This window comes from Ixodes scapularis, unplaced genomic scaffold (assembly GCF_016920785.2).
Source record: "Ixodes scapularis isolate PalLabHiFi unplaced genomic scaffold, ASM1692078v2 PGA_scaffold12__126_contigs__length_90152505, whole genome shotgun sequence".
In the NCBI taxonomy this organism is placed as follows: Eukaryota; Metazoa; Arthropoda; class Arachnida; order Ixodida; family Ixodidae; genus Ixodes; species Ixodes scapularis.
In genome coordinates, this window is record NW_024609838.1 from 72,505,381 (window position 1) to 72,577,469 (window position 72,089).

The window sequence follows — 72,089 nt, forward strand, 5'->3', positions numbered from 1 at the left end:
GGAGGCTTATAATCAACCATTTACCCTTGCGGAACTGATGATTGCCCTTGACAAGGAAAAGAACTCGTCCCCGGGGCCAGACCTTATTCATTACAGTATGCTTCAGCATTTACATCCTGCAACATTAGATACCATCCTATTGTTTTTAAACTCTTTATGGCGCAGTGGAACTTATCCCATTTTCTGGAAAAGGGCTATTGTGATTCCTTTGCTAAAGCCTGGAAAGGATATCCATCATTACCCTCCAGCTACAGACGAATCGCACTCACCAGTTCCCTGGGAAAAGCGTTTGAACGAATGGTGACCCCTAGATTGGTGTATTTTTTAGAGCAGAAAAACTTCTTCGACAAATTTCAATGTGAGTATAGGACAGGGCGATCAACTACTGATCACCTTGTTCGCCTAGAAAAAACGGTCAGGGATGCCTTTGTTAACAGACAACATTGCCTACCTGTGTTTTTCGATATTGAAAGGGCGTATGATACCACATGGCGGTACTGAATTTTAAGTGATTTAGTTTCAGCTGGAATTTGTGGGAAAATGCTAGCTCTTATCAAGAGCTTCCTCGATGAGCGCTCGTTCCAGGTGAGGTTGGGCACGACACTTTCTGAAACGTTTGTCCAGGAGAATGGTGTTCCCCAAGGGTCGGTGCCGAGTGTTATTTTGTTTCGGATCAAAATGAACTCTCTTAGACAGGTTCTTCCCCGATCTCTCTCCTATGCACTTTATGGTGATGATGTGAAAATATCCTGCTCTTCGTGTAATTCAGCTATCTGTGAACGCCAAGTTCAACTAGGTATTAATGAAATGACACGTTGGGCAGATGAGAATGGTTTCCAATTTTCAGCAGAAAAAACAATCTGCGTTCTGTTTTCTCTTCGAAGGGGTATCATTACAGAACCCACACTAACTTTGGGAGGTCAGACCCTAAACGTACATCCTGAGCATACATTTTTAGGGGTTATTTTTGATAAGAAACTTAGCTTCCGTAGTCACATCTTGCAACTAAAAAAGAAATGCCTGCTAGCATTGAATATTTTAAAAGTTCTTTCGCACAAGTCCTGGGGTAGTGACAGAAGATGCCTGCTGCGTTTGTATCAGTGCCTTGTTCGATCGAAATTAGATTACGGTTGCATGGTGTACGGCTCGGTACGGCTGTCTCTTCTTCGGATCTTGGATCCTGTCCACCACCTGGGACTACGACTTGCAACGGGGGCTTTCCGGACCTCTCTAGTTTCCAGTCTCTACGCTGCATCTAATGAATACTCTCTCGGAAAAAGACGTCTGTTCTTGGGCTTTCAATATCACTTAAGAGTTCGCTCCATGCCTCGACATCCTGCACTCGAAGTGTTCTGGACACGCGGTATGAAAGGACGTACCAGAACAAACCTTCTGTTATACCTCCTTTTCCTCTGCGCCTTAAATCTGAGGCCAAGAATTTTGCAATAGACTTATCAAGTCCGGTAGCAGCGTTGCCCAGCCCAGTTGCACCCTGGAACATCACGCCTATTCCGATTAATCTTTCTCTTTCCAAGTATGACAAGAAGAATGCACCAGCCGAAGATCTTAGGCAAGAGTTCTTACAAATCTCCGAAAACTACAAAAACTTTGTACAGTTCTACACATATGGAACGAAACGGAGCAGCAGTGTTGGATGTGCTGTAGTCGGGCCATCATGCAGTATTGTAACGCGGCTCAGCAACCAAGTCACCATCTTTTCTGCAGAGTCATATGCCCTACTGTTAGCTGTGGATACTATCACCAAAAGGTATATCAAGGCCGCCGTAATTTTCTCAGATTCTCTCTGTGCACTCCGTGCACTTGCATCCCGAGATCGATCAAAAAATGCTTTTATTCCGCAAATACGTAACAAGATTGTAGCTGCCACAAACTCCAACATCACCATTAATTTCTGTTGGGTCCCTAGCCATGTCGGTATAGGCGGAAATGAGGAGGCAGATAAGGCTGCTAGAACATGTCAGGACATGGACACAGAGGTTACCTCCATCCCATACCAGGATTACAGGTTCTCATTGAAGAAGTTGATTAAAAAGAAATGGCAGGATTAATGGGACACTGAAGTCCATAATAAACTCCATTGCGTGAAACCTGTTCTTTCCGAGTGGGCCAGTTGCCGACATAACGAGCGTTTTTATGAAGTTGTTCTCTGTCGCCTGAGAATTGCTCACACTCAACTCACACATGGCTTCCTTCTGCGAGCAGAGGATGCTCCAATGTGTGAAGAATGTGGTGAAACACTGTCCGTCTTGCACATTCTCCTTCAATGTCCGAAATATCATGAGGAGCGTCGCACCAACTTTTCACGGTTTTTTAGAGAACAGATCCCATTCGACCCAGCCCTTTTGCTGGGAGAGGAGCCTCTTGTTCCTCATAACCAAGTTTTTAACTTCCTAAACAGCATTGGCCTATTACAGTACATTTAAGTTAGTGGATTTTCTTTGTATTGTCTACATTTTATGAAAGATTTTTAACTCTCATATCATGCCTCACCTTTAAATAAATAGCACCGCAGTTTTTTCTTCTACCATTGTTCTGGCGCACTATGGCCTTAGCAGCCGCTGCGCCATTAAAACCCAAAATCAATCAATCAATCAATCTGGCTGCGAGTTGAGGGGGTAAACACCGCTCGTTTTTCTTCATTTTTTCTGCGCCTTTATTTGAGTGTGGTAAAAAATGAACAGGTGTTTCACAGGTCGCTAACGTCAAGGGTACGTTCTAAGCCGTATTTTCGCAAAGTACAAAAAACATCGCATCGCCCCTTTAAGTTTGACAGCATAAGTCGGATGTACCTCCAGCTGATAAGAGCCACAATGTCAATTCCTAGAAATGCTAGTTAATGGTTGGTTATATATCCCGAGATAGTACTGAACGGCTCTATGGAATTTTTTTTTTTTAAGAGTTTAAGATTTTTCGCGAAAGCTTTATTTAAAGGTCGCCACGAACCGAAACCTTGCCTTCAACGGGCAACATGGCTCCTGTGTTAGTATCTCCATGCTCTAACCACGTGGCACAAATTGGGATGTCCTTATCACGCGGCCAGGCGTAGCTCGGCGCAAGGGCGCAAATGTCGTCTGCTACGATAGGCAGTCCGCTACACCGGACGACGCCTGCACTACCGAGGCCGGAGCTTGTGTTTCAGCGCAGGACAATGGAAGTTTTCTCTAGAGCTTGTTTTTTTATTAGTAGAAGGTAAAGTTCAGTAAACTACACGCAAACATATCGCGACGGGTTTCTAGAAGTATGCAGTGTTCAACGTCACAAACTTGCTCTCTTGCAAAGTGGCGTAGCCACGAAATATTTTCAAGGGGAGGGGGGGAGGGAGGGATTGTTTTACCTTTGCGTGTAGTGGTCGATGTACTGTACAATTCACGGGTACGGACACGGCCTTCCCCAACCCTGGCTGTTACAATTCGGTAGCCATTCAATTTTTGGTTGCCTTTACTAAGAAAAAAAAAAGTGATGCGTCCGGGGTGGGGGAGGAAGGGTAGTTTAACCCCCCACACCATCCCCTGCCTAGCTGCTCTCGCATGCGACAGACGCAGCCAATAATGACGCAGGGAAGCACACAAGCGCCTGCGCGTTCTTCTAATCGCGTGGCCAACTATGAGCACGCTGCTACTTCGTTTCGCATTACGTCCGGACGCTGTGGACGCTACGAGCTATCCTAGCCCATTCTGCTCTGTAAAGGTAGCCCGTGACACGGTTTCCAGCTGTCAGACAGTGGATTTCAATTGAAGTGTTCATAGAAGTTAAATTCATGGTTATGGTAGTAAAACGCTTAGTTTACATTCATTGAGTTGAAACGCTGCGGTGAAAGGGTTACGCCGGTCGCCAACAGGTGGAGCTGGTGGAGCTTCACGTAATATTTTGTCATGGAGCTGGGGGATGAAAAAGAAAAGGAGTAGCTTGCGACAGAGAGCCGAAATTTTTGCAGCGACCCGAAGGGGCCGGTAATGCGCGTGGCATCGTCGCAACGCTGGATTGCACGACGAGTTCGGCAGTATGCTAAATTGCCCGTGTGACCTCGACGATCAATGAGCACCAACGGTTTACAAATTTGGCTGTGTCTTTAACCGAGGCGTTCCAACACCAATCTACATCGCGGTGTACCGAAACGTTGAAGAACCATTACAAACTACGAATGAAGAGAACGAGCTCCCGCCCATGATCACCGAAACTATGACAGTGACCACAACAATAGAAGGATCCATCAGTAGTCACTGGACATGCAAACTGTAGCAGTACGGCGAGGCGGTTACAATTTAACTGTTTATTAGTCTGGCAGGCCGAAGAAACAGCCTGCTCATAGCTAGATAGTTCGAAGAAAAACGAAGGGCTCAATCTTAGTCCATCAGCTCGCGCTGCGCTAATGGTCATGACGATCATCTCTTACTGTCATCACATTTCCTTGCTTCCCAGGAAACTTTGTCACGGACAGGCTTATGATCATAGGCGTAGACTAGGGGAGGGGGCCTCGGGGCTCGTGCCCCCCCCCCCCCCCTAGTGAGCTCCGGGGGGGGGGGGGGGGCATTTAAACAGCCTAATTGGGCCAAACATGTCACAAAACAAATGTTCCGCGGAAAAAATAATTTTTTTAGCAATATTTACGCACAGGACGTAACTTAGTCGGAGTCAGAACATCTCTACATTTGAAGCTCCCGCTCTTTCGACCCCCATGGAGGAGAACTACGCCCCGCCCCTCACTCTGGGATTTGCTCTTTTTTGTTGACTTGGCTGCTGAGTTGAACGACGCAGCGTCTCAACTTCCGGTAAGATCTGGCAACAACGCACGCTAAACATGGCGCCGGTATTGTTTTGGTTTGACGGTACACGAAAAGCTGCGGGGTTTGCGAGCACATAGCGAAGACATGACCGGAGAAGTCCCCTTGTGTTGTTCCCGGAAGATGGAAAGTATCGTTCGTAATCGTCGAGCGTGCTTTGAAAGCGAAGGGAGTCACAGGGTCCACGAGTGTGCAACCACAAGCCAACGTTCACGACAGCGCTGCGTTGACTTCGGCTATCTCGTTCTCTTTGGTGCAACACTGCGATGCGACAAAGAACTGAAACGTTCGTGGTGTGTGTGGTGCAGTGCTTGGAAGTAGACACCCAACACGGAGCGCAAAATGGCTGTTGTGTGGTTGAGGTTGAACGGGTTCAGTCCCGTCGTCGTCAGCTGATCCAGTCAAACTGGTCCGGGAGGACGCAGCGAGCGTTTTTAAAAGTAAATCTTCCTTCGTTCCGTCTCCAAATGTGGAAAATTCCCGACGCATGCCGTGAGTAAAAGGTTGCGGGCGTTTTCAACAAAATTACGTCGTTTCAATGGAACAATGAATTCCAAATTGTTGTCCTAAATCTGCCGTTTTTATGCTTCGTGTTGGACTGCGTTTACACAGCGACGTGTTGCGCTCATCGTGCGGTGTGATTAAATTTAGGCAAGATTTCCTACCTGCCCATAGATGCATGAATTGAAACCATTTTTTTCCGTAGTGAACATAGCGCTTTTTTATTTTGGGAAGAGGCGTTGTGCATTTATTACGGTACAATCACTTGAAGGTTCAGAAATTGGGAAGGGCGAGCAAGCTTTCCGAACTTTGTCTCTTTGCTCTCTGGCACCGCCCCTAGTTTCAAGTTTCAGTAGACATACCTACTAGCAGGTACAAACTGCTCTAAAGCAGGTAAAAGACTGGGAAGTCGGGACGGCGCGGACTCCGTGTTTCGCGCTTTACGCAAGGTGACTGGGGAGGTGCTTTTGCAAGGTATGCGTAATATGCAACCGATTTGTTATGCCCGTCGTTTGCGTCTCTCCAGCAAAATGAATACGACACTCTACAAAGGCGCGATCACAAGCCAAGATTTACGATAACAGTACATATTCATTCAAACAATTTACGTAAGATGGCTCGAAAGCCGAGAAACAAAATTTGTCGGCTAACGCAGAATTCGAACGTCCAAGGGCTTCTGCGGACAGCTATTACGTGATCACCTGGCTGTGCCAGGTTTTTTACTTAACAGCTGTGTCAGGTCGCGGACGTTCAATGCACCTGGGGCACCCGGTGCGAACCTCGACGGCCTCCGGAGCGATATGACAAGAACGTAAGTGGACACGTTTGTCGCTACGCGAACGCTCGATTGACTCCAGCCAAATAGCTTTCCTTTCGGGGCGACATGGCCGCTGGAAGGCTCTCTGTCGGGATCACTCATCTGACATCTCCGAAAAATTAGCATTTGCTAGCAAAAACGCAAAAAAAAAAACACGCTAAGCATGCAAAGGGGAAAACGAAAGAACCGCGCTAGGAAAGCCAAAACCCCGCATCGCTTCCTATCACTAATACCTGCGACAGCTGCTCAACACCCACTACATCACTTCAAGAAGTCTCACTCAAGCACCTGGGTGTAACCTGGGGTTCCCGGACATTTCATCGAACGCCGTTTGTTTCGCATATTTTGCTCATCTGTTCGCCCCCTCTGTATTACCCGATGGGCCCTGAGGGTATTGTAACAAATAAATAAAAAGTCGCAATCCCGGTAAGAGCGCACTCCAACTCATGGAGGCCAGAAAGCGACTTCGGTTTTGCGCAGGTGCAACAACGTTAGCCATGTGAGCCTTTTAGCCACTCATGTCTTTCTATTTTTACTTTTTTACTACCCGAAGCTTTCAGTAGCTAAAGCTGAGGTGCTATTTACGAAAGTACAACGAAACATCGTTTTTGTTTTTTTCTTAGTTCTAAGACTCAATGAAGTCAAAAGTAAGTACGTCACAACAAATTTTATTTCAAAACTTTCGGGGGGTTCATGTGTTCCTTCGACCACCATTCACCATTTCAGATGGTGAGTAATTGCTTTCAAAAAGTCTCCGACAGCCATGCTCCGTCGGTTCTCATAAAAAAGGCGGACCTTATTATTTCTTGCCGCTATGGCCTTCTACTGTCGAGGAGGCTCTTGGGAACTCAGCATCGCCTCCAGCTTGTCTTCCGTCAGTTGATGTTCTGCGGCGATGCAAGTCAAAAACTTCCGGAACCCGGGATGGGCACCTCCGACCAGCTTCAGGAAGCGGGAATGCCACCCTTCCACGCTGTTCCCTCTGGGCTGACCGAGGTCCATGAAGGGCTGCACCGACCACAGGCTCGGAGGGAAGAGAGGTGGAGCGCGAATTACGAGCCCGTTCTGTAGCGTTCTTGCCCTCCACATCACCTAGTGTTTCTCGAACCACTCGAGAAGTTTTTACTGCCTGGGGTGAGAAGTGGGGCTTGATTTCTGCATAACCCTGCGTAAAAGCATGAAAACAAATAAGGCATTTTCTCTTCCAAGAGAGTGCCACGCAACATGTAGGTAGGTATGCCACAGCGCAGAAACAAACATACCTGACGTATCCGATGAGGGGGTAAGAAGGAGAGGGCACACAGCTGTCTCACCAAGCTTGAGAAAGCGGCGTCATTCGCATATTGAGCCTACAGTCCGGTCTTCTAGACTTGCCTGTACACGTTTTGAGATAAATGAAAAAAAAAGATCCGTGCAGCACGCTTGCCTGGAAAACCTGTCGCAACGCGTTGATCGCGGCGATTTCGAAGTCTGTGATTATGAACCCCGGGGACAGTACGAATCCGTGGCGTTAGCAGGTGAGAGGGAGAGCCTGGGCGAAGAAAGATGAATGCAATCTTATAACAAAACCTGCCGGCAATGAAAACATAAACAGAACAGAAATCAAAGAATTTCCAATATGCTACAAAACAGAATGTGCTTCTCTCCCAATAGTGGGACGTCACTTTCATACTTACATTGAACAGGTGCAAGTAGGCGTCATCTGTCTTTGAGGATAACAAGCTGTATGCGAAAGGAAAGGAGATGTTCCGTCCTTGAAACTCCTTGACCCCATGAAACGTGTAAAGCTGGTAGAATTGACGCGGAACGGTCTTGAATGTTCCGTCGCAAAGAATGGTAGTCGCCTGAAAAGATTTAGATTCGTACGGGTAGTCATTCAAGAAATCTCAGTCTCTGAGCAAGACCTATCAATATGTTCATTCATAATATATTTACCTGTGAAAGGTGCCTCAGACTCTCAGACGTGGCGAAGATCAGAACTCGCGTTCCCTGAAAAGACGTGTCGTCATACTGCAGAAACTCTCGTTTCCCGTCAATCTTTCCGAAGGGGTCCTCAACCACAAGGCTGCACAGGCTGGTAGGCTCCGGTGGAAACAATGACGATCGTTTCCTACTAATGACATTTCGAGGACATCTCCATTTGGCAGCACTTGCCGCGCTTCAGCATTCAGGCCACTGGAAACTTGCTAAGAAGGAAGCAAATATGTGATAATCTTATAACAGGCTATTTTAAACAGCAAGATATTGAACGCATTACATACCTGAACAATTTGAATCGGTGCACTTGTAGTTTGGAGCACTTTCTTGCCTGCAGGACATCTGACCTTGTACTGTCCGGAAGGTGGTTGTGCCCCTCCAATGACTTCAGAACGTGGTTCCCTATGCTTGAATCACCGATAGTGACGGCGCGACCTCCGCATTCGCCGTACTGTTCGCATTTCCAGTAGAAGCTGTCGTTGACACGTTTATCTACGATGTAAGCATATCCGCCGAAACAGAGCTTTGGCTTTCCTCGTGTAGTCTCCCGAATCTCCATTGCGTACTACCCGCCATGGTAATCATGATCACCTTCCCTACCGAAAAATCCGGTATAACTTTTCACTATCCGGATTATGGAACCGGAAATTTGTTTCTGGAAACCCGAAATCCAGATTGCAGACAAAGGAATAATTTCGGAAAACCTAAATTCCAGATAAATTCCGGATAGAATCCAGATAGATTTCCGGTTCCCTAATCCGGATAGCTAAAAGTTATACCGGATTTTTCGGTAGGGTTATATAGGCCGCAATTCCTAAGCCATGAAAGGTGGATAGTCAAAGATCCTGTTCATGCTTAGAGACAAGTTCATTGTATTGCCCGTCAAGTGAATCCCCCCCCCCCAAATAAATAAAGAAAGACCGACAAATAAGGAAATCTGTTGGATTGGCTTCATAAAGAATACCAAGCAAACAAAAGCAGTCTTAAAGACGACCCCACAACCGTTTCCGTCTTCAAGGTCTTCCGACTTCCCGGCTATGATTGACTTCAGATAACATTAGATAAAGAGAAGCGCAAAAGGGACGAACGGAGAAAGGGGTCAAACGCAGCGCCCTCCTCGTCTGCGCCAGTACCATTACAAAGGGGACAAAACATTAAAAAACCCAGAGGAACATGGATGGCAAAGGAACCTCAAAACTTATAGTGGATCACTTAGTGCATCTCGCATTTGAAACAGATAATCCTCCTAGACACAAAAACACAAAGTATAATTTTCTGTTCCCGTGTCTTAGGCCTCTTTATAAATTTCAAAAAGCTCTTCGGCTTCCTTTTATGATAACACTGCACGCTGTTTCAAATGGCATTCGATAAAACGGCGTTCGATAAAACGGTGTTCGATAAGACGGCGTTCGATAAAACGGCGTTCGATGAAACGGTGTTCGATGAAACGGCATTCGATGAAACGGCTTCGATGAAACGGCGTTCGACGAAACGGCGTTCGATGAAATGTCCGGTCCCAGTAACCTGGGTCACCACGAAACACTGATCACTTCGGCGAAACGATTAGTTGAGGTAGGCGAGACAGGCGGTAGCGGAGACTTTGGCGGCCGTGAAAGAATGGCGAAGCTTTTGTTTGTTATGGTATGAATCCAAACGAAAGTGACCGTCGTGTAAAACTTTTGTAAAGGATAATAACTCTCATCACATGGGTTATTCTTTAAACGTAAAAATATGCCGCTCAAGAGGAAACTGCACCATTTAACAAAGGTTTAACAACCAAGATCTAAGCTGTCAATCAAACTCTTAGCCAATGAGAAGTATAGCTGCCGATTGGGATTCAACGTCACAGAATCCCAACTTTGTGGCGCGCGATTCAAAACGGGCAGAATAGCCGCGAACTAAAATCATTTTGGACAAAACCCCGAGAGTGGGTGGGAAAAAGGCAGACATGCACAAATTACTCAAAAAAGGTAGTTAAGTTAGCTTACTGAGTATCGACGCCAAAAGTAATTGGAGTAGAGTAGAAATTACGCATTTGTAATAGTAATTGAGTAAACTACTAACTACTGCAAAAAGTAGCGAGTTACTTTGAAGTTACTTTCGAAGTTACTTTTTATATTTTTGTGGTTGCACAATGAACAGCAGTTTTGATCCCTGAAAAACCCTGCCAGCCTAAAATAAATGCAGTCATTTTATGGTTTTCGTTTTCATCAAAATAGTTTATTCGCTCGCAGATGCAATTGAACTTCGAAGTTCTTATCGGAGAGTTTTCCCCTTTTCCTCCTAAAGACGTCCCCAGCCAAGCTAAAAAGACGTTCCACCGACGCACTGGATGGAACGGCAGCGTTGAATTTCAGAAACAGGCTGTGCAGGGTCGTGTACTTCAGGACGTCCTTCACATCTCTATCGTCTTACTGCAAGTAAAGCATGACGTCCTGGGCTTCTGAATCCCGCCTGCAGTGGCCTTCCTCGTTGAAGCTGAAGAAATCTTCAGGCTCTCCTGTCGCTGGGGGGTCTGAAGTTACGTGGTGTTCCCGCCGTGGCAGGCGAGAGACCTCAGTCTTCAGCAACTGGATCACTCTGTCACGGTCAGCTTCCGGTACCCACTGCAGCTTAAAGCGCGGGATGAGGGCAGCGCTTATCACCAGAGCGGTGTCGTCCATGGCACCCGCGAACCTGTAAAGAGGACAAAATATTTAACATGCTCGTCGGGCCAAAATAATGAAAATCGCCTAACTTCTAGAGCCACTATAGAAGGATCACCGGTTTACCTTTTTTCAATGCCGTCGGTAATTGCGCTTTTTAGCGGCCTACAATACTGGAGGCCGGATAGCGCCGCTAGTCTGCGTCTTGTTGCAGTTATTGTGGGCAGCAGGTACCCAAGATACATCTTGTCATCCGCTTGCAGTATGTCCAGCGCGTTGGCAATCGGCTTCATCACCTAGCCAGAACGACATATCACATTTGTTACGGTACATTTAGAAAAAGTACTGACAATAAACATACCTCGCAGTACTCGTTTATGAAATCTGCTTCTATTAGGCGACGAAGGATCGGAAGTTTCAGCCGCAGGCACAGCTCCTCCAGTTTTTGCGGCTTCTCCTCTAATATACCTTGCAGGCATCGCATCGCGTCGTACCGTGAATTCCAACGCGTGGCGTTGGGCACAACAAGATACCTGCGTCATTTAATTGGTTCAGCAGCGTTAAATAAGAAAAACGCTCATTCGAGTATACAGGTGTTTTTTTAGACGGTTCAGATTTTTCTTATGAAGCCATGAAAGTTACACTAATGTTGTCTGTGTAGGTGAATTATACTGCTTGTGAGACATATTATGGGGGGGGGGGGGGATATGGAAAATAAACATATTCAGAAACTTGCTGAGCGTGATGAAAAACTCAGTTGGTGAACTGAAGAAAAATATGGTGCTGCGCTCCGAGAATGCATCCAAATTCAACGAGTGCTAGTTTTAGCGCACCGCTCTGCTCCCCACACACTCGGACGTGTTTTTTTCTTTTTCAAGTTCACTATTTTAGATTTTTTTAATCTCTTTTACTAATCTAAAGTTGAATTACCATATTTTCGAAAATTATATGACTTAGAGTAACAATTCGACCATATTATGTCCCCCCGGCCGCATAATTTACCAGCCCAGAACTCAAAAGTGTAGCTTTCACATCTGTTTATAAAAACTGGGACTCTCATAAAAAACAAAAAAAAGAAACATCCTAGGATTTGTTCCCAGGGCGATTTGGTGAACACTCACCTTCCGCAGAGGTCATGAATTTCATCTGCGGCCAACGTTGATTGGTTTTGCTTGGTCCAGAGGCTCTGGCACTTGCCGAAGACCGACTGGCTTAAGGTTCGATAGTCCTTGTCGTGGTCGGCTCTTTGGGCGTCGACACTTGCTACAAGGTTCAGCGTGTGCGCAGCGCACCTTTGATGTGGAGGGAAACGAAACGGCTGACCATTCTCCAGAACTGACGCCAAATCCACTATGTCTAACTCCTCACTCTCTTCGTCATGTTGACCATAAACTCTATAAAAAGATGCAAACTTTCAGTCCGTAATCAGTATAGCACATACAATTAAACTATACAATTAAAAAGTACTGTACCGGAATGCCTTGAGGAAATTCGAGCCATTATCCGTGATCACCTTGACCACTTTGCTGTGCACCTTGTAATCTAGAAACACTTCCTCTAGCTCCTCGGCAATCTTTTTATACGTCATGCTGCCTCTTTCTCTTCTGCAACACAGTGCCGCCGTCTTTCTCTCCAGTGTCAACGAATCGAGCCACAAGGCGGTGACCCCGAGGAACGCACTAAACATCAGTAGAAAGAAAAACCAGAAAAAGTATAAAATACTGACACCTGCAGATGTATACTTCGCGCGTTCTTTTTTTTTTTTGTAAGAACTTACACAAATTGTGACGTTTCGATAGACAAAAACACGTTCCGGAGCCTCTTCTACTACGCGACGAGTTTATACTTCGTTCCACCCGCCGTACTTCAGCATATATAATTACAGAAAACAGCCGGCGGGATGAAGTTTAGTGACAATATATTTCCTTCTCTTGCCCTTGCGTTCGTTCAAAGTTGAAAAGAGTAAAATCATATTTTGAGTGCCAACCGCACCGTTCAGTGGGATGCTTCATCAGGTCACAATACTTCTTGATAGGCGCCAAAAAAAAGCCAAATTTGTTGTATGAAAGTTAAGACAGCGTTACGTCAGTGAAGCACGCCTAGTAGCCTGCGGTCTGTCATTTGGACTACCTTGTAGTGATTAAAAGAACACATGCCAGTGCGAAGCTCATCTAGTTCGTCATCGTAACGGGCAGAGGGGAGGTTATAAACTCAGGATCCCCGAGATATGCCGCCCGCCAACGGTGACCTACGGGCCTGCACGGCCTTACAACCCATCGTTGTTTTCTATTTCCGGTGAAGCTCTATTAATCACATATGCCGCGCGAAATATCGATCCACGTGCTTCGAGCTGCAGTTTGTTAAAACACTCGGTCACTGACCATCCACGTGTACACTGAGGTGTAGTAAACTGTTTAATACGCTGAGCGCTGCTAAACTTTTATTGTGTTCATTTTAAACGTTGCGTTTTATCACTTCTCCTTTGAATATAGAAGCTCCACCGAGAAAAAGCAATGTAAACTGTTCGCCCGATTCTAGAAATGTCTTTTTCTTCTTCTGTTTCTTTTTTTCTAAAATTTAATAATACAAGGGCAGCCTTGTTTTAAATCATATCTTTTCGCGCTCAAATGGTATAAAACAGCACCTACCGGTTGAAACTTTTCCAGCAATCGGTCGTGATTGCGATGTGCTCAGCTCTCCCCAACTCGTCCAGTAACCGCTGCTTGGTCTTGTAAGAGCGGGCAGCAATGCGTTCCATGAGCGCACGTCTCGTCAATGGAGTCTTGGTCGGCGCAAGCCGTGTCACCATGTTGAGGAAGTCTTCGTGTTCGACGACGGAAAAAGGCTGCATCGCCCCGTTTACAAAGTTTTCGACGACCTCCTCGTATAATTTCTGGGTTAAAACTCCGGAACGAAAGGCATCCAGTTTCAGCTGCTTGGCCTCCCTTTCTGCTTCAGGCCTCGATCCAGAGTCATGGCATGCCGTTTGTTTGCGAATGCCGCTGTCCAGCTTCGAGAGTTGGGCAGGGTGCAGCGACTGCAATTTATGACATTGTGTCAAGTGAAGCGCTCCCAATAATCAGACAAAATATAACTTTACGTTTATGTTCATTAGCTAAAGAAGTTAGGCAGCACAAAAATTTTCATTATCTGGCGAATTGTAACTACGATCATAGCCCGACCGTAAGAGCTGCTTGCAGGTTTCAAGCTCTAAGGTAAAATAATTTAAGCAGCGGTCAAAAGGTGCAGGCGTGAAATTAACTTCATATTCTATTGTAGCGCCAATCACAAGCACTAGTCACAGCGTTCGTCTGTTGCCGTAAAATCAGATTTTCACACATAGCTGAGAACGAAGTAGAAATATAATATAATGTAATTCAATGCAAAGGTGCAAGCGAGCTGGGCAAGAATGATGAAAATAAAGAAATATAGCTCACCTTCATATGTTTCCTGAGGTTGGAATTCGACTTCTTGCATGCAGCCAGGACCTTGGTTTTCGGAAGACATAGTTTGCATTTCGCTTGAACAGAGGTTTCTGTCTCAGAAACAAACACAAAGAAGGGCCTGAAATTCGGCCAGGGTAAGCGAGTGTCCGCATCTTCGGTGTTCATGACGAAACATGTGAGGTTTGCCTCGGCTAGAGGGTCTTTTACAAAAAAAAACTCTCCTCCTTTTTTTTTCTTTTTTTCTTCGGCAAGTTGAGAGTGTCATGATCGGCCCCTCTTTATTTTCACGACTTGAGAAGCGTACGCTGAGCGAGTGCACCTGACCTTCAAGGGATCAAGCCTCGAGCCACGACGATGAGATAATCCGGAAGACTGCACCTCTCGTTGCAGTGCTACATTACTGAAGAAAAAAAAAAGTTTTGGTTTAACAGAAGATGAAACGAAGCATCATCGCCGCTGACGCCGGGTCCAACAAAAGAATCTCCCAAGGGTGACTCACAATCTTCGCCGGCGCCTACGGTATCCTGACGCGCCTGACACGCCGTTCGTTCAATCGTTCAACAAAGAGGAGGTCTCCCTGGCGCGGAAGGTCGGAAGGACGCGAAGGATTTTGTAAACAAGTACGGGCTCTCCGTCACCTTCCTGGCCATGCAACGGTGAACTTTGCTCCACCGGTGGCGCCACTGACCGGTGACTGAGGAGGTGTGCCCTCTGGTAATGTGGTGGGAGTCGGCCTAGACGTCCCAGGCAACTCGGTGTTGTCATACTAAGGAGAACTCTGCAAAGAGTCTTGGTTCGGCCATGACTACCTGGTCACTGCCGATAAGTTCGATCCATTCCACGTACGTCCATCTTCTAGGCAAAACGACCAACGCTCAACGCGCTTGAGGACCTTGAACGGTGGTCCGAAAGTGGAGGTACCCTTTGGGCCATGAACTTGTCTTCGCACTCTCACATAGTGACCCACCTGGAAACTCGGGGCCTTAGCAGCTCGACGTCGGTCGGCATAAGCCTTACTCTTGGCTTGTTGGTCTCTCACCCTCTTGCGAAGGCCACGCATCTCCCGGGCAGGGTTGGTGTGGAGCTCAGCAGTCGGAAGGCCAACGACGTCAAGTGCTTTCCTCATGGGGCGTCCTTGGAGCAGCACAGCAGGAGCCAACCCGGTGGTGGAGTGTGGTGCAGCCCTGTAGATTCCCAGATACTCGATGACGGTTGGCTTAAGAGGACGGTGTTCCAGCAGCGCTAACTGAATATACGACTTTAGCACCCGGTTGAACCTCTCCACCAGGCCGTTTGCCTGGGGGTGGCGGACTGCCGAGAACGAGTGCTTTATTCCTCTTGCTTCGAGGAACGTCTCAAACTCTCTTGATGTGAATTGTCGCCCGTAGTCGGAGACTATCTCTGTCGGGTAACCTTCTCGTGCGAAAACGGACAGGAAATTCGTGACTGCCTGCGATGTGATGTCGCTGCAGAAGGCGACCTCCGGCCACTTTGAGTCATAGCCCACAACTGAGATGGCAAACCGGCAGTTCGCTGGTGCTTGCTCGAAGGGGCCTACGATGTCGATTACAACTTTGCTCCAAGGTCTTTCGGACAGTGGCACTGGCTGGAGCGGTGTTGGCGCTGTCTTGACACTCTTGTCAGCAGACTGGCAGACTGTACAGCTGCGAATGGTGCCTTCGACTTGCTTGTCTAATCCAGGCCACCAGAGCTTCACTCGAAAACGCCTCTTTTTCTTTACAATACCAGGGTGGGACTCGTGCGCGTTCTGGACGAACGTCGCCGTTAGCTTGGCCAGATTTACGAAGCGTTTTGAGCGCAGAAGGAGACCGTCGACCACCGACAGCTCGCTGCGGACCTCATAGTATGGGACCAGGTCTGCAGTCAAGTTCTTCCGAGCAGGCCATGCCGTCTGGACACACTGCATGACGTTTTGTGACGCGCCATTTTCCTCTGTGTCGCGTTGTAGGTCTTCCCGATGTACAACTGATGTTACCAGGGCCACGACCTCTTTGGGCTGCTCTTCGCCTTCGGTGCCTGGCGCAGGTAGTCGAGACAGGACATCTGCCACTTTGTTGTCGGAGCCGCGACGGTACTCGACCTTGAAGTTGTAGCAGAGCAACCGTGCTGTCCACCGTGCGATGCGAAGAGGACGCTGTCCCGTGCTTTGTGCAGGCAGCATGGCCACTAAGGCTTGGTGATCCGTAAGAAGAGTGAAGGGCCGCCCCACAAGTATGTGTGCCACCTCTCACAGGCCCACAAACAAGCCAAGGCCCCTCGCTCACCAGCTGAGTACTTCCGCTCGGCTGCGGTCAAAGTCTGCGACGCGAAGGGAATAGTGCGAGTACGAGGCCCGTCGACCTGCTGCAGGACGGCACCCAGACCATATGCAGAAGCGTCTGTGGCAACGATGACAGGGAGCGCTGGGTTGAACATGCTCAGTACTTGTTGCGAGGCAAGGAGTCTCTTCACCCTGGCGAAGCTAGCGTCCGCTGCGGCATCCCAGACAAAAGAAACACCTTTCCGCAGTAGTCGGCGCATCGGCTCTACCTCCTCGGCCAACCTGGGGACGAACCTGGCGTAATAGTCAACGAGGCCCAAGAGCGCAGCATGCTAGGCTCAGATGGAACGGCTGCATGGGCGATCGCGTTGATCTTGGCCTTAAGGGGTGCTATGCCTTCAGCGCTGGCACGATGTCCGAGAAACGAGAGCTCAGATGCGTTGAAAACGCACTTCTCATTGAGCTTGAGTTCGGCCTTGGAGATCCGATGAAGAACTGCGCGGAGGTTCTCGGTGTGCTCTTGCAGAGTCTTTCCTAAGACGATAATATCGTCTATGTAGCAGAAGACGCCACTGCAGCCATGCAGAATCCTTATCATCAGCTGCTGGAACGCAGCTGGTGCCGATGCAAGTCCAAAGCAGATCCTCTTAAAACGGATGAGCCTCTCATGGGTTATAAATGCCGTGAGGTCTCTACTGTCTGGGTGAAGCAGGACTTGGCGATATGCAGCTGCCAGGTCCAGCTTGGAGAAGTGGCGGGCTCCACTGAGGGCGTGCAGCAGTTCTTCCGTATGCGGTAAGGGAAAGTTGTCAACGACTACTGCCTTGTTGGGTTCTCTGAGGTCGACGCAAAGACGGATGCTGCCGTCTTTCTTGCGGACTACGACGACTGGGGAAACCCATTCAGATGCACTGATTCTTTCGATGATGTCAGCAGCATTGAGACGCTTCAGCTCGTCGGTTACTTGCTGCCGGAAGGCAACCCAGGCGAAAATTTCTAACTGGGACCAGTTCCCAAGTAGCACGGGGAGCTCGGCCGAAGGATGGCCATATCCCCATGGCCGAGCCATTTTTCATCGGCCATTGCCCGGCCAAAGAGGTCGGTGCCGACCTCGTTATGGTCCCTCGGCATAAGAAAGGCCCACCTGCCCGGGCTTTGGGAGGGCCGGGCCCCATGGCCGAGCACCCCTGGCTCAGGCATCGGCTGGGCACCAATGGCCGGGCACCGGCAGAAGACTAAGGGCCAAGGGCGGTATTGGGTCGGCCACCGAGCTGGCATGGTGGCATTGGCAGAACACCAGTGGCCGAAGGCGGATTTGGGTCGGCCACCAACCTGAAATCGTGGCACCGGCAGAACACCAGTGGCCGAGGGTGGATTTGGGTCGGCCACCGAGATGATATCGATGGCACTGGCAAAACACCAGTGGCCGAGGGCGGTTTTGGGTCGGCCACCGAGATGATACCGTGGCACCGGCAGAACACCAGTGGCCGAGGGCGGATTTGGGTCGGCCACCGAGATGATATCGATGGCACTGGCAAAACACCAGTGGCCGAGGGCGGATTTGGGTCGGCCACCGAGATGATATCGATGGCACTGGCAAAACACCAGTGGCCGAGGGCGGTTTTGGGTCGGCCACCGAGATGATATCGATGGCACTGGCAAAACACCAGTGGCCGAGGGCGGATTTGGGTCGGCCACCGAGATGATATCGTGGCACTGGCAAAACACCAGTGGCCGAGGGCGGATTTGGGTCGGCCACCTACCTGAAATCCTGGCACCAGCAGGACCCCAATGGCCGATGGCGGCTTTGGGTCGGCCACCGAGATGATATCGTGGCACCGGCAGGACGCCAGTGGCCGAGGGTGGCTTTGGGTCGGCCACCGACCTGGGATCCTGGCACCGGCAGAACACCAGTGGCCGAGGGCGGCTTTGGGTCGGCCACCGACCTGAGATCCTGGCACCAGCAGGACCCCAGTGGCCGATGGCGGCTTTGGGTCGGCCACCGAGATGATATCGTGGCACCGGCAGGACGCCAGTGGCCGAGGGTGGCTTTGGGTCGGCCACCGACCTGGGATCCTGGCACCGACAGAACACCAGTGGCCGAGGGCGGCTTTGAATCGGCCACCGACCTGGGATCCTGGCACCGGCAGAACACCAGTGGGCAAGGGCGGCTTTGGGTCGGCCACCGACCTGGGATCCTGGCACCGGCAGAACACCAGTGGGCAAGGGCGGCTTTGGGTCGGCCACCGACCTGGGATCCTGGCACCGGCAGAACACCAGTGGACGAGGGCAGCAACTGGGTCGGCCACCGACCTGGGATCCTGGCACCGGCAGAACACCAGTGACCGAGGCCGGCTTCAGGTCGGCCACCGAGATGATATAGTGGCACCAGCAGAACACCAGTGGCCGAGGCAGCTTTGGGTCAGCCACTGAGATGATATAGTGGCACTGGCAGAACACCAGTGGCCTATGGCAGCTTTGGGACAACCACCGACCTGCGATCGTGGCGCCTGCAGAACACCAGTGGCCAAGGGCGGCTTTGGGTCGGCCACCGAGATGAAATCGTGGCACCGGCAGAACACCAGCGGCCGGGGCAGCTTTGGGTCGGCCACCGAGATGATATAGTGGCACCAGCAGAACACCATGTGGCCGGGGCAGCTTTGGGTCGGCCACCGAGATGATATAAGGGCACCGACAGAACACCAGTGGCCTAGGGCGGCTTTGGGACAACCACCGACCTGCGATCGTGGCACCTGTAGAACACCAGTGGTCGAGGGCGGCTTTGGGGCAACCACTTACCTGAGATCGTGGCACCTGCAGAACACCAGTGGCCGAGGCGGCTTTTGGTCGGCCACCTACCCGAGATCGTGGCACCGGCAGAACACCAGCGGCCACTTTGGGTCGGCCACCGAGATGATATAGTGGCACCAGCAGAACACCAGTGGCCGAGGCAGCTTCGGGTCGGCCACCGAGATGATATGGTGGCACCAGCAGAACACCAGTGGCCGAGGGCAGCTTTGGGACAACCACCGACCTGCAATCGTGGCACCTGCAGAACACCAGTGGCCGAGGGAAGCTTTGGGACAACCACCTACCCGAGATCGTGGCACCTGCAGAACACCAGCGGCCGAGAGCGGCTTTGGGTCGGCCACTTACCCGAGATCGTGGCACGGGCAGAACGCCAGCGGCCGGGGCAGCTTTGGGTCGGCCACCGAGATGATATAGTGGCACCGGCAGAACACCAGTGGCCAAGGGCGGCACAAGGCCGATCGTTGAGCTGGTATTGTGCCATCGGCAGAGCAGCAGTGGTCGAGTGTGGCACCATGTCGGTCGTTGGGCTGGTATAGTGCCATTGGCAGGGCGCCATGCAGTGGCTGACGGGTGGCACTGGTTGGCTGCTGATCTGGCGTTCGCATTGGCAGATGTTTGGCGAAAGTGGTTGGACCAATGCCTGCCATTACCCTCACAAAAATATGTATGGACACTCCTAGGACGTTCTATAGAGCAGCATCCATAGGCAGAACATAAGGCATAGGCAGACCACAACTGCTGTTGCCTTCGTGAAGTCGTCCAATGCAGGGGGTATTCGCAACTTTCAGCGATGGTGGTACCGCGGTGAGAGAATCGTGCTTCTTAGCTCCTGAATGATTGGCCTCCTAATAAAAGGGCTTGCTTACACCTTCCTCTGATACTGCTCGTATATAGAAAAACCAGAATTACTTACGCGTCGCAGACCCAGCCTAGTACCGCTGTTCTACGACGAGCATCCAGATGACCACCATTTTGATAGGCACCAGTGTGCCCCCTATGGGTCGTGAAAGTTGGAAATATCTGCGGGGGCCGCAGAGACACACATTAGCCTACCTGCCACTGAGAAATTAAAGGAATTATTCCGGTACATACTGAACACTTCCATCTCCACAATGAATATGCTGCCGAGTTTGGACAGGCCTCCAGATATCAATGTGAAAAATTGATCCTTGGCGCTCAATTAACAACTCTTTAACTCTGACACCTTGCTATACGTAAAGAAAACGTCTACCCGGCATTACTTTATTAACGTACCAATATATAGCTCACACCATAGAGAGGCAATAGGATGTCCATAGACTCACCAGGACCATAGCACAGAAACGGGAAGGAATGAAAAACGTTTTGTTTGGCGGAGATCCCTATAGCATTGTTGTGGCTGTTCTATGGTAAACCAGCGGTACATAAATGGTCCAAGAACTGTCTACAGGAATCCGTAGGATGAACAAAGGGGTAATAGAACGGCAAAAGTATAGACCAGGGGTGGCCAAACCGCGGCTCGCGAACCGCACGCGGCTCTTTGCTGGTCCAAAAACGGCTCGCGGATCCCTCGTATGGGGACCCCCCCTTCCCCCCGCCCCCCCTCCCCGCATTTCCCCAGGAAAAAAAGAAGGGAATTCAGGCAGAATGAAGTACGGCTCGCGGTTTGGCAGCCTTGTACCTCCATACGTACTGCCGTACAGCCTTGTGCACTCATACGTACAGTCAGACTCTAAACAAAAATTCAACTTGGCCGCCTCCTCCTCCCCCTCCTCCTCCTCCCCCCCCCCGGCCCCCCGTGGCTCTTAGAAGTTTCGTGGTTTCGTTTGCGGCTCTTAGGCCTGGTCGGCCTGGCCACCTCTGGTATAGACATAGGACGTCCACACATATTTTCGTAAAGGTAGGGCCACTAAATAAGCTACATTTAGAAAATCGACAGTCCATGGTCCAATTGTCTCATGAGTGCCACCACCTCGTTGCCTAATGCAGAGCAGACGCAATTGTCTGTAGTTATGGTTCGAAAAGTCTGAAATCCCAAGTTTTACATAGTGTGGCAGAAAGCTTAGGTGATAACACTTTGCTGTCACTAACTGTTTAAACGTTTCCAGATGATAGGAAAATATATGTCCAGTGATTTCAGATAAGGCTTCAGATAAATGACAACAATGATGTTAAACACGTTGACTAAACCAGTGGTGGAACTGCTGCGCCATTTGGGCCAAACTGCGCCAGAACAAATAACCTGCTACATGCCGCTACAAAGGCTGTATTTGGGCACAATTTGCACCATGCCTGCGCCAAGAGGGGGCTGTCCTTGAAAAGGAAACAAAGTGTGGCACGTGACATTGGTTTAATTTTATGTTAAATGTGTTGTTTACTCGCCTTCTCAATGTAGGCCTTGGGTTGCCAAAGGCATGGTAGCGCTTTTAAGATGAGGACAAAAGAAAGACAAGACAGAGAGCGCTCGTGTCTGTCTTGTCTTTCTTTCGTCGTCTAAAAAGCGCTACCATGCCTTTGGCAATCCAAGACCAATACCAACTAGCCCAGCATTCAGCACTGATAAGTCTCAATGTAGGCATTGGACTTTCTCAGGCCGCAGTCTATAAATATAGCTAGAATAAATTTAATGGAGGTCATAGGTGGACAATTAGAATCCTGGGAACAACCTTTGCGCGTTCAGCTGAAATTTTCGTTTGAGCATGGTGTAACAGTAGTGAAAGGCATGGAGAAAGGCACAGCAACTACTCATTATTTGAGTAACAAAGTACCGTCTGCTTTGTTGCTTTTTTTCTGTTAAAGCACTGCGTGTGAAGAGCAGGGTGCCGCAAATATTCAGATTTCTAAATAGTAGTTTCAAACAATATCGTATTTGATATTCGTTTAAAAATCGGCTGCAATGTTCGTACTTTTCGAAGTGTCCAACACGGCAAGTTAGCCCCCTTGAGCGCGCCTCTCCTCAAACACCAGTGCACTGCGGACAAGCAATGCCCACAGAGCTATCACCGCGATCTCGGGACTCGCTTTGCCGCAGCGCAGTCGGGCGCTTAGGCGAAAAACACTTTCAAAGCGGTATGGTGCACGCACGCGCCTGGTGTATTGAAAAAACTAAAGAGGAAACATTGGGATTGTCAATATTTACATTGTAGTAAAATCTTCAAAATTTAACTGTGACTATTATGCAAGAGTATACGTTAGGCAGCGATGTTCTAACAACTTGTGTTCGTTATTTGTGCTCTTTTTCTTCTTCTGAATCAGAAATTGAAGAAAATATTTGCCATATAGCGAGAATATTTATAAATCCCCTCAATTAGGTATGGGTGGGCCCATTTATAGGTTTAATTTTATGTAAAATCTGTCGTTTACTTACCGTCTCAATGTAGGGATTGGACTGAGGCCGTAGTCTATAAATATAGCTAGATTAAATTTAACGGAGCTCATAGGTTGGCATTTAGAATCATGGGAACAACCTTTGAGAGCTCAGCTGAATTTTCTTTTAGGCATTGTGTAACAACAGTGAAAGGCGTGGAAAAAGGTGAAGCAACTTTTCAATATTCGATAAAAAAAATATTTGCTCAAAACCACTATACACTTTGAATCTGCTTCAAGCCAAATTATTTGCACATGCCTAACTACTACACAGCAGAGAGCAGCGTGAGACATAATTAACAAAAAAGTGTCCGTTTGATGTCAAACTCATGACAATTACGTCACCGTGATACAAACCCCCTACAAAGCAGCCAAAAAACATCTTTTTTACGTCAAACACGAACCGAAGACTCCGTTGTTATTCCTAATAGGTAAATTGAGACATCTGCAAAATTACCTGCACATGAATGTTCAATAAATAAAAAAAAAAGTGACCGCCTCTCCGCGTGGTGAATGATGTTGATTGGGGCGAAGCTCGGGTGGTGCTGATGATACTGATTTTGGTCATAGGTAGTGCTGATGGTGCCGTTTTCATTCATTTCAGTAGGAGAATGTGTAATTTTCTTCTTTTTTTTAAGAAGACAGATGGGATGGCATCTCAGAACCCTCATCTCTTTTTTTTCTTCTTTTTCTTGATACTGATTTTGGTCATAGGTAGTGCTGATGGTGCCACTTTCATTCATGTAAGTAGGAGATTATGTGGTTTTCTTAAGACAGATGGGATGGCATCTCAGAACCCCCCTACTCTTTTTCTTCTTTTTCTGTTTTCATAATTTGTTTTTCCAATTTTTTTCAATTTTTTTTTTGCCCTACAGGAGCACCAGAGCTCACGAGCACGAGCACCCGACGCCGAACGGCGGACGGACATACGGACATGGCTAGCCCCTAAAAAGCTTCGCCCCTAATATCTCTAGCGGCCAAACCCTCTGCAGGTCTGACACTTTAAATAGTCTCCCAACACTCCAGCAACTGCAGTTATTTTCCACGGGCTAACTAACTCGCAAAGAGATTGTATAAAATTTTCTGACATGAAAGCTCCAAATTGTCTGCTCCAAGAGTGGGAACCTCTGCTCCAAAACCTATTGTTCCCTGCTACAAGAGCTGCTCGAAATTGCCACTTGTCAGTTCCACTACTTAACGGTCATTACTCTAAATCACAACTTATTTAGTAGTTTTCGTTGTTATGATCCTTTGTCTGAAAGGTTGCAGGTTGCCCACTGGTCTATTTGATTTTTAGCCATGCAGTTCTTATCTGTTTTCAACCATGTTGGTTATGCCAATGGCATCCTCCGTTGGCAGTGACTGCAGAAACACATCATGATCCAGAGCAGCAGCAAACTATGCTGCAAGTTTATTTGAAGTGAAAAAAAAAAAAAATGTGGGTGAGCAAACGATTCTTGCTGACAAATACACCATAAACAGGAAGCTTACCGTGTTTGCCCGATTCTAACGCGTCCCCAATTCTAACGTGCAGTTAGAGTTAGCCTCAAAATAATCAAAAAGAAAATTGCTGCCGATTCTACTGCGGAGGTAAAATAACAAAGATTGACCACATAGTTCACAGGTGAAATGTTATGAAGCGTACGCCAACACAAAAATAAATGTTGTGCACTAGTCGTTGAAAGAGTCCCACGACGCTTCTTCGCTATCCACAAAGGTAATACTAGATTTCTAAAGCATTTTGAGTGCCGTGCTTCTTGCGCATGTACGAGTGCGGGGCCGTCGCTTCTGCCAGGGTCGTCCTTCAAACAACATTAGTGAGCTCGTTGGGTGGCTGGGATTGCGAGGCCACGCAGTGCTGCTCCGTCGTTACCTTGTTCTGCCAGCGTGATGGCCTTTCGTTTACATAAAACCTCAGGGAATTTTTTTCTTCCCCATTTTAAGATGACAGACACGAGTCTAGATGCGAGAGAATGTGCGTGACACATATACCGAAATGGTGAACGTAAACAAACGGTCACGATGGCAATGGGGCTAGCCACCTTATGCCGAGCATCGAGTTTTTCTTGAATTTCGCTTTTTGGTTTCGAATGTAAAGGCCCGTTCACACTCTTGCGACCTCTTAAACCTGGGTTCCTTAAAACTTGTTAAACCAGAAAACACACTGGCGCCATCAATTGGGAAGCAGTGTAAACTCGGCGGTCCGGCATATTTTTTTTTATTTCTCGAGAATTGTCCTTTCTTTCTTGGCTCGAAAAACTTTTGACAATGTTATGAACGAGCCTTTCTATAGGTATTACGCACATTTGACCTCGAAAATCTCGCAAAACCTTCGCTCTTGTGAAATGCAGTTCCAGGGTCACCGCATAGATGGCGCCACAATGTCAGTATGTTCCCTCATTCTAAAAACATTTAAGAAGTTGTAAGAGATCTCGTGTCTCTCAGTCGTACTCGGTCGCAAGAGTGTGAACGGGCCTTAATGCACATGTAGTTTTGGGCACAGATTTTGGCGAAAAAAAAAAGTGTTTGTTGGAATGGTGCAAACACGGTAAGCACGTATAGACAAAGAACAGATACTACATAACACTCAAAACGACACTATTCTATTTTTGTCCAAGACTGTGCCAGGGGCACTCGAACGAAAAGAGTAAACAAGGAGTAAACAAGGTGAAGGGAGAATCTGAAGAGCCAGTGGAAATAAGAATAGGGATAAAGAACAGAGGCAGGCCAAGGTCAATTAGGGTCAGAAGAAAGCTGCATGGCCTTGAATAACACAAGCAAGGGAGCAGACACATTATTCTCAAAACGTATGTCACGAAAGACCACAAATTTCATATCTGTCACTATTCTTGTGCCTCCCCAGGGTCCTGGTTGCTGGAAATCGAAAGGAGCAGTCTTTCTAAATTTGGGCATTTACCGAGAATGCGATGGTAAGGGACATGAAATTTTCATATCTCTCGTGACAATGGTTTCCGAAAATAATGTGTCTGCTTCTTCGCATGCATTGTCCAAGGTAAGGCAGCTTTCCTCCGACCCTAGCTGACCTACCGTGATATCCCAAGAGGTGCCCACCCCCGAAAGATAACCCACCCCTATATTTGGCACAATTCGGTATTTGTTTTTTCAAAAACTCCAAAAGACAGCCCATTTCTAGCCATCAAGATAACCCCCTCCCCCCCCCCCCCCCCCCCCCCCCCGCCAATGGTGACCTCGGCAGAGGTGTAACTTAGCCACGGCGGGAGATAAGCGAACACTGCTGACTGGGAAGGACAGTCCTCTCTTGTTCATCGCCACTCCCTTCGATTAAAAGTTTTGCAGGTCACGAAATCTAAAACTCTCATTTTGTCAACATTTTTGTATCGCACAGCGAGAGTAGCCCACTCCTTATTTTCACCCAATTTGCTTTTAATTTAAGGTGGGCTATCTCTGGGGATATTATGATAGTTCTGTCTGAGGGACCCCTCTGTTCTTTATCCTTTCCTTTCTCTGCTGATTCATCAGATTCTCTTAAATGGATGCTTGGGCAAGTTGGGTATTCATCATGTAGGAAATAGCGCCAAATTAAACTCACCCACACTGAAAATACTCGCACACCAGATAAAATATCCCTCACGTCGCAGAAACTTACAACTCAGAATCTATTTTCATCTTCTTCCTTTTTCTTTTACCCGCGTTGAAGTTGATTATATCTCACTTTGTTGTCATCTGTACGAACCAAATGGCAATGTCTATCACACATATAACCCTCAAGTGTCAAGATATAACTCTCTTGTAGTAAGCATTATAGACGGACTACTAACACAAGTATCCCTGATTTTCGTGACGTTAGCTGCCTCAATGATCTCATGTGTTAATAGTTGTCTCCAATTACGGTGCTATTTTTGAAGTCCGCAGTGCACCCACAGCTACGACAGTGAATGCATAAAAGTGCGGAGTTTGCTATTCGGGTGTTGTTGTTATGTTCTTTTAATCTGTCATTTCCACATCTTCGAGTTTGTCCTATGTTACTGTCTGCCGCATGAGAGGGGAAAGGAATAGATCACTCCTTCTGAGGAAGGGATGTATGGGGTTCTATGCTTTTTAGTGCAGCCTATGATAGTTTTTTGTAAGCTGTTAATTTTTTTTTACATAAACCTGAGAGTTTGATGGGGGTGGAAAAGACTGCATTGGATGTTTGTACAATTCCCAATCTTCTCAAGGTTATGAGAAATTTTATGAATGTAGGGGATGACTATTGGTCTTTGGTTAGTGTATCTGTCGCATGACTTGCAAGAAGTGGTTTCACCTTTCTTAATCTGTTTGAGGAGAGTTTCGGTGACTGAAGTTAATAGATGTGAAGTATATCCCGCACCTAGTATCCAAGATACTTGTCCTGCAAAGCTTGTAAGGCCTGAATGTGGGCAGGACTTGAAAATAGATTTTTTTAAGCACTGATGGAATGCACCGAATTAAAATTGAGGAGCGGTTTTTTCCCTCTCGGCTCATACGACCAACAGGCATGACGGGGCTGAAGAGTCAATCTTAGGTCCAGAAATCTTAAGAATCCTTGCTCTGAAAGCTCGTGTGTAATCTTCTTAAGATTTCTGGACCTAAGATTGACTCTTCAGCCCCGTCATGCCTGTTGGTCGTATGAGCCGAGAGGGAAAAAACCGCTCCTCAATTTTAATTCGGTGCATTCCATCAGTGCTTAAAAAAATCTATTTTCAAGTCCTGCTCACATTCAGGCCTTACAAGCTTTGCAGGACAAGTATCTTGGATACTAGGTGCGGGATATACTTCACATCTATTAACTTCAGTCACCGAAACTCTCCTCAAACAGATTAAGAAAGGTGAAACCACTTCTTGCAAGTCATGCGACAGATACACTAACCAAAGACCAATAGTCATCCCCTACATTCATAAAATTTCTCATAACCTTGAGAAGATTGGGAATTGTACAAACATCCAATGCAGTCTTTTCCACCCCCATCAAACTCTCAGGTTTATGTAAAAAAAAATTAACAGCTTACAAAAAACTATCATAGGCTGCACTAAAAAGCATAGAACCCCATACATCCCTTCCTCAGAAGGAGTGATCTATTCCTTTCCCCTCTCATGCGGCAGACAGTAACATAGGACAAACTCGAAGATGTGGAAATGACAGATTAAAAGAACATAACAACAACACCCGAATAGCAAACTCCGCACTTTTATGCATTCACTGTCGTAGCTGTGGGTGCACTGCGGACTTCAAAAATAGCACCGTAATTGGAGACAACTATTAACACATGAGATCATTGAGGCAGCTAACGTCACGAAAATCAGGGATACTTGTGTTAGTAGTCCGTCTATAATGCTTACTACAAGAGAGTTATATCTTGACACTCGAGGGTTATATGTGTGATAGACATTGCCATTTGGTTCGTACAGATGACAACAAAGTGAGATATAATCAACTTCAACGCGGGTAAAAGAAAAAGGAAGAAGACGAAAATAGATTATGAGTTGTAAGTTTCTGCGACGCGAGGGATATTTTATCTGGTGTGCGAGTATTTTCAGTGTGGGTGAGTTTAATTTGGCGCTATTTCCTACACCACTTCAGATTCGCCTTTTATCTGTTTCACTATTTTGAGCCAGTTGTACACAGTTGGACGAAATTAAAATATAGTCACTTTGAGAGTCTTCGTTGTCTGTTCCTTGCCTCTACGTGTTTGCTTTCTATTTAGGGTGTAATTTTTACTCTTGCGGCTCACCCGCAGCACGCCGCTTGCTGCGCCCGCCGTTTCGATCCGGTGCGGCGACCAGCCACGACTTCATGGTGGTTTCAACAGAAGTCTTCGTAGCCGTAGAACATGTTGACCTGACAGCATCTATAAAAAAAAAGAACATATAACTATTTTTAACATATTTACTATTCAAAAAGCAATAAACATTATAGCCACACTATAAGGAATGTCCTCACTCCTAAGATTTTCAATCTAATGCTGCTCTAGTGCAGAAACCGTGTACAAGTTGCAATACTATCAGTTACATACAGAACAGAAAAGAGGCTGCAGAGACATGTTGGTCATTTAAAGTGCCCTTTTAAGTATGTCCCTTAAGGAAGGTCCAAACCAAGCCTCAAAACAGGAGAAAACGGGTCCCAGAGAAATCCGGAGACAGAGGAGTGACATCAATGTGACGTTTTGCAGCTCCCTCTTTGCGGTCTAGAGTTGAAAATAGCCATCTTTTCCCGGCCCCGGAGAGAACCGCAAAGCGCCACAGAGTCCTGTTGGTCAAGCAGGGGAAGGCGGACCACCCTCCTCGCAAACCTTGAGCGGGGTGGGATGGGGGCGGAGTGTGCTAATTGCTTTTTGGACACTCAACAAAACGTCAAAGGGAGGCTTACCCTAGTGAAAAATGTTATTTTTATAAGTTATTTATTGGTCCAATAAACACATATGATCCAATAAGATCATATAAGAACATATACAAACCGTATAAGAACACACAAGATGTTTCTTATAACTTTAGTTATAAGAACAGTATTTTCACAACTGAAGGAAAAAAGTATTAAAGGGAAGCTACGGAGCTTCTTGGAAAAAATGAATTAGAAGTGAATTCTAGTGTATTTTTACCCCGTGAACCCGAATACCCAAACCATTTGCTGCGTAAGTATTGTTAAATGCGAGAAAAACGCGAAAGACAGTCGCTGTCCGTGACGCCATCGACGGCTCTTTTGGCTGCCCAAGGCTAGGGAGGCGGGGCTTCAGTCCTATTTTGAAATTGCTCGTATGGCTCTCCGGCGGGTCGCATTGAAATACAATTTTGATATCTGTTAATCTAAAGGCCAAATGAACGCAATTCAAGCGTTTTTTCTCAAATGTAGAAGTGCCCCATCTTCCCTTTAAACAAAATTTATCAACACGCACACCCTGATATCTTGTGCTGCCCAAAAGAATAATCTAAAATTGCGTTGCAAAAACTAAAGGGTAACCAAAAAAAAAAAGTTTTTATTAAACAACCTAATTGGGACAAGCATGTCACAAAAATAATTTCCCGCTACAAAAAAAATTGATTTTTTTACAGCAATACTCATTGCGTGAGACCGATCTTAATTTGCGGCTATTTCGTCTGTTTTAAATCGCGTGCAACAAAGTTGTTAAAATATGTCACAGAGTGACGACACTTGGGGAAGTGACCATTTCCCGATCATTATCAAATGGTTCCCCACGGCATATAACCGCCTCCGGAAGCAAGTTCAGGTGACCGATTGGGATAAACTTCGATCATCTCTTAACATCACGGCGCAGAACCCAGAAACAGTTCAGAGAGCCATCAAAGAAGCCATGTTGGAGTGCACCACGACTACCACGGTGCACTGTGATCAACCAACACCTGATCCCCACCTCCTCAGCCTGTGGCAACAGCGACTTGAAGCGGTCACATTGGCCAGCCTTACACTCCGACGACCACCAACTTCAGAACATGTTGTCAGTCCGGCCTTCAGCTTGGTGAGGTCATTCCATAGCGTGAAAAGTCTGCCAGAGAGCCTCAGGGTGCCTCGGGTTACTCAACAAGGCACACCAGTCAAGCCAGCGTTGGCATGTAAGTCGTTTCTCGTGGCGGCGTGCCTTAGCTGCCACGTGGGAAGCCTCTTCCCACGTGGCAGCTAAGGCACGCTGCCACGAGAAACGACTTACACGCCAACGCTGGCTTGACTGGTATGCCTCGTTGAGTAACCACGTGGGAAGCCTCTTCCCACGTGGCAGCTAAGGCACGCCGCCACGAGAAAAGACTTACACGCCAACGCTGGCTTGACTGGTGTGCCTTGTTGAGTAACCCGAAGCACCCTGAGGCTCTCTGGCGGACTTTTCACGCTATGGAACGACCTCACCAAGCTGAAGGCCGGACTGGCAACATTCAGTTGCGTCTGGGGCTCACCGACGATAAGTTTGCGGCGCGCGCGGCGGATACCTTTTTCCCTCGGCATGCCAGCCCGTCGGTCCCGCGCCCTGTCACGGCTATGCCAGACACTACTGGCATCACTATGCCCCTCACTCTGGCTGAGCTCCAAGACGCCATCCAGAGTCCTAGTCGCCGCTCCAAAACATGACGGTCTCCCGTACGAGGTGTACAAGAACCTCGAGGGAGAAGCAGTCACAGACCTGCTAGCTATGATCAATAAGATCTGGGAAGCCGGCGAGCTCCCCACATCATGGAAACACTCGATTGTAGTGCCAATTCCCAAACCGGGCAAGGCACCGACCGGCCTCACAGCTCTGCGGCCTATATCACTGACTCCCACCATCTGCAAAATCTATGAGTGGATGATGGCTAAACGTATCTCTTGGTGGCTGGAGGCCCACTGTCTCTATCATTCCAACCAAATTGGATTCCGGCAACACCTTGGAACGGAAGATGGGCTCGACCGCCTTGCAAAGGAAGTCCTACATCTGTCACCCTATGGCCACTTGGTTTGCACACTTGTAGCTACTGACATAACAAAGGAATATGACAATATCGCTCACGCCCCACTGTTGGAGGCAATGGTGGTTCTCGGCCTCCCACCTCGTGTCATAAATGCTGTCCACGCCTTCATTATCGACAGAACTTTCGCCGTACGCCTATCATATGGCGAGTCGCCAAATTTCCCATCAAACTGTGGCGTGCCCCAAGGCTCAGTACTTGCATCACTCCTATTTAACATTGCATTCCTTCCCCTGGCCTGGGCTTTCGCTGATATACAACACCTTCATTTTTTATTATACGCTGATGATGTCACAATGTGGTCAGTTCCCCCATCCCTAGAGGTGCAACAAAATGCCTTACAGGACGGGCTGAATAAACTAGACTGCCATACAAAGACCTTTGGCCTAACGGTGTTTCCCGAGAAATCGCAATTCCTTCATGTGTGCAACAACGCTGCCCGGAAGAAACTGCCATTGACTCCCATACCCCTCAGAATAGGGTCGACACAGCTTGCGATGGTTACACAAACCAAGATCTTGGGACTCCTCATCCACCAGTCCGGCTGAGCCAAGCAGTGGCTTCAAGCGGCACGCAAGACGGCGGCGTCTACAACACACCTCACCCGTCGCATCTTTAAAAGATGAGACGAAGTGGGTACTGAGGTAGCCGAACGCCTAGTTAAGTCCGTCTCTCTACTTCGCTTGATATACCAAACTCAGTTCCAGCGTCTCACTGCATATCAGTGGAAGACTATCGAAATCGTCATTAGAGATGCCATTCGCGGGATTACTGGTCTCCCTCGGCATACACCTACCTGGCACCTTTACGAGTATGCACAACTAAACTCTAATGAACATATATTAGCACTGAACGCAGAGAAGCTCGCAATTTGAAGCATACCACCACTCCTATGTACGAGGAACCTCCTCTGCTGTTTTCCGTACGTTGGGGCTCCCCCGCCGCCATGGTACTACACTACGATTATTACCAACAAGCCTGCTACCGTCCGCACACGCCCGCTCGGACGAGTTGTGTTAGATCTCTATGCCGTCGGAGCAACGTACCGACATGGCATCGCTACCACAGTCCATTGACCATCTCAGCCTTCCATTGACACATTGGCGTTCTATGCCAAACCATAGCCTCCTTTATACTGAAAATGCCTGCCCAATGGTTTCTTCGTCGTCGTCGTGCTTACTTCACAGATTTGCTACTAGGGGTGCCAAAACCCCATACAGAAATGCAGACGACGCTTGTTCGCTGCCTGCGGCTACAGTTCACTGCAGCTAGCGTAAGCTTAGTTATCCGTTAAGCTACATGATAATGTAAGTTTCCTATGTTAAGTTACGCTGTAACGTGACCTTGCGTGATCAAATAGGTCACTTGATCACGTAATTTTTTTTTGTGACACGAGTAACTGCTTTCGGTCGTCGTTCGGCCGGCAGATAGAGCGCTTAGCGATTGCCGGCGTAGCTCAATAGCACGAGGCTGTCTGCGGCTCGTGGCACGCACACCGCGACGCCACACGTACACGTGCGGTCATTTCATTTCATTTATTGATCGTGGGCACATCAGCACCTTGTACTTAGTCCTGACACCTTGTGCTGCATTCTAACTCGCATGATACCTTACTGTTGTGTGCCTATGTGCAACTCGGACTCGCGAGTTGCACTTCCTATTGGTCATTAAGCAGGCTTTTATGGCTCCTTGTAATTCCCTCCTTGGGCACCAGGACAGGGGAGGACTATACTATCCATCAGAGAAGCTAGCGAGGGTGTTGTGTGCGCTGGAAGAACTTCGTAGAGATTTTACAGAAAAAACGAAATATGCTGAAAAAGCCGTTGCATGCAGCTGGTGATACTGCGGTGGATACACTTATACACCATGGCGCTCTAAAATACGCAAAGGTAGAGAAAGATGTCAATCATTATAAAGATTTCCTGCAACTAGGTATTAGGTATTTCAGGTCAATTTTTACAAACTACTCGGCATCCCTGACTGACGAGCATGACCCCAAGAAGATCTTCGCCAGCAAGCCACTATGTACGAAGTCGTTAAAACTCTAGAACTGCATACGTGAAAAACAGTGCGGACCACAAGAGACCGGTCAAAAACATCAAGGGGCTGTGCGCTTAAAAAACAAATTGAAAATGTATATCAAGATCCCCGGTCAGAGTGCTGCCGACGGGTGCGCAGGTTTTCGGTCAGCGGGGACGCGTTCGCGGTCCTGAGAAAAACCACTTGACTGCCGCATGTAGTCCACGGGCCGTGTGTTTTGCGGCTCTGCTCCAGTAGCAATAAAACACTAAGTGGTCGCTGTATCAACGTTTTGGAAGTCCGCCAGCCTGTCTGTCTCCTTTTTAATTGGCATTGACTATTTCTGTTGTCGATATGACAACCACCAGAGGTCTGGTAACATTTCAGCATAAAAACAAAACCAAGACGTGAAAGCTAAAAGGAAAGTATAAGACTTCTTTTATATATGAAATTTATACTGACGGTGCCCTGCGCCTGCTATGTAGCATGGGTTACGAATGTATTCAATTCACAAATGGCATCACAGTGGACTGGCAGCAGGAAGCGAAGAGTCGTGTGCATTTTTTGTATGGGGTTTTGGCACCTCTAGTAGCAAATATGTGAAGCAGGTGCAACGACGACGAAGCATGGGGAAGCCAACCACTGGGCAGGCATTATCAGTATAAAGGAGGCTATGGCCAAACAGTTGAACAATCCCCTCATCGCGGAGTTATATGGTATTCGGGACGCCATACAAGCACTAACGCGGATGCCCAATGTCACTCGGGTGCGTGTTCACACGGATTGTGCCTCTGACATCCGACACCTCAACTCAACGCGATCTCTGCTACATATCTGCCATGACATTCATGCCTTGCATTGTACATCTGGTAAAGAAGTACGGGATTTCTCGACCACTGGCCATCTGCACTGTACTCACCAGGACGAAACACACCAGGTCGCTCGAGCCCTGATTGAACGTCCCCCCTCCCCTTAATCCCGCCCCATACTGGAAGAGCCGGAGGCCTCACTCGTCGTGGGCAAGGCCCGCATAAGGGTCGCTACGCGTGCGCTCCTTCCCGCGTCCCCACATCCCCTCCCGGCAGGCCTGCCCCGGCGGGAGGAGGTCCTCCTCGCAAAGATCCGGACGCAAAGATCCGGACCCCAGCAGTCTTGGCCTCCTGGGGCTGAGGCCCCAATGATTCCAGCCTGGCGTGCCCCTACTGCTCTGCCAGGCCGTCCGCAGTTGGCCTTTGACACATTCTCTGGAATTGCCCAAATCTTCAGCACCGCCTCCTTCCCCTGACTCAGGCACGAGACCTCAACCTGGCCTCCCCTGAGGACTACTACAAATAGACCAGAGTGAATGCGCAAGCCGGAGCCCTTTTGGGCTTTATACGGGATGCACAAATAGCGCACCTAATCTAAACTATCAAGCTATGCTTGTTGCACGAATAAATACAAAAAAAAACTGTTGTGATATGTTTTCATTTCCTTTTGAGCAGCATTTTTTTATGTTTAAAGAATAACCCATGTGATGAGAGTTATTATTAGGGGCGAAGCTCCTTAGGGTCTAGCCTTGTCCGTGCAGCGTCCGTGCTCACATCGATCTTGCTGGTGTTCGTGTTTGTGATCGTGCTCATGAGCTCACATGCTTCTGTAAAGCAAAAAAAAAAAAAAAGACGAAAGAAAAATGTTTGCACAGTCTACACGATTCGAACCTGTGCAGGGAGACCCCAGTGGATTTCTAGTCCATCGCCTTAACCACTCGGCCACGACTGCAGGACGAGTGTGGGCTTTGAGATGTGGTAGTAACTCAAGAGCTGGGGTTTCTGTCATGAATAAAACGTTGCATGTAGCCGCTCAACGTCTATACAGGAGAGGGCGCTGTGGTCAAATGCTCAAATGCGTATATAACCACATTCCATACCACACATTCTCTTTCTGAGGTGGATGAAAACGAACGAAAGGCTTGGCATGCTGCGGCTCATTGCCTACGCAGACCACCAGAGCTTCGTCCCAATCAACATCATTCACCACATGGAGATGTGGTCATTTTTTTATTCTTTACGAAGGCTGTGTTCCAAAATTTACTCGATCCGACTCCGGAGTAAAAGTTTCATACCGTGGCGTTCCAAAACTTACTCGAGCTTACTCGATGACGTCAGAACTCGCGTTCCAGAAGCGGGTTGTTCACTCCGGAGTAATTACTCGCGCTACCCTCCTCGATCGGGGGGTAAAGTCGGATCAAATCGAGTAAATACGTCACGTGATCTGTTCGTCGTCTGCTTTCTGCGCCGACAGCCGTCAAAGCTCGCTTGCTACGTTGGTTTTGGTGGCGGACGTTCGAAATGACAAAGAATTAGGTGCAGCATGTGTGGTTATTGCGATTTGCTGTTGTCAACGCAGGAATTGACTGCATTACATCCAGACCGTCCACCTTCCCCGGGAACGTGTACTTGTTATTATCTGAGTGCGAGCGTAAACAGGAGCTTCTCCGCATCCTCGTCCTCGGCGTTGGGGGATGCCGTAATCTCACGTTCAAGGCCGAAAATGTTCGAACTCGTTATATGATAATGTAATATTTTTGTTTCCTCCAGAGTGTGTGTAATGAGAGGATAACGTTTGTAAAGCAGTGAAGGCTTCGAAAATTTCACTGTAATCACATTCGCGTCAAAGCGAACGTGAGTTTCATAATCTGGAGAAAGCACCCTCGCGCTGGACCGCTACACCGTGTGGAATATATTTCTGCAAAACATAATCGGTGCAAATTACAATGCTTTTAGGGCACCGTGACTAGAATTGCAGCGATCGCGCTGATTAATAAAAACACATTTTTTTATATCTAGCTGTAAGGAGTAAGTAATTTTGATCTCAATATACAGCTCAAAACGAAGGTGAGTAAAAGGAGCTGGTGGATCCACCTCAAAATACACCGCGTCGTCATTAACATTACCGTTCTTCGATTGCTTTCTCCATGATCAAAAGGATCGTCTGCTATTTTCTGCCATCGCTGCTGCGTTTTCTTTTTGCCGTCGCCCAAGACGAAGCCAATCCGCGTAGTATCCAGGTGATTATCCTGGCCGTTCCAAAATCGAGTCGCGGATCGTTTACTCGCAATGTCACGTGGTACTACCCGCTGACGTAGGAGGCAGGTTACTCGGGTAAGATTTGGAACATAGCCAAAAGGTTTGCAAGACGGGCGCTGTCGTTTGGGTTCATACCATGACAAAAAAAAAAGCTGAGTCATTTTTTCTATGGTTGACGCCGTCTCTGCTCCCACCTTTCTCGCCTACCTCGACTAGTCGTTTTGCCAAAGTGATCAGTGTTTGCTGTTGACCCAGGTGCTTGAGCGAGACTTCCGGAAGTGAAGTCGTGTGTTTTTAGCAGCTGTCGCAGGTGTTAGTGATAGGAAGTGATGCGAGGTTTTGGCTTTCATAGCAGTTTGGTATTTTCGTTTTCCTGGGGTGTTCTCTTTGCTTTCTTAGTGTGCTTTTCTTTATTTTTGCTTGCACGTGAAAATCTCGATTTTTTGGAGATGTGCTGTGTAATGTTCTGCCAGATTAGTGATCGCAACAACGATCAGCAGGTGTCGTCCAAGCACGCCGAAGGCTTGGGAGGCTCAGGCAATGCGCCATCTTCATTGCTGCGAGCCGTCCTCCGCGGTGTATCTTCATATGGCAGAAGACCCAGTTGCTAGCAGCGGCCAAGAAGCTGACGCATTCATTCAGGGCCCAGTTTGTGCGCAGTTTACACAGAAGACAGAAGCTCCAAAAGGCTGTGGTACGCACACAAGATGCACCGAAAGTCGAGACGCTGCGTACGTCGTTCAACTCTACAGCCAGGTCCATCCAAGAGCGAATACAAAAGCGAGGGGCGGGGCATACTTCTCCTCCGCCCCGGGTGAAAGAGCGGGTTTCAAATGTGGAGAGTTTGACTTCAACTAAATTGCTTCCCGTGGCGTAAATATTGCTAAAAAATTAATTTTTCTTTGCGGAAAGTTTGTTTTGTGTCATGCTTCTCGAAATTCAGCTGTCCAAAAAAAAAAAAACTTTTTTGTCTTTGCAGTTACCCTTTAAGCTAAAATATTTCCACTCACAGTGAAAAGTATGTTTTGTTTGATTGCAACGGTCCATATTTTATTAAAGGTGTCCAAGTCAAAAACATAAAAATCGACTGCAGCAGACCCCAATGCATCAAAGGGAAATAGGCAGCAGTAAATCTTTTTTTGGCTTATTGTTTCCAGTCTATACTTACTCTTATACTAACATGTTCCTACACAAAATTGGGACATTATGTTGTTTTTCTCGACCGTCTGGAGTTGCAGGCTTTTTGCATTGTGTGGCCGTCTTCACAAAAAAAAAATGGCTTCCCACAACCCTTTTGCATGACACAGTATGATTTGCAAATAATTATGATAGGTAATTTCCCAACTTTTGACAAGCAATTTTTGCTTGCGATATTTTGCCATCAGAGAAATGGCATACTATCAAGATTCACACGCTTACCAGCAGCCTCCGCGCTTCCCTCCACCCCGTAGTTCGCAAGTGCCATATTTTGCGTAATGAATGTTACAACATTGTGAAATGCAACAGATTTTGAAGAATCTGGTATTTCTTGTGGGTTATTGCAGAGAAGGCGTCGTGGTAATCGAGCTTTCAGTTGCACGTCAAAAGATCCCCAGGTGGTCCAAAGTAATCCCCAGTCCTCCGGTGGGGCGCGCCAGATGCCCGTCGTTGGTTTGGCACGTAAAACCCCCAAATTTGACTTTATATTTCTTGCGGGACGCGGGACACGAGCCCTCAATGCGGCACAGTCCCGGGAGTCACGGGACAGGTGGTCACCCTACTCGAGGCAGTTCAATAAACATACTTGGAACCTTTTTTTAAGGTAGCAACAATACGATCAGGGGTGTGACATCTGCGTCAATTGTGCCATTTTGATACAAACCCAATTTACTGCGCCTAGTTGTGTCAAAAACGCGAAATTGGTCGAAATTGCGCCACACTGCGCCAAAAGTAATTTAAAAACTAAAAAAAAGTTAGTGGCGGCGCTAGATTTAGCGGGAAACGAGAGCTTGGTTGGCAACACTCAATCTCGTCGTAGTAAAGTACACGGCACGTGTACAGGGTGGCGCAAGCAACCGCCGGATTCAAAGCTTTCAGCTGTAGTACCCTTCTATACCTATGATACGTGCTATTTTCTCCCCTCTTCCTACTACTTTACGCTGTCATTTGTGACTGCATGCTACCGGTGCGCTGTCACGCTGTCTTGCTGTCTGGCCGCGAGAGGTACGCTGCACAGGCTATCAAGATGAGCTAACAAAAATATTCCTTTCGTTTTGAGAGTAAACCTTTTCCTAAAAGTGTCATTGAGCACCTCCATTGTGTAATTGTTCGTTCGAGTCCGTAATCTTCTCGTCAAAATGAATGGCGCCGTTGCTGCGAGTACTTTCGGTTATCGCTAGGGTGACCAGACGTCCCGTTTTGCCTGGGACAATCCCGTTTTTGAGGCCCGTTTCTGCCGTCCCGTTTTTTTGTCCCAATAAAGAACCATGTCCCGTTTACGCAGGAGCGCATAGTTTCGAAATTGGCACCAAGCGAATTGAAGCAAAATGAAACTATGCTTACTCGTTATAAGCATATTTTACAAAAATTAGCCGTGGGTGATTTAAAATATTCACGCACAGAGTAATATATAAAACTGTTCTTGCCCACAAACCATATTTCTCTCGCGAAGATGCATGTGTAGAAATATGTTTTTCAGTTACTGGATATAGCACTCATGTGCGGTTGAACTTCTCATATAAGTGCGCTGACTTTTACAACGGAGTCTTGCAGGATAAAGTCCTGCTTAGGAAATTTCAGCCGATGGCAAAATACGCCCACACCAACTAAGGACCCGAAGCAGGACCTTCCAAATGAGTGCATGCAACGGAACTTTGAATGTGACTGTTCCCTAAGCCGGACTTAGTGCAGTATGGTACCGTTTTGAAATAAGAGCAGTTATTCTATTAAGGGGAGACGCGGGTCCTAAAATAGTCAAAAAACGCAAAATTTCACGTTTTTCAAAATTCACATATTTCGATTAATTGTAGTCTAAGGTACCTGCCTGCAAAGTTTCACTGTCGAATTCAATGTCTAAGCATGCAAAAAATTACGTTTACGATGTCCCCGCATAGCCCTAACACAGCGAGTTCAATGAAAACAAGTGGAATTTCGTGCCCCGCGCGTTTCGCGATCGCTCGTCGGGTCGCAGCCATCTTGGTCTTGTTGAAAAGCCGCTTATTTTCCCCACGTCCCCATGCTATTCGTTATCGCGACAACATCGGGGAACGTCCGCATTCCGCGGGTTTCGAAGGCACCAATTGCGATCGCTCATTGGCCGGCTAGCAAGGTGCCCGTACGTCAGAGCACGCGCGGCGGCTAGCGCCCCTGCTATTGGCCTAAACGCGCCCCTCCGCTCTTTTTCTCCTTTCCTCCTTTCCGTTCCCGCGCTGGCGAGAGGTGCGTCGTCTGCTCCTGGGCCCGTCTCCTTAGGCTTGTCTGCTTTGTTTCCTCCGTGGTCGAGCCCAGGTTTTGGTTCCCGTTTGCGTGCTTGCGTTGAACATTGTTGGTTCGTTTTCCTACAAAGTCGCGCGTGTTTTGTTTTGTTTCGCTTCGAGTTCTCGAGATGCCGGACGACGCTCGGTTGAAATTGAGCACGCGGCAAGCGTTCGGAAGGAAGAGGAAGCGACCGTGGGACAAGAAGCCGAAGCTGTCTGCTGCAAGTGCGCCACCGCGATCGGCACCGCCGGATGCCTTGGATCTTCCGGAAACATCAGCCGGAGACATCGTGACTCCATCCAGCAGCGGCAGTTTGTCGAGCTTTGCGAGCGCGGATCGTGTCGACACCGCATATTACTCCACGGCAGAGCAGGCGCAACGACTCGCACGATCGGACGAATGCAAGCGTGCGCTATCGGAAAAGTCGGCGACCCAGCGCAAATTCGACCTTCTCGGCGTCACCACAGGAGGCCAGACGCGCGACGCTGGGACACAGTTCATTGTAGTGGACGTGAAAGCTTTCAACGACCTCTTCGCGCAGGCGAAGTGCGGAAGCTGCGGTGCGGGAACCCTGACACTTAGCAAGGCCACGGACAAGGAGTATGGTTTGGCAGTCAAGCTTCTGCTCGTCTGTGCCACATGCGAGTTCGAGAAGAAGCAGTTTTCTTCACCAAGAGTTGCCGGAACGGCGAAGATCACTCCTTTCGAAGTGAACATGAGGGCAACAAAGGGAATTCAGTCAATTGGGAAAGGAGTCACTGCCCTCGCAGACTTCTGTGTGTCCATGAACTGGTCCCACCACGGCCTGCATCACAAGACCTTCCAGGGACACCTGAAGACCCATGTGCAAGCCTGCGAAAAGTCAGCAAGCGCAAGTGAAGCTGCCAGCACAGAAGTTGTCAAGAGACTGTATGCAGACTTCTTGAACCCTGTCGGCAACATCGACGTGATCTTTGACGGATCTTGGATGACGAGAGGACGCAGCTCCCACATTGGTGTGGGCTGCATTGTCGAGCTGTATTCCGGCCTAGTTCTTGACCATGTGGTGTACTCCAACTTTTGCCTAGGGTGTGCCCTGGGACCGGAGCCGGAGGAAGAGAGGTACGGCGACTGGTATGCAGCCCACGAGTGCCAGAGGAACATAGATTGCAATTCAGGTCGGATGGAAGTGGAGGCTGCATTGACCATGTTTCAAAGATCCCTGGCCAAGCACGGACTGAGGTACACCATAGTTCTCTCGGATGGAGATAGCCAAACCTTTCATGCGTTGACCGAGGAAAAAGTCTACGGCTTCGTCGAGGTCGAGAAAAAGGACTGCGTCAATCATGTGCACAAGCGGACGGGGGCTGCGTTGCGCAACCTCCTTGAGAAAAAGAAGGCCCAGGGTGAAGCACTCGGCGGAAAGGGCAGACTGACGCAGGACCGAATCAAGAAGATTCAAAACTACTACAGCTATGCCCTCAGGAGCAACAGTAACAATGTGCCAGGGATGAAGAGGGCAGTGGAAGCCACCCTCTTGCACATGACGTCTACGGATAGTGCCCCAGACCACAGGAAGTGCCCCAACGGAGCTGAATCGTGGTGCAAATTCAACAGAGCCCTGGCAAATGGCGAGTGTCCACCTGCGCACAAGAACCCTCTTCCAGATTGTGTGCGGGCCGCCCTCGAGCCAGTGTTTGCAAGGCTCAGTGATGAAAACCTGCTGGCACGGTGCAGCGAAGGCAAGACACAAAATGCCAGCGAGAGCCTGCATTCGGTCATCTGGACGCAAACCTCGAAGAACGCCAATGCCTCCCTGGACAGCGTCAAGAGGGCTGCTGCCGAAGCTGTTGCCGTCTACAATCAGGGCAGGCGGGCAATGAGCGAGTCCGTTGCTGCGAGCCTGGGCTATGCTGCCGGTGACTGCCTTGTACGCCGCAGCATGGAGAAGGACAATCTGCATTTGCGTAAGGCCAAAGCTACCCACCAGAGCAGCAGCAATGCAAAGCAGAGGTTCTCCAGGCAACACCAAACCGGAACAGCTGGGGACAACAGTCCTGGACAGCTGTGAGGGGGCTCCCCTTTCAAGTGCTACACGAACAAAGGCCCTTTTCAGGGCCAAACAAAATCTACTTTCGGAACGTGCAACCCTCGGTGCCTCCTCCCGTTGTCCCTTATAGAGTCTACTCATTCTTTTATAACTTTATTTTACATTGCAGACATTATTTATCAGTTTTATATTATTTTTTAAAGGTTCTTGTGAACGGATTGCAGAATTTTTCATCTGAATTTGTTCAGATAGAACTATGCTCCATATTGCTGAACATTATTGCATGGGATCCCTTACTCAATTTTATGCAATGAGTGTCAAAACTGCAACTGCAATTTTTTCAGCCTCGCATTTTTCGTCTGCATGCCTAGCCTTACGGTTGTTTTCATGACATTATTCTTCAAGGATTTCTATAAACTTTATACCGTTGAATTCAGAAAGAAGTGAACTGCAGGGTGATGGTATTTTTGTATGACAGTATGGGCCCAAAATTTTATTATTAGTGATAGTGTGACCTCGTTAGGCTTTGTAAATAGTGTAGTTGACCTAATTAGAGTATTTTTATACAATGATCTATCTTTACGAAAATATAAATAGCATCATCTTGCACGGCAGGTCTTTAGCTACAAATCCATATCACTTATGCAAAAAAATTCGTATTAGAATGTTCCTTAATGAGTCGTAAAAAATGACCTAATTAGGCTTCATTATTTTCTTCGTAACTCAAAAAGTAACTGAGATATTGCAGAACTAATTGAATATTTGAAAAGAGGATGCCAAAACACATATACACACTGATTTTCATTATAATCCATTAATAAACAAAAAAAGTCGATTTTAGAACCAGTGTCTTGCCTTAAACCTTTTCTCCCAATCTCAATCTTTAGTAGCCCCCCCCCCCCCCCCCCCCCCCCCCTTCCTCCTGGTTGGGATGTCCCGTTTTCTACCTTGTGGAATATGGTCACCCTAGTTATCACACACATGCTTCCAGTGCGTGAGCAATCGAATGAACCGGTCACACCCGTATTTGGCGTGCATGTGCTGCTCATAATTTTCCTATCATTTCACTATTTACCTTGTGACTCACTTTTGTGGGGAGTTTTTTTTTCTCTACCTGCACGGTGCTTTCTACGAGCATCCGATCGATGTCTGGTTGTAGTAAACCGTGGTTCCCTGTTCATGCTCTCGAATCACCGCTTTAAAAGATTCTGCACTACAATTGCGCTTTGGCACCAGCTCGTATAAGCTTGAGGTACCTGGTGCCCACCTAACTTTGCAGCAAGCCTGTGTTTCTTGTCCTCATCTGTGCGCACTAGACTCGCGTGGGTTTTTTTTTTTTTTTTTTGGTACGTAATGGCACTGACAACTTATTGGAACCAGGGTGGGAAAAAATACTGATATAACATTTTTCGGCTCCAAAAATTGCTCCAAAACTTGTTTCACCTTTCTCTCCCCTATACAATCACACACTGCCTGAAAGCGATGTTTGCATAGAACAGAAAAATAGACAAGATGCATTCACATGATGGAATCAAGGGAAATAGCTACAAAACCTTCCTATCAGCTACAAGTTGCTAAATTAGCTCTTGCTATAAAATCTGGCTTCAAACCTTGCTCCTTTAGCATATTCTGGCTAGTACCTAGTGAATAACTCGCTGGTGGTATCTTGGCGCTCAAAAGTGTGGCTCCAAGTGAACCCAGTCTGCCTCAAATTAATGCATGTATAACTTAAAGAACCGAAAGCCCGGATCAGCTGCGTGCACTCTCTTGTGCTTGCTTAGGTTCTCTGGCATAATGCTGGCATGCTGCGACTTGGCGACGCCAAGAAGCCAATATACGAAGATGCCATACTCCATCAACCATGCAAGGTCGTTGTCCCACCTCTTGGGTGATGGTGCGGTGTGATCTGTGCGCTCGTCAAACAAATCAACCACCTCCCTTCTATCACCTGACCCTACTCCCTGCACCTGGGTATAGACGGGAACGAGACTGCAGGACCAAAGATAAATATATGACTGGTTCAACTAGCACATAGCTAACACCGCACTGTACGCTGATGGGGAGAATGGAGGGGTGTTGCAAAGACGCGAGGAACGCGCGAGCCTCCATGAGCAAAAAAAAAAAAAAAATAACCTCAGTATTTCGTAGCTTTATTTTCTTTTTGTGCTAGTTTGCGAGTAAGAGAGTAATAGAGGGAAGGGGGCAAAGTGCATGGCGTATTGCGTCCGTCTCCTTCCTTTCCCCCCTTGCGTAGTGAGGGGCAGAGCCGTATATAGGAAGAGTTAGGCCAGTCCATGATCTTGCTGCAGCAACGCCCCCATACCAATGAGCCAATCAGCCCGCGGTGCAGAGCGAGAGGCGTATGTGCATGAACTCACGGCTGCTCCCAGCTGAGCAGGAAGAGCTGCCGTTTCCATTCGTTCGCCCAGCAGAATGCATGGGACCGACATCCACTATCGGTTCTTTCTTTTTATTTGGCAGGCTCTGGCAATGAAATGATATAATATAATTCCTCGGTGGCTTAAAAAGCTAATGAACTAAGTTGTCTACGTTTGAACACAAACTTTTATTGGGGCAAAAAAAAAAAGATATGCTTGTAGCAGACAACGCGTACCTTCAACAGTGCTCAGCGCCTACAGTGTGTTGCACCAAAATGGCGGTGGTTTCCTCTTAGCTCCCTTCTTCCTCTCTCACTCCTTCGCCGCTCTCCTCCCTTTCCTTCGCTTTTCTCCTCTCCAGCACCTTCATCGCCCCACCCACTGGCCAGACTCTCCCAATATACGGCTCTGGCGAGGGGGATGCGTGAGCGGCGCCTAAAGATGCGTGCGAGCGGCAGCCACCGCGGTCAGGCCGCCGGAAAACTTTCTGAAACAAGAAGCGGTGCAGCTCTACGGCGACGCTGGCTCGGTGGCTCGACAGCTGCATGCCATCGGTAAAGTCGCAAAATTTCGTCACGAATGTCTGTCACTTTCTTTGATCACAAATATAGGTCGACCCTTAATTTTTGACAACATATCCGCGAAAAAAAAAAAGGTAGACCTCAGGTATTTATTCAAATATAAGTCAACCTTTTTTTTTTTGGAAATGTAGCCAAAAATTAAGGGTCGACCTCGAATCGTGATTAAAGAATTTCAACCTACATTTGCGACCAAATTTTGTGACCCTACTGGGGGCATTAAGCTATCGAGTCACCGAGCCGCCGTCGCTGTAGAGCTGCACCACCACTTCTTGTTTCAAAAAGCTTTTGGTGCACGAAAACAACTGAAACAGCAGCAGCTGACGGCCCGCCCGCGGGGCTCTCGCGCACATCTCTTGGGCATTGGGTTTCGCCATGGTACCTGTAGCATTCCCCTTGCTTGGCAAGGGGGCAGGGGAGGGGGGGAATGCGATGCGCCATGCTCTTTGCCCTCCAACCCTCACAAACGTGCACAAAAAAAAAAAGACACACCAAAAAACGGAGGTTACTTTTGTTTGTTGTTTGCGGCGGCTCGCGTGTTGCTCATGGCGGCTCGCGGCGTTGCCAGCGTTACTTGCGTCTTTGTATTTGGTCTTTCGTCACTTTGCCAGTCTCCACCTTCTTTCATTTCTTCTTGTCGGCATTTTACAACAGTGTCAGTGAGGTATTGTTGCGACTTTGCAAGGATGTCTGCCAGGGTGACGAAGCTTCGGACGACGATGACACGTCCAAAAGTTCTGACGATGATCAAGTTTTTGGCATCGCCCTGTGATTAAGCTGAGAGCTGTAATTAAAGGTTTGTTTGCTTCTTTTGTCCAAACTTTCCCCTGTTCCTAAAAAACAAAAAACAAAAAAAAAAAATCGTTCAGCCTTTTTACTCTCGTGAAGAAGAAAGACCAGCGGAGCTGTACTCGATACACTCTGTGCTTCTTCTTTGTCGTCGTCTGTTTTTCGCGCTGTTTCCTACGATGAATTCCCACCAACGCGCCCAACTATCCATTCTTCTATTATAGCTGCAAAGGTTGGCGCCATCTACGAGCGACGGTGGCAACCATACTGGTTGTGCGCTTGCCGCCGTCGCTGTCCAGAGGCGTTTTTGTTGACAAGTGTTTTGTACCGGAAACATTCCTTGGGAACCTTGCCCTTACCAGCTCCGCTGTAAAAAACAAAGTCAACCTATATTCAAATTTTTTCCTTTTTTTTTGGGGGGGGGGGGGGGTTCAATATTGGGGGTCGGCCTACTTTTGAGTAAATAGAGTATATTTAAATAAATAGGGCAGCTAAGAAATTCATAGCTTACAAACATCCTAAGTGGAGAAATCAGTGTTCATGAACAGATTCTTAAAGGACACATGCAAAGGAAAAAAACATTTTTTTTAGACAGCTTAGATGGAAAAAGGATGTCATAAAACGATTTTACAACGAAGAAAAAAATTTTTTAGAGCTATATTTACGGCGCTATACGAATTTGTAGTTGGCGCTCGCGGGAGCCGCCGCTAATCACGTGGTAGGCCCGCGCGCCGCCGCGCTGCGTCGCCGCCGCACGCTGAGCGTTGTGCGAACGCCGCTTCAACGTGTTTCTCCACGCCGCCGTCGCCGCCGCCGCACAAGTTCGTCTGCTTCGGGGCGCCGCCGCCGTCGTCTGACCGGCGCGCAGGTCTATCACGTCTGCTTGCGCTTTTTCGTGAGTTTCCTTTGGCCTCTAAAAGTTACTTATTCATCTTAGTTTTTTGTTTTACTTCAAACAAAGATGAATAAGTTACTGTTAGAGGCGATAGGAAGCTTCCGAAAGAACGCAAGCACCACGTGATAAATAAAGACCAGTCACGTGATAAATACAGACCACTTCTCCGCGGTGCCCGCGGGCGCCAACTACAAATTCGTTTTGCGCCATAAATATAGCTCTAAAAATTTTTTTCTTCGTTGTAAAATCGTTTTATGGCGTCCTTTTTCCATCTAAGCCGTTCAAAAAAAAAATGTTTTTTTCCTTTGCATGTGTCCTTTAACTGAGAGGAAGCAAACAGAAAAGGTGAACTTCCTATGTCCCGATCACCGCGGGAGCGGATTCTTGCTTTGGCGACAGTGTTTTTGGCAACACAAATCTCCAACCGAAGCTCGGCATGCTTTGAAACACACAGATCTTTTGCATCAAAACAAAAGTGGCAGTCTTTCCGTCAACGCTTGTTTCGGCACCGTGTCCATGCAAAGACATGTTGAAGCTAGCATGACCTAAGGGCACCAGAATGTCAAACTTTACTGGAGCTGGACTGAGGCAGGGGACACACGAGCAATGAAAATGGGCGCTGCGCAGCAGCAGCCATTGTAACCTGTGCTAACATCCCTACGTCATATTCTCGCGGTGTCATGTCACTCGGATCTTGTCGATGCAGATAAATTTGCGCGGTGCGCCTGTGGTGCGCCTTGCAGCAAGTGGTGAGTGGTGCGCAGTGTCCACTTTCACTGCTTAAGTATGCCCTGCTCAACAGCGGCGGTCGCCTCCTACAACCTCAATTGCGACGAAGCCAACAGAATTACCATTGTTGCTAAAGGAGATAGCCCACACAGCTCATGTGAAAAGTGACACACATGAAAACAAGTCGCAGCAGCATTATTTGTTGTCTTGAGGATGCAGGTGAAGGCCAACATGCAGGAAGATAAGTTTGAACTACAAGAGTGGCAGCAAAAGCCACCGTGAATACCTGATCAGAATTGGAGTGGACATGCACGCGTTTTGATTCAAGTGCTGGAACAATGCTGTTGAGCTGTGCCTTGGTAACGGCATTAGGACCAATCTTTTACCACCTATGACATGAACACCTTGTCACTAGACAACTGGAACTCGATGCTGACATACCAGTTGGCAGAGCAAGGTTAGATAGGCATCGCGTAGCTCTCAAGGGACTAGCGCAATACGTGTTGACATTTCTAGCGCTGTCATGTCGGAATAAAATTAGCCTACTACAAGAAACAGTGTATGTATCACATGGTGTGAAGGTAATTCGCGACTCCAGCAAAACGGACACCAGTAAGTGGGAAAATCGGGAACCAGCCGGACCAGGTCGCTTCCCGCCGTTCCACATCTCTGGTGTCTTTTGCGGACACGTTACGGTGGCTAGAAGGGGGAGGTGTCAGAATCGCCTAGCCCGCGCCGTGCAAGGAGGCGCGCTAGTATTTCATGACGATGAGAGGTGGCGCGCGCATCGACCATGAGGCGCCCGCGCGAGCCAGAGAAGGCACTGTGGCATTTTGACGAGAGATTCATAGTTCGCAACTACACGCACGTCATTAACGGCGAGACGGTGGAAATTCCTCGTGGTCGCCCTTGCCTGACAGCCAATGCAATCCCAACTTTGTTTCCGAACATCCCCGCGTGCCTGTCGAAGAAACTGCTGTCAAAGAGGAAGTCGGTGACGTCCAACGGCGACATGCCACGAAAGCAAAAGAGGGACGACGTCATTCGTGAAGACAAGCGCATCGTTGCAGCCAACATCACACCAGTAACGCAGCCCAGCACCAAAGAAAAGTTGGAGAGCATGAAAGAAGAAGATTTTCCAAGCAAATACCGGGCTAAGCACGCGATCCCAAAAGCACCGAACGTCGTAGCGTTTTCAGTGTGTGCACCAAATGGTGAAACTCTGCTTTCAGAAGCTGCTTTTGTGCTGTACTAGCGAGACAAGTATCCACTGCACCGCATACGTACAGGGATCAGTGGTGACAACTGTGGATGTCGACAGCGCTGATGCTGTGAAGGACCTGCTTTCGCAGATAAATACCCTTGTTCCTTGTGAGGGGTTCGAGATGGTGACGAGCATTGACATGATGCAAACAAAAACAGCACAAGATATATGCTGGCAAGCTTCACAGTGTGAAATGTGGTGGAGTTTCGCAAAATGAAAAGCGATGCCTGAAATGCAAATATCTATGCAGGTTCCTGTTGAACCAGGCTTCTTACAAGAGCACAAGAGCAAAACTGACCCGTGTTGAGGCATCACGAAAGGTAATTAGAAAAAATGCGCAACTTCGACGTCAGAAGCACAACATTGCAAACCTGAAGAAAGACATTGAAAAGATAAAGACAAAGAATGAGTCCACCAGTACCGCTAGTTTTGAGCGGAAGATAGAAGGACTGTCCGAAAAGCAGCAGCTGCGAAAAGCAGCAGCTGCAAAAAGCAGCAGCTGCAAAGCTTCAACGAGGAAGGGGACCAACGGTATGAAGTTTGATCAAGAATGGATACTTGAGTGCATTGTCATGCACATGAAGAGCCCTTGACTGTACGAGCATATTCGAACATACAAGCTCGTGGTAGTCCCAAGCCCTCCGTGCCTACAGACATACGTCAAAACCTACAAAAGCAGCTTTGGCTTCATTGAGAAGGTGTCTGCAGCAATAGCCAAGAAGTCAAAGGACATCAATCCATACCGGCGACACGGAGGGCTTCTTTCTTGTTGATGAAACGAAGCTTTCAGAAAGCCTGATGTTCAACAAAAAAGGACTCATCGATAGATTTGTTGACCTCGGCAGCTACAGCTCCGCGGGTCAGGAAGGTGTCACTTGCGACAAGGGCTTGTGGTACTGTTTCAGCCGTTCACAGGAAAATGGCAGCAGATCCTCGGCGTCTTTGGCGCACGAGGTAATGTGAAGGCAGATGTGCTGTCCAGAATCGTTGCGGATGCTGTGATTTCTGCGGAGAGGTCTGGACTTTTTGTTGATTTCATCACATGCGATGCCGCCTCCTGGAACAGGAGTATGTGGAAAATGTTTGGTGTCGCCGGGAAGCTCACGAAGACAGTCTGTAAAGTTCAACATCCAGTGGACCCGAGCCGGTATCTACACTTCATTTCAGACTTCCCGCACCTTGTAAAATGTGTGCGGAACTCTATATCTTCAACAGGGCTTCAGACTCCAGATGGACGAGTGAGCAGCGAATTCGTAAAAGAAGCATGGAAGTGCGACAGTACAAGTACTGTGCCTCTCAAAGCAATGCCGCACGCAACAATGGCTGTTTTTCAGCCGAATGGATTCGAGAAGATGCGAGTGAATCTTGCATTTAGATTCTTCAGTGACGAGGTACTGAGGGGCCTTTATGTATATAGACATGAAGTGGAGAGCCGTTATGGGCCTGGGAGCCCAGTGGCCACTTCATTGTTTGTCGCTATGCTGAGGGACCTCATCACTTCCATGACTTCAAAGGCACCGCCGAACTGGTTTGAGACCAGAGATGGAACAAGTCAAGCACATCAAGAGGTTTCAACAATACCTTGACAACTGGGAAGCCACTGTTGGAAAGCTGGGGCTTTTGAGCCAAGCTACAGCTGAAGGCTTTCGGGTGACTCTTGCAAGCACACTCTCGCTCCTGACATACGTGACAAAGACTTTGGGATTCAAGTATTTGATGACCGCACGTCTCAGTCAGGACTCCATCGAGAACCTGTTTGGCATCTTGAGACAGATGTCAGGCTGCAACGACCACCCCACGCCGACGCAGTTCTTGATTTCAGTGAACTGCCTGAGCTTTTACAGCTTAGCACGGTCACCCACAAGCGGCAACATTTTACAAGGACTCTTAAACAGCCTTCTTGATCCTCGCAGCAACTCTGACCCGGCAAAACTGCAAAACAAGCTGGCCGATCTCTTGGATGCGGACTACTTGAACGAGGCTCATGAGATGATAAAAGCATGTAGTGCATTGCCAGAGCACGGTGACACGGTTGCATTAAAAAGCGACTCTCGGATAACCTACTATGTTAGTGGCTATGCTGCCCGCAAAATGTTGAAGAAAACCAAGTGCGAAGAGTGTTCGAGGTTGCTTCTTCAGCCCAAGGATTCGCCCTCGCTCCCAGGGGAGTCGTGCCTGACAAAGTACATGGACAGGGGAGGCCTTCTTTACCCGTCCCAGGCACTCAAGGACCTTGTTGAAATAATGGAAGATGGAATCACATACTGTTTCACCTTCAATAAGTTGAGGGCGAACAGCGTAAGGTATCTCCCATCTCCTGCCTCTCCAAAAACAGACTGAACTTGGTTGGCTGCGCAGAGCACACTGTCGAAGTGACAAATCATGTTATTCGTTTCTTTGTGCTTACTAGAATGCATTTCCTTGTTGCAGCTCAGAATGCGTCCAGACAAGGCAAGAGGGACAAGATGAGGTACCTCAAGCTGAGGCATACAATGTGATCTCCGTTTCTGGTTACCGTACAAACTACTTTCTGTACTATTTTTTTTAATATTGGTTGTTTTTTAAATAAGTGAGGATACAGGTTTGAATATTCAAATGAAGGTGTTCTTTCTATTTGCTAAAAAATGTCAGATATGGGCCCTTGTGGCCCATATTTTCGAGCATCGTGCAGAGAGACATATTCGTGACCAATTAATTTCGCGGATTCTGTGAACAACATAAGCAATTCGAGTGGGTTCAGGAAATCATCAAAGTGTCTTAATTGTCCTGGTGCCTCTGTCGCTCGTTATTTTAGTCACTGTTGATGTAACCAATGTTAATGCCTAAGCCAGCCTTTATAGTTAGGTAATTTGTGCGACAAGCGTTGCATCACACAGCATCCCTAAATAAGCTCAAGGACTACTTACGAAGCACGACGGTACGTAGGTTTTGGAGATCTCCAAAAGCTTCTTTCTTTCCCCCGGACCCACACCAGCTCAACCTGAGGGCAAGGTCGTGCTTCACAAGGGCACAGAGGATCCGGCGTGTGGTGTCCTTTTCGTCGTTGCCCCCAATAAGGGCTAGGTGCTGGACCTGTACGAAACACAACCACCATGAGACCCAAATTCAGACAGATCTAATGAAAGGAAAAAGCCATGTCAAGGTATAATCTCGTACATCGCCCAGGAGCTGGCAATTTATGATGGGTGACTGTACCAAATAGATAGTCAAAAATCCCAAAAAATAGGTTTCTTAGCCAACCTGTCAGATTTATTACCCAAACCATCCCCTTGGCTGTCTACTCTTCAAGGGTGGATAGAGGAACAAAAACAAAAAATTCACAGGAAAAAAAAAACAATAGGTAGAGCACAAAAACAAGTCATACACAGAGGTAGTTCGACATTGTACCACGAGTCAAATAAACGTCGGACATGTTACATCATAGGAAAACCTTTTTCAACAGTATGTCTCAGCACATTTAGAGTGTCCACAGGCACTCCAACAGAACATTTTCAGAATTTTGGTTTTCCTTGCACACCACAAAAACGGGATATTCAGGGTGTCTAGTAAATTATTCTTTTGAAATTCCCCGACTTTTTCAGGCTTTCCCTGACAATTTCAGGTGAAATTCCCTGACCACTCTAGAGGTGGTTAAATATATAAGACCATTACAACACAAGGCATTGAGCACTGTGAGGATCATTTTGCACAGGCTTAATCCAACTTGCATATACCGAAATATTTGGGTTCGTCCAGTCCGGGTTAAACAAGCACTTTCTTGCTGCTGACATCGTCAGTGAAGAGGCCACTTCCGGAAACACGATGAAAACACGACGCTCAACCACACTAGTCAATAACCAAATGGCAACATGGCCGCCAGACGCACTTTCGGATACTTTCGGCTGAAGGCTTGGATTGGAGTCTGCGGCTTTCCCATTTGTTACCATATCTACTACAAGGAGGCTCTAACTGGATCTAGCCTAGTGTCGCGCCCTCAATCCAATCCATTGCTTCGACTGGATTTGTCGGTTCTGTTTGCATTGGGCAGCACACTGTACATCGGGGGAGCAGAGCTCACGCCTCACTCTAAGCAGAATTTATTGCCTATATTTCTGCCCCCAAGTCCTCAAGTCTTTGCTCAGGGCACTCGATGGCCTTTCCGGCTCATTTTGCCTGACTGGGCTCGCTTTTTGACAATTTCCCCGACAATGCCCCGATTTTTCTCGAAAATTAAAATTTCCCTGACAATTCCTGGTTTTCCCGGTCACTAGACACCCTGCATATTATGCTAAAGAGGCTTCAGGAGACTACACGATTTCTCATGATTTCTGTCTGGTATGATTGACCACTAAAATAAATGTGTATATAGTAAACATCAAAGCACATTGATTATACCGGTAAAGTTGGCAATAAAGGTTTTCCAATCCAATCCAATGCATGGCCTGCTGTCTAATGTTCATAACTCCCACCCTTCTTTTGGCAACTTTTACAGTGGAGCTGTTAAGGGCTAGGTTCCTTAGGATCGTGTCCGGTATGTCGACACAAACCTGCCTAGACAGCTACCGCCATATATAAGCGACGGCGGCAAGCACAGAACCAGTGTGGTTTCCGCCGTCACTCGTAGATGGCGCCAACCTGTCGAGCTATAATAGAAGAATGGATAGTTGGGCACGTTGGTGGGAATTCATCGTAGGAAACAGCGCGAAAAACAGACGACGACAAAGAAGAAGCACAGAGTGTATCGAGTACAGCTCCGCTGGTCTTTCTTCTTCACGAGACTGGAAAGGCTGATTGATTTTTTATCTTGGAATGGTACAGCTTCAAATATACTGCCTTCTCAAACGTAGTGTATGGCTTTATATATGTAATCTTATTTTTATTAAACATTATAAACCAGGGGTGGCCGTTGTGGACACGAGTGAAGAGCCATAAAAAAATAACCATTTCAAGAGTCGCAGCAAAAAGGTAAACAGGAGGCATTATACTTGTTTAATTCCTTTCACCTCACTTATAGCCACAGCGAATTCCAGTCATAAAGCAGCTGTTCATCACATTTCTTTGTTACGTGTCCCCATTTGTGAAACAAGCACCTTGAGGTTGGGCTGCGAAAACACAAACTGCCCTTTCTTTTATGTCTTTTCCCTTGTGGTCTTGGGGAGGGGGCGAATTGACATACCAGGGAGCTGCGAGCCATACCTGCACGCGTAAAGAGCCACAGGCAGCTCACCAGCTGAAATGTGGCCACCGCTGCTCTGTGCTGCCATCCCAAAAGTCAAAAACCCGCAAAATAAATTGCGTAAAACTGCTAGATTTCAGGTGCAGGGCAAAAATGACCTTTTAACTGAATTTATTGCTACAGAAGAACCCTGATCACGCAACCCCGGCTCCTGCGACGTCACGCATTGTACGACGACTTGGTGCATACCCGGCCGCACCAAGTCTTGAAGTTTAAAATCCTGAACTGGTATCGAAGTTTAGAATCTTAAACTAGTACTTAAATTTAGAATCCCATAGCCTCCATTTCCTTTTTTTTTTTTTTCTGAATTCATGTGCATAGTTTACCGGGCCCACTCCATTTGGCAGACTTGGAAAACAAAATCATAAATTCATGCACAAATCAGTTCGAAGCATGTCTCAAGGTTTTGCCATAGGGTGTGTTCAGATATGGACGGTCATGGTGGTGTCATGCCTATTTTTTGTTTTCAGTCATATTTTTATATGAGGTAGCTAAACTTGTCCAAATAATGGGACAGACCTTACTTTTGCAAGATACTTCCTTGTATTCGTGAGAAGAATCGCATTCGAGAGAAGGTTGAAAAAGCGATTTTCCCAACTGCGCAATGACGCAACTTTGAAGGCTGGAGGACTAAAGCGTGCAGCTTTGTACACAGTCAACAGTTTTTACGTTTACTGCAGGCATACTTTACTACCAGAATTAGTTCCAGTTAACTTATATGACCATATATTTCAAGGGATATAAAATGCCAAACTTGGCTTCTCGAGCAAATCTTACATAATGAGGCATTTTTCGGCGAATTTTTAAGTTGCTTTAAATTTATATTCTAAAGCTGAAACCTTTTGCATCGAGTGTTTAATGCTTTGTGAACTTTTAACAAATTAATTAGCGTTCTACAGTTGGAAGCGTTTTCTGCACTGTGCTCAGAAATTTCGTCAAAATGGAAAAAGTCAAAATTTTGCAATTTTTGTGTGGCAATTAAAAAAAAATAACCATTCTCGATTTTTTTTTTAAATTTACCCGATAGGCCGTTGATGACCAGTAAATACAAATCTGCAAAGACATGTTGCATTATATTGTTTGAAAACATCAAAATAAATGCGTAACTAGGTCGTGGTCGCGTCAGTTTCTGCTGGGGCGTTTCTGTCTTAAAGGCCCATGAAACGAATTTTGGGCTGGAATAAATCAATTTATATTGGGATGCTACTAATAGCACATCGCTCAGTGGGCCAAAAGAAAAAAGGTAGAAGGTCAAAAGCCTGAGTTTCGGTACGAAAATTTGAAAGAGACAGCCAAATGTGCGCTCAGCGCTATTCAGGTCGCTCCAAGATCTCTTGAGACGGCTCATCCGCAATCAGAAAAGTCATGATCTATGAGTGGGTCAAGGGTTGCAAGAGAGTTATTGATCTGGGGAATTCATTTATGAAATCCCAAGAGGGTCATAGAGTGCAAAAACCTGCAGATGTTTATTTGCAATTAGAACGCTCTTGGTGTGAATCAGCCAGCGCTGCCACGTATTGCTGTAAGCCGTCGCACGCGCACAGGTTCGTGGTTCACTATAAACGGAAAATAAAGAAAAAACTGACGATCAGTCGACCGGCCTACACCGTGGCGAGGTCTTTATAAACAGAAAATAAAAAAGAACTGACAATCAGTCGACCGGCCAACACCATGGCTCTTGCCAATAAAGAAGACGAAACGCAAGTTTTAAAATAAAGGTAGTTTAAATAAAACAATGATTTAAATAGAAACAGGAATAATATAATGGGGTTCACAAGTAACGAAACGTGGCAACAAGTAGCCTCAGCACTTCACCCTGCCTGTGCACGGGCGGCAAAATGCAAAAATACCTAGCGAATACACAGAAGAAAAACAATTACTAGAGAACTAAAAGCTGAAATCCTAAAATCCTGAATTACTACCAACCAGGGCTGGGCAGTATAACGATACAAATGTATCACTATAGTATCTCGGAGACACTTTCAGGTATCTGTATCTCTGTATCGTGATACATTTAAAAAATGTATTTGTATTTCCGTCACCTCGACAAGAGAGGTCTTGTGTATTGACCTTCGCACACCATACCTTCACCAAGAAACGTTTGCGCGTTGCAAGCAGCCGACAATTATTGCCCACCTTGCTAGTCTTCTAAACCGTTTGTGTCGTGTGCCTCCCATAAGAGTGCAATGTCGTACAGTATTGAAAACTGCAGTCACAAAGATGTTGCCGACATTGTGCTCACGACGATTGCCCAAACGGCGGCAGCCGCCACAGCCTGCAGCTGCAGCAACTGCCATTTTCTAACAGTGCTCGTTTTGGCTTTAGCCAACTTCTCGCGCATTGCGAATCCTCTTTGAAGGAGCACTAAAACTCTTTGCGTATGAATGCAATTTCCAAAAAATGATGTATGATAAAATAGTGCACGCAAAGTGCAAAACGGGGTTAGCGTTAGGCGCATGTGCAGTGGCAGTGGCAACATTATTCTTTGCATGCACTACTCAAACTTGCTTCTGAAGAGTGCAGCCTGCAAAAAAAAAAATCACTGATCGATTTTCTAAAAACCACGTGAAGTGAAAACACATCTGTACTGGCGCCTTTATCGCGCCACAGTTTCATTGCATTTGCATTTATTTAAAAGCTTTGCTCTCTTTTCGCCCAGCAAGTTATTAGCATAGAAGTAACGAAAGGAGTTACACATATTTTTATCATGCGAGGCCAAGCCCCAAAGTCGTAATCATTTTTTTAATTATATGACTCGCATATCATATGACGCTTTTGCGCGGTCCCCTGAAAGTCGCATATTCAAGGTTCCACTGTATAAAGTTATGAGATTTGACCTCTAATAACCGGAACTTCCCAAGAATATTGCCCTCAGTTAATGATCAGATAAATAAACTTATCTTGCAATCTGTACATTTCCCATGGTGAAATGCACTACCGTAAAATACTGCGGAAGTGCCCACTATTAACATTTCCCAAACTTGGGAAATCTGCAAATTCTATGTTAAGCGCCTGATTTGAGTGGACAAGCATGCATGTTTAGATTAACTCCGTTCTCAGTGAAAGTAAGGTGGGTGCTCCCTTGGTATTTTCTGGTACTTGATCTGCCTCCAAGTTGAGGAGGTATCCATTGTTTGCTTTTTTGAAGTGTATTCTAAGAGAAACAATATTGTATACATTGGAACCCTCGTTATATAACTTTCAGGGGGCTGCGCAAAAACGTTATACAACCCAAGAGTCATATAATAAAATATAAGCATGACAATTCTGGGCCTCGACTACACATGACAAAAATGTGTCCAACTTCTATATTTACTTGTAAGCTAATAACCTGCCAGGTGAAAAGGAAAACAAAGCCCTGAAATAAATAAAAAGTACATGAAAATGTGGTGCATACAGTAGAGGTGCTGATGAAATTTCATTTCCACTTAACCTCATTTTCAGGAAAGTGATCAGTAATTTCCTGTTAATACTGCAGATTGGGTGAGTTGATAAGGCATAATTGCAAACCAGCACACAGGCAAACAATTACTCAGAAATCCAAACACACAGAAAACACACTGACACAGCACTGTGTGAGTGCATTATTTTGTGTGTTTGGATTTTTGAGCAACTGCCTACCTGTGCGCTGGTTCGCAATTAAATATAATTTCCTTTCAGAGGCATCGCTCTCTAGAAGTGAGCAACGCTGTCTTGGTCGTAAACAAACTGCTGAAGGCCATCGAACATGATGCTTCTGCACATGTCAAATCATGCATCCTGGTGCCTGTGACGCTGTCAACTTTGTCCAAACTATTGGCTATGCGTCGTTCCCTTTTTGATGACTTCATTGAGCGACACTGCATCATGGATGGCGATATTGTCGTTGGCATTTGACGTGGTCTACAAGCCACGACGAGTTCATGCAGGTGTGGCACACCGTTATTCAAGAGAATGGAATTGCCCAGCAACCGGAAATCATAAGTAGAGTTCCAGCCTGTCGCGCATGCGCATATCAGTCAAACCTGAATCGAACCTTTGTCAAACTTTTCGCAAGAGGCTAGAAAAAGTTGAATCTGGTCAAACTCAAAACTCAACCAATTACACTGATACCCGACAACTTTTTTGCTTTCTAAAAGCACGGCACAGCCCATCACCTACAAGCATGAGTGCACGGATCGATTTGTTACCACAGGAAAATATGTTTGCAGGGTCTATTTTTTTTTTAATTTATGCAAGTTGTAAAAATTAGGTGCTAGTGGAAATTAAGTCATTTACAGTAAATAGCTTTTAGTCATTGCAAAGCCACCCAGCAGTTTGCTTGTTCCATCTTGGTTGCCTGCCTTTTATGTCGCAGATTGGTTTAAATAGAGCAAAAGCCATATCACACTATTATTGAGAAAGATATCACCATAAAGGTCTTAGTCATGTCTCATTACAGTGGGCTCTTCCATTGGCGCAATAAATTTTTCGCAATGAGCTGATGACAGCCGCTAACATCAGCTCGTAAAAAAATTCACAATAATAAAAAAAAACATTACTTCACTGCTTTCCTGAAACATCCGTTATTGTGGTTCATTACTTCTGAATAAAAATTAAATTGTAGTTGTAATTGAAGCACATTTTAGCCACTGCAATTCCAAAATACAAATTACAATGGGCACAACAATTTTTTTTTCCCGCACTGAGGCTTTTTTCTATGAATTCACGAACAGATAGAAACATGCACAAAATCTGGCTCATTGCCCTTCTGTCAAACCATGGGGTTTCATCACAAACACACATGCCGTCATTCACAGGACAAATATGCACCTGATAAAGTTAAGTTGCCAGGATGGCGGGGAACCATGAAATTGGTGCAAATATGATTTATGCATTGAATATGGCAACTATACACCGAAATTGTCATAAAATCTCACCAGAACATCCAGCTTGTCTTGCGAGGCAGCGTAAGCGTTGACCTCCTTGAGGCCGTCGTACGTGCTTGCAGGGAGCGTGGGGGCGTCTGGAGGCAGCGCGACTGCTACCTTCGTGGCTGAGGTAGCCACGACACTCTTCCTTAGCTCGGTAAGCTGCGTGATGATGTTGGCCTGGTTCTCCAGGACCAACACTTGGAAAGCTGGAAAAAGAACATATAGACCCACATGCGGCCCTGAAGTCACGCAGCTGCAATGGCGCTGTTGACAGCACTGCGCATGCGCAGACTTTTCACCTCACGCAAATTTGGTTTCTGTGCACGCGCAGTACCCACACCTGGTGTGGGGGAACACACGTGCTTGTTTGTAAACAGCGAGTCGGTCTATATTTACCACTTTACTATTTAACACCCATTCTTCTTCAATGCATGAAAATCAAAGTTTAATTTCACTGTAATCCCAATTTTGGAAAATTGAAAATAAAAATAAATGCCATTTGGGCATAAATGTCTGCTAAATTCAAAAGAACGTGCCTGTATCAAATGATATTTATTCGGCTGGGTTTGGCATTCGCGTCTTTGCCACTGTTAACACCGCAACTCTCCCATGACAAAAGTTACACAGAAGTGTTGCTGGAACAGGCATTGATACTCTAAAATCACTAGAGACCCAGATGTAGTCATTTCCCATCCATTTCACCCTGTGGCTGCATGAAGTGCAGTACTGATAGTGACAGCTCCCTTCCCCCCCCCCCCCCCCATCCCAGACACATGCACACTGTCCCATAAAATCTACTGGTTCATACTTTTTACTTCTATAAAAACCAAAACCTTCCCCCCCGACTAAGGAGCACAAAGAGTATGGCTCAAACTGCAAACGGGAACAGTGGCTTTTGTCGTGACCCAGAGGTATAATAACCAGTTGTCCTCAACAAACCTAGACAAGATAAACAATAAAACGTCTTTTGTCAACTATCAGAGATTCGAAAAAAAAACAGGAATGACCTCTCCTTGGGAACAGTGACCTTGTGTTGTGACAAAACTCAGTTACAGAATACAGATTAAAACGTTAAAAGGCGTGAACTGAAACAGGACGAAAAAAGACACGTACGACAAGGACAAGCGCCAAGTTTCAACCGATTTAATATAACACCAAACGTCGGCAAACTGTCGATCCCCATCAGATATATACACCGCCATGCAACAAGATAAAGGTTCCTATCACTCATCGCATGCAGCCACCAAGAAAGACAACTTCTTTTTTCAGCAGATAAAGGAAAGGCATGCTTACGCATTTGTTTTTTTCTTTTCCTTTCCTTTTTTACACTGGGACATCAAAAGTGTGAGTTTATCGGATAAATCTAATTTTATAAAATTTTATTGGCAAATGTTTGTTTGAGTTTTTCGGTTTTATCCGAAATCACGGCATGCTAATTATGTCCCACTAGCCATATAACTCGCCTGTACAAACCGAATTAGTGTACATTGCACAGCTAAACAGGTCTGTTTGAAGTAAAATCAAACACATTGTCTATTGCTTCCTTGGTGTGCCGGAAGTGTGATGAAAATAAGTTGCAATAGCAGAGGGCATACATGCATCTGTACTTTTTTTTTACATGTGTTCACATAGTCCAAGATTTCCTAACATATGTGAAAATACAGCCAATTTTTAATGCTCACTGTGGAATATTTACATAAATGCTCATGAAAGATGTGTACCAGCGTGTAAACGTTTTTCACGTAGGTTTATTATTATCGAATGGGGATATTTACGTATACAGGCTGATGAAAGACGTGGACCAGCATGTAAATGTTGTTTACGTAGGGTGATTACTATCCAATGTACTTTGTCTTAAGGCCATCATCAGGGTATGCATTAAAGGTGTGCATTAAACACGGTGCTAGAAAATAGTGACGCCGGGCACTGATATAATACTATACCCGTGCCATGCCAAGTATCATAAATTGTGTCCAGCACTCCAGAGATTTCGCTGTGATAATGATCCTGAATGTGGATTTTACAGGAAAGACGTTCCTCAAAAAGAAAACACACAAAACAGCTGGTGCCATGTTTTGCAGCAGCCTAAATGTCAAGGGTGAGAGGCCCTACTACATATATTATACTTCCTCAAATAAATTCTCCCTGGCAAGGGCAGCAGCTGTGGTACAACTGAACTAAATTTAATAATTTATTTTTGCTCGAAATAATGAACAAGATTACTTAATCGAGGGTTTGGAGTTAGAAATGGCACTGACCTCAATATTTTCAAAGTACACCTGTAAACAATATGTAAGGCTCATAACATATGCAGCTAACATTAGAACATATGCAATAAAAGATGTTGTGCTATCACATCCCCAGCAAAAATTACAATAATAAACCAGTAAACTGATAGACCAGTAGATTCCTATTGTAAAAAGTAGGTGGGTCCTATAGTACCGATAGAGGCCCATTGGTGTATTGGTCAAATAGAGGACTACTGGTGTATTGGTTTATTAGAGGCCTATTTGTGTGTTTGGTTCAGTAGAGGCATGTTGGTGTATTGGTCCAATATCGGCCTACTGATGTATTTGCCCTTACTGGGACATTCTAATGGGCTACATCAATGGGCCTCTACTAGCACATTCTAATGGTGCCTGGAACATGTTCCCGAGTGCTATGCTCATCGTCACTTTATTTTAGTTCCCTCTATCTTTGCCTGACAACGTCATAGAAGTGTCATGCTGTTCCATGCCACGATCCTGGTGGTGGTAGAGCAGCAGAAGGCGGGTGCGGTAGGCCCCTGTTGTGCTGTAGCTCGTCTCCAGCTTGATAGTCCATGGAAGATTCAGCAGCCAGGAGTTGGGACGCTACAAGAGCGACACTTGTGTTTCCTATTAGAGCGCAGCTCTTAGGGGCCCGTTCCCGGCTTGAGCGGCGTCGGCGTCGGCGTCGGCGTCGCCGTCGGCGTAACCGCAACCCTCGTAACCCTCGTGAGGGTTACGAGGGTTACGAGGGTTAATCTCATGAGGGTTACCCTCACGAGGATCACGAGGGCCACGAGGGTTACTTACCCTCGTAACCCTCACGAGGGTTACGAGGGTTAGTTACCCTCAAAAGGGTTACCTTCACGAGGGTTACTTACCCTCGTAACGCTCAGGAGGGTTACGAGGGTTAGTTACCCTCAAAAGGGTTACCTTCACGAGGGTTACCCTCATGAGGCTCACGAGGGTTATGAGAGTTACCCTCACGAGGGTCACGAGAGCTACCCTCACGAGGGTCACGAGAGTTGCCCTCACAAGGGTTACTAGGGTTACCCAGGTCACGTGACCCCCTTGACGTCATAGCCACTGATGACGTCATCAGTGACGTCACTGATGACGTCACCGGCATCCGCATCGTCATCATCACTGATGACGTCATCAGTGACGTCACTGATGACGTCACCGGCATCAGCATCGTCATCATCATCATCACTGATGGCGTCATCAGTGACGTCACAGATGAAGTCATCGGCATCGTCACGTGGCCCCAGGTCACGTGACCCCCCCGAAGTCACGGGACGCCCCAAGGTCACGTGACTCCCACAAGGTCACGTGACCCCCAAGGTCACGTGACCCCCCGCCCCCCGAGGTCACTTGACCCACCCCCCAGTACCCTTTTCTCCTCCTCCTCAAGAGCTGCGCTCTAATTCGGCGTTACAGGGAGTTGTAAACGGCTTTCTTTTTATTCGCTGGAACACATAAGGCCAACCATTAGGATTGCGACATAACACAGCACCCAGCTCCTGCGACATAATTTGTCACCATTTTGGGGCTACCTTAAATGCATAAGCAGCATAGGATGGCCAAAGACAGCAGTCACAAATGCATTCAAGGCACTCTACTATAGGTTGTTTGCGCATGACGTCAATCCGCCATTTTGTTGTCAGTTTGGTTTTTGAAACAAATTTACTACATTGAAGGATTACATCGTAACCGGTTGAAATGATGTCAGCGGTGCTCTACGCATTTGAGAAGGCATGTAAATCCTTGAAATGCTCGAGTTTGGCACATTCCACACAGATCGCAACAACAAAATGGTGGACGAAATCACGTCAGTGAAAACACCCTATACACTGTTCATTATGACTACTTTGCATAAACATTTTCAGATATATCCAGTGAAAACGATACAGTGCACAACTGTACAGAACATGCATAAACATACCACAACCGGGCAATAAAAATGGTGTTTTCGTCATTAAACTCAAAAGTGGTAAGCAAATGTAGTGTTCAAGATGACTGAAAACATTTGCAATAAGTTAGCTATTTCGTAAATTCTCATAGTAACAAAAAAAAAATAAACATAAAAAGATAATGCATTGCTTTGTTTGCTTGTCATAATGACAATTGGTATGAGGTCTAAAGAGAACAGCCGTACACTTGTTGCAATGAAATTGACTCAAACTTGAAACTGGTAGACGAAGGTAACATTTTTTGTGAGAATGAATATTGCACTAAACATGTTTCTAGAGCAAATGTACAGCCTACTTCACTCGCTTCTATTACAGTTTATCTAGCGTGCCAAATTCTCTCCTGATGGTGTGACACACAGACTCCCACACCAACATTACCACCAGCCAGTGTTCTTCTGCAATGCGCAAGTGGTACATTACTGACGGCGCACATTGCACAGACGTCAGTAAGAATCGGTGCATACAGCTCACCTCCAAGGACAAGACAGGCTTGACAAAAAAAAAAAATGCATGTTTATCTGAGCAGGCCTGGCAATCGAGTGCTACCCTTTCACACGCTCTGAGCCAGCTAATGTCTTTCTCCTTTACTTGTCCACATGTCACACAACTCGTCAATTTGATGAGATGAAATCAACTCTGGTCATTTTTTCCAATACAGAGGGTGGCCACAATTTTAATTGATTCACCAGATGAACCATTGTATGTTGTTTTAAGTTTCAAAAACAAGCTCCATGGGCAACAAAAAACATCCAATTGCCTGGTATTCCACTATGATAGGTGACATCAGCCACCTCACCCAATTTAAGGTGGAAACCCCAGGCTTCGGCGAATCCAGCCACACAAACGACGTCAAACCTGTCAGTGCCAAAGCCACTGCATTACAGTGCCCAGTAAGGTGTATTCACCCTCCTCCCACAGCACCCTAGGGAAGTATTTGGTTGCACTATTTTTAGGCATAAAAGAGATTAGAAAATATGAAGATACAATTTAAGCTTACCGTGAAATTCTGAGCAAGTGCCCCCCCAACTTCACTGCCAATTTCACATTTCCTCGCTGTTCCGGGAAAGCGCCCCCCTCCCCGCACCACACCCGTATCACGTACCAGCCTGATTGTGCCCAGGCAACACTGGCCTGCGAAATTCAGTCCAAGAATCCAATCCAATCCTACTTTGCAGCCCTATCTGCCCGGTCGCCATGCACCACTGTCGCTTTGTTTTGGGGTTGTCAGGTCGGCTATGCATTCTTTCACAGCGGCAAAGAAAATTGAGGTCGTCCAATGGCATTGTGAAAACGGGAAAAACATACACCTGACGTCTCGACACATCAAGCTCTACCGGATACGGGAATGGGACAAGAATTTTGAAAATTTGCTACAGCCAAACTACAAGAAAGTCAAACTTCGACGAAAGCTAAGTAACGGCACGCCGGTGTACAGCGAAAACGTGGAGGATGCACTCATACCTGGAGCGCGAAAGAAGTGCAGAATGAGCCATTGGCAACCGGCTTCTTTCTGAAGAGGTTGTCAAAATAGCCAACGGCACATAGTCTGCGGAATGCTGCAAACTTTTTCTTGTGACAGACTCTGAGGAGTCTTTTGGTGGTTTTGAAAGTGATTATTATAATTAACATAGCAGTGACAAATCTTTGGCCTAATAAAGTCTATGTTCTCAGAGATAAATAAAATACTAAATCCGTGTGCACTGCGCTTTTTTTTTTTCTTTTTCTGGTAGAAAAATTTTGTCGTTGCCATCTTGAATTTTGGTGCTCTTTCGGGATAGAGCTCCCCCCCCCAGCCTAATTGCTAGTCGGGAGTGATTTTCGCAGGGGGTTCTACGCATGTGCATTCTTGACTTGCATATACAGTCACTGTTTACAGCTAAAAACGCGTTGCGGTTTGCCACAGCTGCTTCCACTGATTCTTCTTTTCGGCTGTAATGCAAAAAGCGGATATGGTGTGATAATCCTACGTGCCGCTACTGCATGGCAGGGTTGTTGCACCCTTTGTTTCGATATCAGCTCTCCTCACTTTGATACTTCATTTATGCCTAACAGCATTGGCATCGCCTGACTGGGACTTCTATTCAAGAAATACGATATCGATAGAGCGAGGTCACTACTGGCATTTTAAAAGAAAAGGACCAACGGTAAGAAAGGACAGAAAAAAAGAGAGGTATCGTTTCGAACAACCACTGGCTAGTTGGAATTAAAAATATGCCAAAAAGGTACGGTGACATATTGATGGATGCAGCATGTCACTCGGCACAGGCAAGTCATTTTGCGGTTCGTGCGGATGCTGATGAAGTTAAAAAGGAAATTATTTTATTTTCTAAACTAGAAGGATAGTTGTGTCGTGACTACTCATTGCTAATGTTTCACCTGACAGGCACAGATTGACGGCTCCTTTCTCTCCGCTTTCGGCCCCTGAGCGAAGAAAAAGCAGCCGTTGATTCCTTGCCCACCAGGCTTTAAAGATGACCAACGAAACCATAATCCGCAAGGTAGGAAAATGCCCCTCGCGCCCTCCTCTTGTCACCCTCTCCGAAAAATTATGTGACGGCAGGGGCTTCTTTTGTGTCGACTTTTTCTGTAGGGATAATCCTCAAAAAGCGCGAAATGAGCAGCTAGCCGCGAGCGCCACAACGACCTTGAGACGTCCAGGTGTCTTCCCTCGTCGACGCGGGCACGCTCAATCCGCGAGATTGAGGAAGCCAGCACGACCGAACGCTTTCTCTCATGAGCTGCAGGTCCGAGGCCGCTCGGTCGGTGGAGATCGAGGGGTCGTGGCAGTATGCTGGGTTCGTACCAGCAGCCGCTTGCTGGCATCGCGCGGCTGATGGAACCGTCCCCGTGTCTGCACAAGGATTGGCTTGCGCAATAAAAGGTTCAGGTCGTCGATAATACATTTATTTCCCAAACTTATAAATCAAGTGGCTTTCGCTAATCTCTTTATTACTGTTTGAAACACATCTCCTCTCATAGGTTGTTCATCCCATTTTGGACTCTCTCGCGTATTTATTCGTCCTTACCTTTGCCTGATGACTGTTTTATAACTTGATAAAGACCTTTAAATATTTGCGCGGGCTTGCGCGATGAACGCTGTCCCGGATTTAATATTGGAAAGATTGGCGTCAGGAGGGGCTAAACAAGCAAACCGAAATTCTTGCTTCTAATGAAGACGGCACGATCATAAGATAGGTCTTTGCTTCACTTGCCTCCACAATGCCCCATCGTTTGCTCTATTGCAACTTCTCAGTAACATAGCTGTATACCACATTTTACTCATGGTTACTATACATGTGGCCCTACAGGTTTTCCCGTTATGGGCGAGTCGACTTTTTAACGACCGGCGACTCTCCTAAGTGAGAATAAATATTATCACCTTCCCACAACATCCACCCCTTTCTCTCTCCCCCCCCCCCCCCTTCCCGAGTTTTGGAGATATCAGGCCACTCCAGGAAGCAGCCTGCAGACGGCGTTTTTTGGCTACTCATTCTCAACACATTCAAACGTGGAAGTAAACACATCGCATGATTGACGCCCAGTTTATTTGCAACCTAAATAATGTGGCTCCACTGTTGGGACCCAATCAATTTCATCATCAATCATTATTTGTTACGATTTCATGGTGAAAGTGTGTTCGTCGTGATTCCACAAAAGTGATGGATTCAAAGGGAGAAATAGCTCCTCGTATTTATTTTGCAGAAATACTCGCTCCTGTGACGCTCTAGTGCGTAAGGTCAAAGCACCCGAGGCACTGCGTAATACTTTACAACTGTCGTTGACAATGAAATATTTGTGGGAAGTGCGTAAGATTGTTTACACCACAAAAGCATACCTAAACACAACAAAATATTGCAATTGCAAAAAAAAATATCAGCCTGCAAAAACCGTTGCTTTCCTCTCTCTTTCTCTTTTTTTGTTCCTTCGCGCCACTACGAAAACATAGTGGCTGAGCAACGAAATTCTATCGAAACCTCGCTTCTTGGATAAAGGACACCAGGCTATATGGTAGTGATTTTGCCAGAGAGTTTGTAGAAATAGTAGGCGACCAATGAACCTAGGCTTCTGCACAGATCATGCCCGGGATATTTCAATTTTCCTTCCACGCGATTAGAAGGCAAGACGCTGGGAGGATTCATGTGCACTAACATGCTGCTTCTAAGAGAAAGTACCAGATTTATAGTGCATGTCAAATTAGATGTAAATAATTTAATCACTTTGCACAAACATTCTTGGCCTGGAGGATTTCCTATCTTATGATCGTGCCGTCTTCATTAGAAGCAAGAATTTCGGTTTGCTTGTTTAGCCCCTCCTGACGCCAATCTTTCCAATATTAAATCCGGGACAGCGTTCATCGCGCAAGCCCGCGCAAATATTTAAAGGTCTTTATCAAGTTATAAAACAGTCATCAGGCAGAGGTAAGGACGAATAAATACGCGAGAGAGTCTAAAATGGGATGAACAACCTATGAGAGGAGATGTGTTTCAAACAGTAATAAAGAGATTAGCGAAAGCCACTTGATTTATAAGTTTGGGAAATAAATGTATTATCGACGACCTGAACCTTTTATTGCGCAAGCCAATCCTTGTGCAGACACGGGAACGGTTCCATCAGCCGCGCGATGCCAGCGAGCGGCTGCTGGTACGAACCCAGCATACTGCCACGACCCCTCGATCTCCACCGACCGAGCGGCCTCGGACCTGCAGCTCTTGAGAGAAAGCGTTCGGTCGTGCTGGCTTCCTCAATCTCGCGGATTGAGCGTGCCCGCGTCGACGAGGGAAGACACCTGCAGGGGTGAGACAGGTGAAACAGGTTATGGAGCAATTTTTGGAGTAGAAAAATCTGGATTTTGGAGCAGCTTTGGAGACAAAATTCTTGTTTTGAAGCAGCAGTTTATGCATTTTGGAGCAACTTCGAAGCACAAAAGTCTACAGTTTGGAGCAGATTAGGAGCAGAAAATGTTAGAGCAGATTTCATCTATTGAAATCATAAAAAATAATATAAATCACATAAATCAGATTTTTCTTTTTTAATCATTATTTTTGTCCACCCTGGTTTTAATAAGTTATCAGAGCTGATACGTACCAAGATAAAATATATTTAAAAAAATTAAAAAAAAAAAAAAACGGAAAAGGCAAACGCTAGTTTCGTGCGCATAGATGAGGACAGGAAACACAGGCTTTCTGCAAAGTTAGGTGGGTACCAGGTACCTCATAAGCCTGAGGTACCTGGTACCCACCTAACTTTGCCGAAAGCCTGTGTTTCCTGTCCTCATCTATGCGCACGAAACTAGCGTTTGCCTTTTCCGTTTTTTTTTTTTTTAATTTTTTTAATTGTAGTGCAGAACCTTTTAAAGCGGTGATTCAAAAGCATGAACAGGGAAGCACGGTTTACTACAACTAGACATCTATGCACGCTCGTAGAAAGCACCGTGCAGGTAGAAAAAAAAAACTCCCCACAAAAGTGAGTCACAAGGTAAATAGTGAAATGATAGGAAAATTATGAGCAGCACATGCACGCCAAATACGAGTGTGACCGGTTCATTCGATTGCTCACGCACTGGAAGCAAGTGTGCGATAACCGAAAGTACTCACGGCGACGGCGCCATCCATTTTGACGAGATAACGGATGCAAATGAACAATTACACAATGGAGGCGCTCAATAGCACTTTTAAGAAAAGGTTTACTCTCAAAACGAAAGGAAAATTTTTGTTAGCTCATCTTGATAGCCTGTGCAACGTACCTCTCGCGGCCAGACAGCAAGACCGCGTGACAGTGCACCGGTAGCATGCAGTCACAAATGACAGCGTAAAGTAGTAGGAAGAGGGGAGAAAATAGCACGTATCATAGGTATAGAAGGGTACTACAGCTGAAATCTTTGAATCCGGCGGTTGCTTGCGCCACCCTGTACCCGTGCCGTGTACTTTACTACGACGAGATTGAGTGTTGCCAACCAAGCTCTCGTTTCCCGCTAAATCTAGTGCCGCCCCTAAATTTTTTTTCGTTTTTGAGTTACTTTTGGCACAGTGTGGCGCAATTTCGACCAATTTCGCGTTTTTGGCACAACTAGGCGCAGAAAACTGGGTTTGTATCAGATTAGCGCAATTGGGGCAGATGTCACACCCCTGCACCTGGACGTCTCAAGGTCGTTGTGGCGCTCGCAGCTAGCCACTCATTGCACACTTTTTGAGGATTATCCATACAGAAAAAGCAGACACAAAGGAAGCCCCTGCCGTCACATGATTTTTGGGAGAGAATGAAAAGAGGAGGGTGCGAGGGGCATTCTCCTACCTTGCGGAATATGGTTTCGTTGGTCGGTCTTTAAGCATCAATCAGAAACTGCTTCTTAGCCTACGTGATTTTGTGGCAACCACATGAACCAAGAAAGCACGGAGGAAGTTCAACTTCTGCGAACAAACCAGAAATCTTGATGGTAGGCACTGCACATAAAAGAAAGCCCTCTTAACTATTCGCTTAATGCAGGCACATAAAAATCAGGTCCCTCAAGACATAGGCTAGTACTGTATCCAAACCGGTATATTCAGCTTTAAAAACTTTTTCGTGCTGGTTTAGCGACAGGCAAGTGAACCAGGTCAACTGCAGATAAATCAATGCACTATTACAACTTTCACTCGGATAGGTGTCACATAAGCAGACTTGCCCAGCTACAATGATGAAAATACTACAGGGGTTGCCAAAAAACACTACTATTGTGTGAAGGAATACGAAAACTGATTTATACTTCAAAAACTTGGTTTAGTTAAGAAAAATGCCTCAACTAGGGCACAAACACATCATACATTGCACGAAATGTCTTATTCTTTAGAAGTAGAAGGTTGGGTCAACACTGAGGAAGTTTCAGCATATGCTTCTCTTAGGAAGTTGTTGTCGAACACTTGTTCATGGCACTTTCCAGACTGGCTGCATCTCACAACTAAGAACTGTTCAAGAGTCTTTTTCGACATAGAGGAGCGGAACTGCGTGTGTGCCTCCTTCACTTTGCTGAAAACTCTTTCTCCTGTGCCTGGTTTAACGAAGACATAAAGAGCAAAGTTCTTGCTCTTTAACGTCTCCACAACCGCTGTAAACGGCACGTTCTGTTCAATCAAAAATGTCGTGAATGGCATTCTGCTCGGGTAGTGTCGTAATCCGTTGATCGACTAAAGTACCCTCCAAGCTTCTCGTTGGTTTCATCTACATTTGCAGAGCCCTTGTGTTTTTTTCTATTCAGATGACAGAATGTCCCGGCGACCAGCGTGCGAAATGTTGACATCGCAGCGACAGACTACAAAATGTGAACATTTCGCCCTTGCGCGACGTCTTCAGAAATGGAAAGTCGGATAAATAGCTGGGAATAAACACTTGCAAGTATTTTTTTCCCGCCATCTTGTAGCAAAGATGGTTTCAAGGGATCATGAGTAAAAGTTCGAGTAACACAACGTACAACGTTCGCCACAACAAAGGAGATTTCTAGTTTTGGATTCAGATGGATGGATGGATGTTAGACGCTCAGCTCAGTAGCGGCTATACCACCCCTTACATCACTGGAGCGGTAGCTTGCGCCCCCTGGCATACAAGTCATTATCCAGTGTTGCCAACCCCAACTTGTAAACAAGTGAGATGCAGCTTAAACAAAATTATCTTTTTCTTTACAGGGGGGTGCGGAAAATTATACAAATATTGTTGTTAATACGATAACCTCAAGAAAGCGCTGGAAAGCAGACACTTTACGATAAAATCGTAAAACTTGGCAGGTATGCATAAGCATAACAGAACAAATGACATGCAGCTTAAATTTTCTTTACGGTCAAGGTGGTTCGAAAAAGGCATGAATTGAACCGCAGCAACTAAACAGAGTTGGCGACACATTAGAAATGAGTAAACACAATACAACTATCCTCCTAATTTAGAAAAACAACTGCATCTCAATGTTGTGAAAATGTTGATTGGGGCGAAGCTCTGGTGGTGCTTGTCTGCGTAGACGCTGAGCCGCAGGATGCCGAGCCTTTCATTCGTTTTCATCCATGTCACGCTGCGGTCAAATGCTCAAATGCGCATATAACCACATTCCATACCACCCATTCTCTTTCTGACATGGATGAAAATGAACGAAAGGCTCGGCATGCTGCGGCTCAGCGTCTACGCAGACAAGCACCACCAGAGCTTCGCCCCAATCAACATCATTCACCACGTAAAGATGCGCTTTTTTTTGTTTGTTTTTTTTTGCCTTACACAACCTTAGGAACACGTGCTCACGTGCTCGTGAGCACATGAACTCACGAGCGAAGCACGAGCACCCGACGCCAAACATGGCTGGCCCCTAAGGAGCTTCGCCCCTAACAAAAAAAAAAATAAAAGCCGCTTACAGCTCCCTGTAATGCTGAATTAGAGTGCAGCTCTTGAGGAGGAGGGGAGGGTACTAAGGGTGACATTTTCTTTTTTTTCTTTTTTTTGGGGGGGGGGGGGGGTTACGTGACCAGGGGGAGGGGTCACGTGACCCCCACCCCCGCCCCATCTTGAGGTCACGTGACCCCCAAGGTCACGTGATCCCCCTCCCCGAGGTCATGTGGGGGTCACGCGGCCTTCCAGAGAAATTTTTTCTGTAGATTTAGCGGGAAAACTTTTCCGCTAGATTTAGCGAGGAGATTTTTCTGCTAGATTTAGCGGGGAAATTTTTCAGCTAGATTTAGCGAGGAAATTTTTCCGCTAGATTTAGCGGAGAAATTTTTCCGCTAGATTTAGCGGGAAAACTTTTCCGCTAGATTTAGCGAGGAGATTTTTCCGCTAGATTTAGCGGGGAAATTTTTCAGCTAGATTTAGCGAGGAAATTTTTCCGCTAGATTTAGCGGGGAAATTTTTCCGCTGGATTTAACAGGGAAATTTTTCCGCTAGATTTAGTGGGGAAATTTTTCCGCTAGATTTAGCGGGAAAATTTTCCCAAAATGCCACGCGCGGTTATGGCGACGGGGACGCCGCTCAAGCCAGAAACGGGCGCCTAAGAGCTGCGCCCTAAAAGAATCATCATCAACAATTAGAATTTCCTGCTTACCCTCATCAGCATCCGCATCAACTGCAGGATGACTTGCCTGTGCCGAGTGACCTGCTCCATACATCAATATGTCACCATACTCTTACAAAAACTAAAATTTCTTGGCTAGATTCCCGATTGCTACTAATTAGTGGTCGTCCGAAACAATACCCCTAGTTTTTTGCCCTTCCTTACTGTCGGTTCATTCCTTTCAATATGCCAGTAGGGATCTCACTTGGTCGACATTGCGTTTCCTGAGGGAATAACTTTCTTTTAGGCGATGTGAGGCCGTTAGGCATCAAGTTTCAAAGTGAGGAGAGCCGACACTGGTACAAAGGGTGAAAGAAGCCAGCTATGCAGTGACAGCGTTTATGATTATCACACCATATCCACTGTTGTGTGCGTTACAGCCAAAAAGAAGGACAAGTGGAAGCGACCGCGGCAAACCGCGGTACCT

The 72,089-nt window shown here is 46.7% G+C and overlaps 2 protein-coding genes across 2 annotated transcripts; both read right to left on the reverse strand.

Annotated features, from left to right (window-relative positions):
• Positions 1-10,508: 10,508 nt before the first annotated feature.
• On the reverse strand, positions 10,509-13,593 carry LOC120842396. Its single transcript, XM_040213490.1, has 6 exons — positions 13,391-13,593; positions 12,215-12,421; positions 11,864-12,136; positions 11,104-11,275; positions 10,869-11,038; positions 10,509-10,773 (listed from the first exon to the last, which is right to left on the reverse strand). The coding sequence occupies exons 1-6, from the start codon at positions 13,591-13,593 to the stop codon at positions 10,509-10,511; spliced, it is 1,290 nt and encodes a 429-aa protein (XP_040069424.1).
• Positions 13,594-28,202: 14,609 nt separating this feature from the next.
• LOC120842397 lies at positions 28,203-58,628 on the reverse strand (the record flags this gene model as incomplete). The annotated part of the gene is made up of 3 exons (XM_040213491.3): positions 28,203-28,474; positions 51,185-51,350; positions 58,392-58,628. Coding segments are annotated over 3 exons (537 nt in total), but the record flags the coding sequence as incomplete, so codon positions are not given.
• Between the last annotated feature and the right edge of the window lie 13,461 nt (positions 58,629-72,089).

Bases quoted from the DNA above. Each gene is read 5' to 3' on its own strand.
- LOC120842396 (XM_040213490.1), bottom strand. From the start codon at position 13,593: ATGCAGCCTTTTTCCGTCGTCGAACACGAAGACTTCCTCAACATGGTG. The intron at 11,276-11,863 runs GTGAGTGTTCAC...TAAATGACGCAG, and splicing joins ATTCATGACCTCTGCGGAAG to GTATCTTGTTGTGCCCAACG. The intron at 11,039-11,103 runs GTATGTTTATTG...CGTTCTGGCTAG, and splicing joins TCATAAACGAGTACTGCGAG to GTGATGAAGCCGATTGCCAA.